At 46.1% G+C, this 71,426-nt stretch overlaps 3 protein-coding genes and 2 long non-coding RNA genes across 5 annotated transcripts; all 5 read right to left on the bottom strand.

The window, feature by feature from the left end:
- Positions 1–8,423: 8,423 nt before the first annotated feature.
- On the bottom strand, positions 8,424–9,439 carry LOC130406591 (uncharacterized). Its single transcript, XR_008904477.1, has 3 exons — positions 9,170–9,439; positions 8,747–8,840; positions 8,424–8,620 (listed from the first exon to the last, which is right to left on the bottom strand). It is a non-coding gene; the product is annotated as an uncharacterized LOC130406591 (long non-coding RNA).
- A 30,845-nt stretch (positions 9,440–40,284) lies between these two features.
- LOC130406584 (putative nuclease HARBI1) lies at positions 40,285–41,992 on the bottom strand. Its single transcript, XM_056612254.1, has one exon. It carries the CDS (start codon positions 41,789–41,791, stop codon positions 40,745–40,747), a length of 1,047 nt encoding a protein of 348 aa, XP_056468229.1. The 5' UTR covers positions 41,792–41,992; the 3' UTR covers positions 40,285–40,744.
- Positions 41,993–52,391: 10,399 nt separating this feature from the next.
- On the bottom strand, positions 52,392–54,445 carry LOC130406586 (G2/M phase-specific E3 ubiquitin-protein ligase-like). Its single transcript, XM_056612256.1, has 2 exons — positions 53,819–54,445; positions 52,392–53,161 (listed from the first exon to the last, which is right to left on the bottom strand). Exons 1-2 carry the CDS (start codon positions 53,958–53,960, stop codon positions 52,911–52,913), a joined length of 393 nt encoding a protein of 130 aa, XP_056468231.1. The 5' UTR covers positions 53,961–54,445; the 3' UTR covers positions 52,392–52,910.
- Positions 54,446–54,482: 37 nt separating this feature from the next.
- On the bottom strand, positions 54,483–56,520 carry LOC130406588 (uncharacterized). Its single transcript, XR_008904475.1, has 3 exons — positions 56,257–56,520; positions 54,939–55,241; positions 54,483–54,827 (listed from the first exon to the last, which is right to left on the bottom strand). It is a non-coding gene; the product is annotated as an uncharacterized LOC130406588 (long non-coding RNA).
- A 3,943-nt stretch (positions 56,521–60,463) lies between these two features.
- On the bottom strand, positions 60,464–65,356 carry LOC130406579 (uncharacterized). Its single transcript, XM_056612249.1, has 2 exons — positions 63,601–65,356; positions 60,464–63,232 (listed from the first exon to the last, which is right to left on the bottom strand). Exon 2 carries the CDS (start codon positions 62,941–62,943, stop codon positions 60,472–60,474), a length of 2,472 nt encoding a protein of 823 aa, XP_056468224.1. The 5' UTR covers positions 62,944–63,232; positions 63,601–65,356; the 3' UTR covers positions 60,464–60,471.
- Between the last annotated feature and the right edge of the window lie 6,070 nt (positions 65,357–71,426).

The following is a 71,426-nucleotide window of genomic DNA, read 5'->3' as shown; positions in this document are numbered from 1 at the left end:
CATGGAAGATTGGTTTACAGTACGTGGATTAGAGTGGTCCAGTGTTGGATTCATAACGCAGTTCAGGTCCCCAGCAAGAATTAAAAGATGGGTGTCTAGGAAAGGCAGGGTGGCAAATCATCTATTTGTAAAATCTGGGTTATCAAAATTTGGAGCATAAATGTTTACTAATAAAACCGGATTCTGGTATATAAGGCCTGCAACAATCATATATCTCCCATTTTTATCAGCTATGATCTTAGAAGCGGTAAAATGTACCCTTTTATTAACCAAAATAGCTACCCCTCTAGCTTTCTAATCAAAAGTTGAGTGAAAGACATCACTGACCCATGGACTCTTAAGTCTAACTTGATCCCTATCACGTAAATGCGTTTCTTGTAAGAATACTATGTCGGCATTCAATCTCTTCAAATGAGAAAGTACTTTCGATCGTTTGATGGGGCTATTCAGACCTCTCACATTCCAGCTTAAAAATCTAGTAGTGGATCCATTGTCTGAGTTTGGGAAAGTTGTATTAATCATCTAAAGGTTGCATTTTATCAGGAATGGAAAAGGTAGATGAAAAGAGGAGATCCCCCAGGGCAAAAAAAACAAAAAACACAAGTAATGATACAGAGACAAAACACCAAAAACAACCACAACCCCCCCCCCCACGCAAGGCAAGGCAAGGCAAGGCAAGGCAACTTTATTTATATAGCACTTTTCATACACAAGGCAGACTCAAAGTGCTTCACATATAAACATTGTCATACAATAAAATAAAATAATAATAGATAAGTAAAAGAAAAACATATGCAAAGAAATGGGTAAATTAAAAAGGCATTTTAGTATTAAAATAAAAAATAGAGGCAAAGTTAAAAAGCTTTTTAGAAAGTGCAATGTATTTAAGATTTTAGCAGAAGGCTATAGCAAACATAAAAGTCTTCAGTCTTGTTTTAAAGGTGCTCAGAGTTGGGGCAAGTCTTAAATCCTCTGGGAGTTTATTCCAGCTATTTGTTGCATAGTAACTAAATCCTGCTTTCCCATGTTTTGTGTTTACTCTGGGGATAATTAACAGATTGGTCTCAGAGGATCTTAGTGGTCTAGAAGGCTGATGTAGTGGAAGCATATCAGTTAAATATTTTGGGCCTAAACCATGTAGGGATTTATAGGTTAGCAACATGATTTTAAAATCAATTCTCTGACCTACAGGAAGCCAATGTAACGATTTCAGAATTGGTGTAATATGATCAAATTTTTTGGTCTTTGTTAGAACTCTAGCAGCAGCATTCTGAACAAGCTGAAGCTTCCTCAGAGTTTGTTTTGGGAGACCTGTGAGGAGACCATTGCAGTAATCAAGCTTACTAGTGATAAAGGCATGTACAAGTTTTTGTAAGTCTTCGGTGGACATGAGCCCTCTAAGTCTTGCTACATTTTTAAGGTGATAATATGCCGATTTTGTAACTGATTTGATGTGACTGTCAAAATGTAAATCTGAATCCATGATAACCCCTAGATTTCTGGCTTTGATTGAGGTTTTCAGGGACAGAGAGTGAAGGTGTTGGGTTACTATAAGCCTTTCCGTTTTAGAACCAAATACAATTATCTCTGTTTTGTCCTCATTTAGTTGAAGGAAATTTCGGCACATCCATTCCTTCACTTGCTCAATGCACTGGCAAAGCAGATCTATGGGCCGATCGTCATTTGGTGATAGCGATACATAGATTTGCGTGTCATCAGCATAGCAATGATGGTCAATATTGTTATTTTGCATGATTTGCCCTAGTGGGAGCATGTAGATGTTGAATAAAGAGGGTCCTAAGATCGAACCTTGTGGTACTCCACATGTCACGTTGGTTGATTCTGATACAAAGTCGCCAATGGAAACAAAGTAGTTCCTATTTTGTAGGTAGGACCTGAACCAATTTAAGACAGTGCCTGAAAGCCCCACCCAGTTTTCTAACCTTTCCAGAAGTAATGTATGGTCTACAGTGTCGAATGCAGCACTGAGGTCAAGTAGCATTAGTATTGAGGTTTTGCCAGAGTCTGTGTTAAGACGGATGTCGTTTACAACTTTAATAAGGGCGGTCTCAGTGCTGTGCAGGGGTCGAAATCCTGATTGGAAGGTGTCATAGCAACCAGTTGATGCCAGGAAGTGATTTAGTTGCTGGAGGACAACTTTCTCAATGATTTTACTTATGAAGGGTAGATTTGATATTGGTCTGTAGTTGTTAATAATAGAGGCATCTAGGCTCCGCTTTTTTAAAAGGGGTTTAATAACTGCAGTTTTCAAAGCTTTTGGGAACTTGCCTGACTGGAGAGAGTTGTTAACTATCTGCAATATGTCTACTGCTAGGCAGTCGAAAACATTCTTAAAGAGGTTGGTAGGTATAGTATCAAGGCAACAGGTGGATGGCTTTAGTTGTGTCACAGTTTCCACAAGATTTTGAGAGTCTATAACATCAAAGCATGCCATCCTTGCCACGTAATTTTTGCCTGAACAGGGTGGTAGTCCAACATTTTTGTTTGACGTGGAGATATTGATGGCGCGTCTGATACCTTCAATTTTATCAATATAAAAAGCTGCAAACTCATTGCATTTCTGCGTGGAATGGAGATCAGGTGGAATTTCTGTTGGGGGGTTGGTCAGTCTGTCAACAGTTGCAAATAGGGTTTTTGCATTATTAGTGTTGGTTTTAATGATATTGGAGAAAAATGTTTCTCTAGCATTTTTTAAGTCTAAATTGTAGGCACGGAGGCTCTCTTTATAGATATCATGGTGAATATGAAGTTTTGTTTTACGCCAGATGCGTTCAACCTTCCTGCATTCTTTTTTCTGTGCTGTTACAGAAGCAGCTTTTCTCCAGGGTGCCTTTTGCTTTCCAGAAATCGTTTTAACCTTATAAGGTGCAATGATATCTATGACTTTCAAAATTTTCAAATTAAAGTTTTCTACAAGATCATCAGCAGAACATGGGTTTAGAGGTGGTAGCAAGGAGATGGCCTTTTTAAAAAGTACATTAGAATCTTCATTGATATACCGTTTTTTGACAGTGTTTGATTTTGTCTGTATGTCGGGAATAAAAGATATGTTAAAGAAAACACAAAAGTGGTCAGACAAGGAGAGATCAGTCACAGAGAGATCAGAAACATTGAGGCCCTTTGTGATAACCAGGTCTAGAGTGTGCCCCTTACAATGAGTAGCCTCTTTCACATGTTGAGACAGTTCAAATGTGTCCAAAATGGTAAAAAGTTTTTTGGCACACTTGTCATTCAAATCATCAGTATGAAAATTGAAGTCACCAGTTATAACTAGACAGTCAAATTCTGTGGAGATGCTAGACAATAATTCTGTGAAGTCATCGAAAAAATTTGCAGAATATGTGGGTGGCCTGTAAATAATTAATAGGAGAACTCTGGGGGAGCATTTCAATACAGCACTAAGGTATTCGAACGATGGAAAATCACCAAATAACATCTGTTTCCCCTGAAATACATTTTTAAATATAGCAGCAACCCCTCCACCTCTTTTTCCAGATCTACATGCATCAAAAAAGTTATAGTCGGGAGGAGCTGTCTCTATCAGAACGGTTGCACTGTTATTTTGTTCCAGCCATGTTTCAGTTAAAAACATAAAATCCAGTTTAGAAGTGTTAATAAGATCATTAACTAAAAATTATTTGTTATTAAGAGACCTCACATTAAGTAGAGCCATCCTGATGGTGCTGTTGATAGGCTTTAAGGTTGTTTTTGGTTTGGAGGCAATAGATATGAGATTTGTGAGGTTAGCAGTGTGTCTAAGTTTCCCTTTGTTTACTCTCTTAGTGGTTACAGCATGAATGCGAAAGTTGCCCTGCTTTGACGTAGGCAACCTTGGGTTCAGCAGATTATGAGAAACTTCCTTTATACTGTGTCTACGGCTGAACCCTTTTTTGTCTCAGTAATACTCAGGACTACTATCAGTACGGTGGTGGGGGTGGGGCGCCATCCTCCTGGGTGTTAGCGTCCTGCGGCCATGACGTGGCGATGCTATCATTGACACAGATGCAAGTTTGATGCCAGCATATTCCAGTTTCTTAAATTCGGCTGGAAAATCGCAAAGGGAGACATCGGAGACTCTATCCCAGCTGGAGTTGTTGTTGTGGCTATGGGAGAGATGAGGCTGGAGGTCATCGTCGATGGGGGAATGCAGAGGAGGGGGGTGGCCGTTCCTCGCCAAGCCAGCATCAGCGATGGGGGAGGGCACAGTGTTGATGGCGTCGGGCGGGCTGTTGCTGTCTCTTCAAGGTCTGTGGGCTGTCTGCTATCTGTGTGTCAGATAGTGGCAGAGTAGTTGTGTGGGGGAGGCTGTAGTCTCGCTTCTTCTCAACCAGTGCTCTGATTGTGGCCTGTGCGTCAGACCATGGCAAGATTGTGGCCTGTGCGTAAAGCGAGAAGAGAAGATTGTCCCTCAACAGTTTTGAGCCTAACCTGTTTGGGTGTAGGCCATCTGCTTTGAAAAGATATTTGCGCCCCCAGAATAAGTTGAAATTGTCAATAAAGTCCCTTCCTCTTTCATTGCAGACTCTGGAAAGCCATGTATTCAGTGCAAGTAGACGACTGAATCTGTTTATTCCCCTGTCAACTGTTGGTATGGGTCCACTGATGGAAGACTTGATGTGAATTTTGTCCAGTGTATCCAATAGATCAATGTAATCCCTCTTCAGAAGTTCTGACTGTTCTCTTTGAACATCATTAAATCCTGCATGCACAATAATCTGTGAGATTTTGGGGTTCTCCAATATGACTTTGTCTAGTTTATGGTTGATATGACTAACCATTCCATATGGGAAGATGCATGTTTTGATCTTCTTACCGGTTATATCCTTGATAGTTGAGTCTCCTATAATCAGAATGTCTGGTTCATCTGCTTTCTCTGAGATGGGCCCTTGTTGGACGGTGGCAGACACATGCGCAGCCCGCCTCCGTGGCGACTGGTTGTTCCATGTCTGTCCGTACCGTCTGTGCGGACACATTTCAGGGGTCAGGGTTGCACAGGTGGCCGAGGCATGCGCAGCCCGCCTCCGTGGCGACTGGTTGTTCCGTCTCTGTCCGCACTGTCCGTCCGGACGCATCTCGGGGCTCAGGGGTGCATCGGTGGCAGGCGCGTTCGTGGACTCTTGAAGTGGCAGGAACCGGTTCTTCAGTGGCAGGGTTGATTTGAGTGACGGGCTAATCCGGCTGATACATGTAACTTTAGCTTTGGGTAGCTTAGCATTTGGTGTTGAATGAACTTGTTGATTCACTTTGGTATGTTGCTTTGGCTTAGCGCCGACTCTGAGCCAGTGAGACGCAGCTGGAACTGTCTCTCTCTTGTCCAGCTTCGGGAAGGATACAGTGTAGCTTTGATCATCTTGCTGTATCTGAGTGAGCTCAGCAAACTCACCCATCGGCACTGTATCCTGTGATAGTCCTTTGCATTTTTCTACTGCTGCTAGTCTAGTTTCAATTAAAGCCAATGACTGTTTCAGTTCGGCGCAGTCTGTGCATTTCCCAGTCTCCGTGCCTGAGATATCCGAATACAGAGGCATGTTGGTGATAGGAAAGTCCAAGGCTTTTTCTGCGGTCTGATCCGGGAGTAAAAAGTGCCAAAATGTATTGTTGAATCGAGCGATTGAGGACGACGGAAACAAACTATATACTGTTAGGTAAATAAAATAAGATAAAGTAGATAAAGTAGATCTGAACGATGAATTAAGTAGTTTTTTCCAATGCCTAGCGGAGCTTCGGGAAACATGACCTCTCTCTCTGCTATCTATCAATTGAACCCATCCCCAAACGATGGGAGCAGCAGTGCAGACTCCGACAGGAGCCATCTTCAAAATGAAGCTTTCGACTTATAAGCTAGAACTAACAGATAGAACTCTGCAGAGCATTAACTCTAAACATTGAATATTAAACATAAGGCACTTGAAATAACTATGGTGTATTGGCACAGCAGAACTTAAAATTAGATTGTACAAAAAATAAATAAATAATAATAATAATAATAATAATAAATAAAAATATGCATGTTCCCACAGACTATACATCTAGGAAACGTTTATACATGCATTTACACCCACCCACCAGTCTCTGACTGAAAAGAATACAATAAAAATAATAAGGGTAGTGGCATGTGGATTATATACATTTCCTTTTTAGGGAGAACATATTGGGACACAAACCTAAGTAGGCTATTGTTATCAACTTCAAACAGATACAAAAATATAAAAAAAATAAAATGGTAATATAAACAGTACAGCTAGAAAAGTCACCAAACGTACTTAATTGTCCATAAGTGGAGTTGGACAAATATCAAAGTCGTCTAATATAAACAAAAATATTAGGTGACAGCTGGAGGCTTAAAATAGTTACAGGGAAAAAGTAATTTTACAACTCACCAGAACTGGAAAAGGAGGACCGGAGCAAAGGACAGCACGATACGGGACTCTATTTATTCAGTGTTTTAATAAATGTCTTAGCCTCCTCTGGGGAAGTGAAGTCGCGCTGTACACCTGCATAGGTGATGCGAAGTCGTGCAGGAAAGAGGATGCCAAACCTGACTCCATCGATGCCTCGTAGGAGGTGCCGAACCTCGGTGAAGGCTGCGCGAGCCCGGGCCGTCTTGGGGGTATAGTCCGGGAACACGGAGATGGACATGTTGCGTAGAGTAATCCGTTGTAACTCTCTCGCCTTTCTGAGGATCTCGTTGCAGTCATTATAGTAGTGCAGCCTTGCGACAATGGCGCGGGGGCGGTTGCCCGGTGCGGGCTTTGGCGCCAGAGCACGATGTGATCTGTCGATCAGCGGCTCCTTCACGAGTGAGAAAGCCTCCATCAATAGCTTGGAAACGTTAGCCGCTGATGCCGAGTTAGGGTCGTCCTCCGGGATACCGATGATACGGATGTTCTGGCGGCGCGATCGGGACTCTAAGTCATCACACTTATCCTCCATCTTAGCCGCCTCCTGTGTCAAGTGCTCCACTTTAGCCCTGAGGGCCACGATGTCATCAGTGCATGTAGAGAGGGACAGCTCGACTTCAGATACGGTGCTCTTCAAGCTAGCAACGTCCTGCCGGACAGCGGATAGACTGGAGGAAAGCTCAGTTTTAAAGGCTAGCAGCTCGGTTTTAATTGAACTGAGGGTCTCAGCCAAGGCTTCCCGGAGCTCAGCTTTAAACATTGCCGCGACATCGAGACGAAGAGCAGACAAAAGCTCATTTCTGATCGAGGTCACGTCCATAGTTTCCGGCGGTAGACTCCGCGGGGGAGGAGATTCAGGAGGGGTCGGGGACCGAGGGCGTGCAACAGGCCGCAGGTGAGGCGTAATACTGTTCTTCCCTTTTTTCGCCTTAGGCGACATGAAAGTAGTAGAAAATAAACCAAATGTGTAAATAAAAGTTCACTTAAGCTGCTGGACCGTAGTGGGGGTGAGAAAAGTGCCTTGAAATTGAAAAAATAAATAAATCTGCAGGAGCTCAAGACGACCTACATCTCGTTTCGCCAAGCCGGAAGTCAAGAAGAGCTATTTTAACCGGAAGCTCTTCACTTCCATCATCCTGCAGGGCATCTGCGATGGAAACGGTGGACCTGTCAGGCAATGCGTCACGGGCGAGGATTGCTGCCCATGTTTCTGCTCCTGCAGGACTGGATGTTTGCCTGCAAGAACATGATGACCTCTAGACACACACACACACACACACACACACACCCCCCCTCATTTTTTTTTGGGATATATTTTCCTAGCTTTGTCAATAAATGTACATATATTTTTTTCATCAACTTTTAGCAGATATCGTCTCAGTTTTTTATGCTTAATAAATCAGCGATTTTCTTCTTCAAACTCTTGCCTCCTGAAGTCCTTGTGTAACTCTGAATTTGCCAGTATACATGTAAAATGTAACATAAAAATACACTTTTGCTTTCAAGAATGAGCAGATGAATTTAGAATAATATTTATTTACATCTTGGAGATACATTTTTCAAACAGGGACAGGTACCGTTCAGCCCTGACTGCTGCCGCCCTCTCCCACTCCGCCTCGCCACTGCCTCTCTCTCTCCTCGTCCCTTTCTCCCTGCTCCCTCAAAAGCTCCAGCAGACTGTCCCTGGATCTCTTTCTGCTGCTGCTTCCCCCGGCCTCCTCAGCAGAAGAGGTAGAAGCCGGTGTGCTTACTACCCCACCTGTAGTGGCAGTCATGTTGGATGCAACAACCAGGGGCGGACAGATGGAGTGATGTCCCTGGAGTGCAGCATCCATGGCACCATACCACTGCCAGGTGGCGGCAGTAGCTGTACCGGCCTCTACCCCTCTGCCTGTGTGTGGGTCCCTAAGCGACTGAAAACAGGATATAAATTACTGCACTGTCAAACTAATTATTCTCATGTAATACACTTAATTACACTTACTCTATTTAAAGGGCCACTGAAATGGTATTGTGTGTAGGTTAATTTTCATATGAACGAATCGCTGGAATGCTCAGTATATATAATATAATCAGTATATAATACAAAGCAGATAAACAGGCAACGTATACTTACTGTGTACTTGAGCTTCAGATTGTTCCACTTCTTCATGGCCTGTTTGGTGGAAATATCCAGGCCAGAAGTGGAAATGAAGTCCCTAAAGCACATTCACACTGCCACTTTAATAACATGTAACATATTATTCATAATAAATTAAGACTACTGAAACCCGACTTGAACCGTCCCCAAGAAATAAAAGCACTCAAAATCAATCAATACTCACTCCCATCCCGTAGCAGAGGAGTTGCGGAGGCCAGTGAACCGAGCTTCATTTGCCGCCCGCCACTCGATGAGGGCCCTTGTTTCTTCAATTGTCCCTTGATAAAATAGAACGTCTAAGCCTATATTAATTGAATGCATAATAAAGGCCATCATATCAAGTCCTGTCGAGTTACGGCTATCTGCCTGAGGTTATTATAATAGGTAATCATCTATGAACTGAGGACTGATTGCTGAAGCTGGCCGGGCGAGCTAGCTGTCCCGCTCCGAAAAAGTGAAAACGTCCTGAGAAAAAAAAGTAGGATTTGACAGGTTGGAGAATTCAATGATAGCCTAATAAAACTTTAGAAATAATAAATACAGATATTCGTGAAACAATATAATAATATAATAGCTTACAATTAATAGCTTATAGATAATAGCTTACAGTTGTGCGTCTTCTCCATATTGTCCGCCATCGTACTGCTGCGAGTGCGAAATGCATCCTGGGATTTATAGCGGTTGCAAGTACACACGAGCCACCTCCGATGCATGCTCGGTGAAACGGCGAGATCGAGCACGCATCAAGAACACTTCCGGGTTTTACGACAGTACTCGCTTGATGCGTACTTCGAATTGGAACAGTGATCGGGCAACGACTGATGACGTTTCACGAGTCCACGAGCACACGAGCACGCACAAGTACGCAAATTGAGAAACGGCCATGACAGATGAAATGATATTGAGCGGGACATTGACTGTATTATTTAAGGTGGTCATACCGTACCTACCATGTATACAACACATTGAACACAAGAAATGGAAGAAATTCCGTTGTGCCCATGTACTTTCACCATACATAACTATATTAAAAATAAAAGGGCCTGCAGGAAAATATAAATACAGTACGCAAAAATTCATTTTGACGGAATGTTTCTGATCGTGCTTCAGCTTCAGATGCCGTCAAGAGGGGTCTCTGGTCGTAATCAGTCGCAAGTCCGTCCCTGACCAATCAGCATTCATTAGCAGAATGCTAGCGTGTACGGCCAACAACGACCCAAACTGTAAGAAATCGAAAGGACATAAGTATTCATTCATTCGACTTTTGAACTATAATCTATATTGAAATTGCAGAATCGACAATAAAATTTGCGATATTTCAACGACAAGTAGGTGAAAGAGACATATTTAGCCGTCTAGCCCCATAGACTCCCATTCAATCTGGACTCGCCCGCGATCACCCCCAGTAGATGTCTATTGGAACTACAGCCCAGATCGGTACAATGGGGCGTATAGGAAGTGCCCAGGCTCTTCGTAGACGGGCTCTGACACAAGTCACCATCGATGCAGGCTCGATATTTCGGCCAATTTAAGAACGCATCAAGAACACTTCCGGGTTTTATGACAGTACTTCGCCTGATGCGTACTTTGAATTGGAACAGTACTTGGGCTACGACTGATTACGTTTCACAAGAACGCAAGCACATAAGTACAGAAAAGAACGCGAATTGAGGAGCGGCCTAGGTCCAGACTCTCTGTGCAAATGAAATGAAGTAAGAGTCTGGTAGGACCAGGCTAGGTCTACACAATACTCTTCATTATATTAATTCTAATAGGACTTCCGGATGTGCTTTGCCGTGTGAAGACGTGCGTGCGGAGGCTCCGTGTAAAAGTTGTCAAAAAATATTAATATCGCCATACTGTTATCAGTTTGGGGGAGTGAACGAATACTGTTTTGTTCGGGTACTAGCAAGTGCGCTTTCAGTACATTTTTAGACCGAAAAATTACGACTCGAACGAATCGAACGGGTGGAGAGAAGCAGCAGGTGGCAAGCGGCGTGGCCTCCTTAGCTAGCAGGGTCAGTGTTAGCCCATCACAAGCCGACGGCATACCTCAGTGGGCTCAGGACATGATGTCCGAGATTAAAAAAGCCAACGTTGCGGTTACGAAATACAGAGAGGAGACAAAGACTGAGATCGCAAAGTGTAAGGAAGAGATAGAAAAAGGAAGAAAAGAGATGACAACCGAGTTGGAAAAATGGACCAAAAGTTTGGAAGAGAGCACGAGAGCCCAATCTGCTACGCGGGGAGGTGAAGCTGGTTGCTGATACAATTAGAAGTCTGGCTGATAGGATGGACAAATGGAAAAATGAGGTAGATGAAACGTTAAATGATCAGTCCGACACCATAACCGACATGGGGACAAGACTGAAAGAAATGGAGAAGGAGATACTGAAGCTGAGGGGACGCAGTGAGGATCTCGAGGCGCGATCACGGCGCAACAACATACGTGTCGTGGGGGTAAAAGAAGGGGCCGAGGCAGGCAAAAAGCCGTCGGAGTTTATGGCGGGCTTACTGAAAGAAAAGTTGGGTCTAGCGGCGGCACCGACGCTGGACCGTGCACACCGGGCACTCGGCGCGAGACGAGACGGGAACGGAGGCCCACCGAGAGCATTTGTAGTGAGATGTCATTACTACACAGAGAGAGAGGAGATACTGAAGAGGGCGAGGGAAATGGAGAGGGTCGGAGCGGAGGGATTCACATCTTCCCGGACTTCACCCAGGACGTAAACAGTAAGAGAGCAGCCTTCAGAGAAGCAAGAAGCCTCCTGCGGACCTGCACGGGGGTCAGATACGGGCTACGTTACCCGGCAACACTGGTGATTACGCCAGAAGGAGGACAAACGAAAAGCTTCGAGAGCCCAAAAGACACTGTGGACTACATCAAGAACAAATTGAGCCCCGGGTGAGACCTATAGACGGATCTGATTCTGGCTGAGTAGATACTATACATGCTTACACTGTTGAATTGGTTGGGGGATTAATGTAGGCAGGATATTGTTCACCAGTCCTGACAACATTGACAAAATATTTGGCTTCAGTGTATATTTAAAAATAAGTTATGTATACATATTTATAATCCTCATCTTTCTACAAGCTACTGTTGTCCTCCCTCATACTACTGTTTTACTCTATTCAAGGTTTGAGGGTTGAATGTTCCCCCTTGACTATTGTTGCCTACCCTTTATGGCATTGTTTTTTGTTTTTATTTCACTGCTTTACCCTATTCAGGGCCTCATTGTGGAGAGCTCCCCCCTTTTTGTTTTTCCCATTAGGTGAATAAGTTAAAAGGGTGATGTTATACTTTTCAGACTAAGAGCGATATGCACAGAGCTGCACGGAGCTGCACACGGTAGGCTTGGTGTGCAGGAGATGGTGGACCGGTTGGCCACGAGAGAGCTCGCTAAAGAGCATTATATTTGGGTTAGTGTTTATATATGTTATGTGTTATGTATTGGCTGTGTCTGCGTGTGTGATGCCCCCCCCTTCCTTTCCAGACCCCCTCCTTTTAACTTTTTTGCTTTTGTTGCCAAAGGCCACAGTCTTCTGACATGGCACCAAACATGGATCCGAGCAGAATGGCCACAAAACTGATGAGCTGGAATGTAAGGGCGATCAATAATCCAGCTAAACGGAGTAAGGTATTTTCACATTTGAGAGACCAGGGAGTAGAGATAGTATATCTACAGGAGACGCATTTGTTGAACAGGGACCACCTCAAGCTCTGTAGGGGGGGATTTTATCAGGTTTATCACTCGGATTTCAATAGTAAGGGTCGGGGAGTGGCCATCCTCATACACAGGAATGTACAATTTGTAGAAACAACCACTATAAAAGATAAACATGGTCGGTATGTTATTGTAGTTGGACAATTATTCAATATGCCAGTGGTTCTGGCAAACATATATGCACCCAATTGGGATAATGTTCAATTTTTTAAGGACCTATTCTCATTATTACCAAATTTGGATACTCATAATCTGATCCTAGGGGGAGACTTGAATTGTGTCCTAGATTCAACTCTGGACCGCTCTAGTCCAACACCCAGTATACTGAGCAAATCAGCGCAATGCATTAACTCCTTCTGTAAGGTATATGGTATATTTGATCCATGGAGATACGTAAACCCAACCTCCAGGCAGTACTCTTTTTATTCCCCACCACATCGGACGTATACTAGGATTGACTACTTCTTATTAGACAATAAACTGACCCCTATAGTAACAGGTATAGAATACTCTGGTATAGTAATATCCGATCACAGCCCAGTCATATTGAAACTTCACTTTCCAGAAAACACGCCACCTCAGAGAATGTGGCGCCTTAATAACAGGTTATTAGCAGATGATAATTTTACCAAATTTATAAACTCGCAAATCGTTTTTTTCTTACAGCTTAATGACACCCCTGACATAAGCAGTGCCATTTTGTGGGAATCCTTAAAAGCTTATATTCGAGGACAAATAATTTCATACAATGCTGACGAAAGGAAAAGAAAGATGAAACGTACCACAGAATTAACAAAGGCAATAAAAGAAGTTGACCTGGCAAATTCTAGGGCTCCCTCTGAGGAGCTACACAAAAAACGTATTTTGTTCCAAACTGAGTATGATACCTTAATAAATCAGCGTGAGGAGGATCTATATCTTAGGTCAAGACAGGATTTCTATGAACATGGTGAGCGTGCAGGTAAGCTCCTCAGCCACCAGCTGAAGCAGTCAGCAGCCGCTGGTATGATAGTGGAGATAGGGGATAACCTGGGGAATAAATTTATAGATCAGAAAGGTATTAACAACCAATTTAAGTCTTTTTATAAGGATCTTTATACTTCAGAAGTGAATGACAGGGGGCGAGTGAAAGATTTTTTTGAAAATCTGGAAATGCCATCCTTAGAGAGGGCAGATAGGGATAGATTAGAGGGTCCCCTGACTGCAAGGGAGATAGAGAATGCGATTCGAAACATGAAGACAGGCAAAGCACCGGGCCCTGATGGGTTCCCGAGTGAATTTTATAAAACATTTGCCTCTAAACTGATACCCCTGCTCTGTAGAGTATATGAGGAGGTCATTGACAGAAAAACTTTACCTCAAACAATGTCACAGGCTATGATCTCTGTGCTCCTTAAGAAAAATAAAGATCCACTCAAGTGTGGATCATACCGCCCGGTGAGTCTACTTGGATGTGATTATAAGATATTGACCAAGGTACTGGCAGCTAGGATTGGGCCTGTTATAAGTAAGATAATACATCCTGACCAGACAGGGTTTGTTGCTGGCAGACAACTTTCCAGTAATCTTCGTCGCCTTTTTAATGTGATATACACGGCCAAGGATAACATTGAGCCCGAGATTGTGATATCCTTAGATGCCCACAAAGCCTTTGATAGAATAGAGTATCTCTATTTGTTCACGGCCCTTGAGAGATTCGGATTTGGTCCTAATTTTCGTTTGTGGATTGAGATAATATGTGCGAACCCCCAGGCTATGGTAAGAACAAATAGTATAATATCTGATCCTTTTCCTCTGTTTCGGGGAACAAGACAGGGGTGCCCCTTGTCACCCCTGCTCTTTGATGTGGCAATTGAGCCCCTTGCAATAATGCTGAGGAATGCTGCTGGACTGGGGGGAATACGCAGGGGGATGCAAAACCATAAACTTTCTCTATACACTGACGACCTCCTCCTTTTCCTGTCGAACCCTGTCACAAGCATCCCGGTGGCTCTGGATATTATCGAAAACTTTGGGAGGGTTTCGGGTTATAAAATTAACCTAGAAAAAAGTGTTATTTTCCCAATTAATAAACAGGCGAGGGGACTATCATTCCAGGCCTATCCTTTTACAACAAACAAAGATAAATTCACCTATTTAGGTGTTACTGTAACAAGTAAACACAAAGACTTATTTAATCATAACTTTAAAGTTACATTGGACAAGGCAAAATTAGATATGGAAAGGTGGTCATCTCTCCCAATATCATTAGCAGGGAAGATAAATTCTGTTAAAATGACTGTAATGCCACGGTTCCTGTTTTTATTCCAGGCAATACCAATTTTCATTCCTAAATCTTTTTTTAAAGAACTGAATAAATGTACATCTACCTTTATTTGGAAAAAAACAGTCCCCCGGATAAGAAGAGAGTTCCTAGAGAGGCAGAGAGAAGAGGGCGGCCTGGCCCTACCAAATTATATGCATTATTATTGGGCTGCTAACCTACATAAGCTGTTGTTTTGGGTCTCACAGTTAGATGATGATGAAACCCCAGTGTGGGTACATATGGAAAGATATGCATCTAGCCCGGTATCCCTACGCTCCCTGGTCTGTGCTCCTCTGCCCTTAAGCAAACACCTTTACACAAACAACCCTGTTGTACGTGACTCTATCAAAATCTGGGTCCAATTCAGAACTCATTTTAAAAACAGAAACGCCCTCCTGTCTGCTCCCGTTTATGGCAATCACTTGTTTTCTCCGGCCCTTGGGGGAGCAGCGTTTAGGGAATGGTATAGAGCTGGGGTGGAATGTGTTAAAAATCTGTTTAAAGGTGGTGTATTTATGTCTGCTGCTCAGCTGGAGAAGGAATATGGAATTCCCTTAAGGACTAACTACTTCAGATACTTTCAGATTCGAGATTTTGTGAGAAAGACATTCTCCTCATCCCTTGAATTACCACAGAGTGGGTGGATAGATGGGCTATTGGACATGGACCTGACTCTTAAAGGGACAGTTTCTATGCTTTATGTGAATATCCAGAGGGTGGCTTCCCCATCCCTTGATTACATAAAAAGGAAATGGGAGGAAGAATTAGGATTGGACATATCGGACGATGAATGGAGATGGGCAGTAGAACTAATACATTCTTCTTCTATTTGTGTTAGACATGGATTAATACAGTTTAAGGTGTTACACAGACTTCATTTCACGAGGGACAAACTGGCAAGAATTTACCAGGGAGCTGATCCGACTTGCCCTAGATGTAAACAGGTGCCAGCCAACATATGCCATATGTTCTGGTCTTGTCCCAGGCTCAAAGAGTTTTGGACCAAAATTTTTGAAACCTTCTCATCCATCTACGACAAAAATATAGAGCCCGGTCCTCTGGCAGCCATTTTTGGTGTGGCACCAGGGGAAACTCAATTAACTATTGCTCAAAGGAAAGCAATAGCATTCTCTTCATTGTTGGCCAGGAGACTGATCTTATTTAACTGGATAAAGGCAGCACCGCCATCACACAAACGGTGGGTAGAGGAGGTGATGGCACACCTAAAATTAGAACATCTTAGATTTACTTTGCAGGGCAACACTAAGAGATATTCTAAGGTCTGGCAGCCTTATATTTCCTATTTTGAACGTGAGTTTTCATCTGCTCCAACATAATTGGCAGCTTCTGAACCCCCCCCTCCCCCTTTTTTTTTTTATTATTATTATTTTTTTTTAATTATTATTATTATTGTTGTCATTTCTACTTATGTATTTATTTTTAACCCGAGAGTGTCTGGACTACACGGGTGGTGGGTATGTCTGATGTCTAGTAGTAGGATCTGTCTTGTTATTGTTCTGTCTGTGTACTGTCCTGTACTTGTGATGTATGTTTTGAGTCCTACTATTTTGTTTTGTATGAGATGTCTGATGTTTGAATATGAAAATCAATAAAAACACTTTGATTATTATTATATTAATTCTAATAACATTCACCTAATGAGCAATCCTACCTGCACACTCTAGACCCGTGGGCTCATGGCTGGTGCTTGGTGATGCATCCTGTATCTGAGGGGCTACAAGACAAAGTTTATGGCCAGTTATGTGGCGTCGCATCATAATATTATTTAAATTATGTAACGTTAGGTTAGACAGGCTATATGTTACAACGCCACGCAATTCATTGACTTGATATGCTAATTAATTCACTTGAACGGTGCAGGTAAAGTTGCATTGTGTTCAACATCTTGTCTTACCCGTTTCATTGTTATATCTACCACTCTGGTTGGAGCTAGGCTACAAACACCACTGAAAGTGTGCGGTGTGCACGGATGTTACGTCAGGCTGCGCCTGCGTCTGTTTCTTGTTGGTGGGCGTGCCCTTATCCTGCTTCCACGTCCCAGTTTCAAAGAGGACCGCCAACTCCCTGATATGATGACAGATGACAAAAGAAAAGAGCTGCAAGAGGAGACGGCCCAGCGACAGCGGTAACAGCATACACATGATACCCACTCAGTGCCATGACTAAACACCGGCACAAAATAAATAAAAATAATAATTGAAAACCGGCCCTCACGGCCCAAAAGTCAGACCGGCCCACCGGGAATTGTCCCGATCCTCCCCATTAGCCACTCCGGGCCTGGGTGGGAGCCAGTGGGAGCTGAGCTCCCATAGAGAGAGGTCTGGCTCCCATGAAAGCAGCAAACTCAAATATCTGTGGGGGTCTCTGAAAATACAGCAGCATAATATTGTAATTACAAATTAAGCTATTTTCCCTTCCACATGCAGAGTAATATTGACGTTAAGTGAGATAATAGAATGCCGGTCATTATCGGGAAAATAAGCCCAGACAGTGCGAACCGGACACCGACGCGAAACGGAGGTGCTTCGACCTGAAGGAGCTTATTTTCCATAATGAGCGGCTACTTGCCATACGAAAAAATCACTTCACAAGGTGTCTTTTTACAATTTATTTGTTACCATTCGTAGCGTTGTTGTGAAGGGCCCATGCAAGTGAACGATAGTTATGTTATTATAACTCTAGTTCTATGATTGTAGGCGTAGCCGTCTAGGCTTCGCCCTATGGGCTTGTCCCGTGCGCGCGCTGAAAATTCAAACTATGCACCTATCAGCGTGGGCACCGCCCACATTTCCCCACGGTATCGTGTCTATATAACGCGGTGTATACCGTTGCTCATCCTCCATGCTTTTCTTTCAGCATTTGGAGGGTACAGCAGGTGGGAAACTAGACGGCTACACCTACAATCATAGAACTAGAGTTATAATAACATAACTATCGTTCTATTTCATGTAGGCTACGCCGTCTAGGCTTCGCCTTATGGGCTAAGGTGAAGCTGCGAGCGGAGCCCGATCAATGTACTCCTGCTGGACCCCAGTCAAAACGACCTAAGTCACCAGAACACATTAAGACTAAAAAAAGCTAAGGAAGTGTAAAACACAACAGCTTAATAAAAAACGAATTCCTCCTAGATCAAGCAAGGCAATGATCAAGGGAGAAAAAAGTGAGTCTGTAAAGACTCCGGCTCTGATCCGTGCTTCATGGAACCCATGAAAAGGAAAAGAAAAACCAGAGCAACACGGTTTCCATTAGGTCCGCTACTACCGGGGGCAGAGCCACAGAATCCGGCTCTCCAATAAGGGGACTCTCTCGGCCGTTTTTTATTAGAAGAAAACGGCGGGAGTGCCACACTGGCCTGTTTTTCATTTGAAAAAAGGTGGGAGAGTAAGACTGGTAATCAAGTCCAACTCGCCAGCCGGCGAGAGGAAATTCAACCACGCCGCTTTAAAGAACATGTCTATATTCTTAAGCCGTAAAAGGGGTCCCGGACTCCAGCACAGAGTTGCCGAGTGAGCCCCTGGACATGTCTAACATGTAAAAACGGACAAAGGGGCCGGGGGAAAACCAAGACGCAGCCGCGCAGATGTCTTCCACTGAAACGCCCTTGAGTAGAGCCATTGAAGCGGCCAAGCTCCGTGTGGAGTGAGCTTTAACGCCCAACGGTGGCGCCAAGCCCTGCCGAGAGTATGCTAAGCGAACACCCTCACATACCCAGCGAGAAAACCGCTGCTTAGAGAGAGCGCGGCCCCTGCTAGCGTCGCTATAACACACAAACAACTGTTGTGTGGAGTGGAACGCGGTCGAGCGATTCACGTACATAGCCAACGCCCGAACCGGGCACAGGAGATGCAACTCCGCCTCCGCCTCACTAGAATGAGGCGGGGGTTGAAAAGCCTTAAGCACAATATCCCTCGACCGAAAACAACTATTAATGTTCTTCGGGCGGAACGCAGGATTAGGTCTGAGCAACGCGAAGGAGCTGTCCTCGTTTAGCAACAAGCAACTCGGGCTGACAGACAGAGCGGTTAGCTCACCGGCCCGCTTGGCAGAAACCAAGGCCAACAAGAGTGCCGTCTTAAATGACAGGGCATCCAAGGGGGCCTGAGAAGAGGCTTGAAAGGATCCCTGGACAATCCGCGCAACACGGTGGGGAGATCCCAGCGTGGTGTAAGCACGCGTGAAACAGGCCTAACCCGTCTAGCCCCACGCAAGAATCTCTTGACCAGTGGATGGCTGAAGATCGGTCCACCATCACAGCCTGCATGGCCAGCCGAAACGGCTGCCGCATAGACCTTGATAGTGGAGAAGGCCAAACCTTTTTCCAATAAGTTTTGGCAGAAACGAAAGCACACTTCCCACCTCGCATTGAGATGGGACAGCGTGGTTCCTCTTAGAGAAGGCGCACCACTTCGTCGCATAGAGGGAAGAAGTAGAAGGCGCATGAGCGCTCTGAATTGTGTTGATAACCATCTCAGGCAAACCTTTGCCCTGCAGGATCAACCTCTCAGGAGCCAAACCAACAGCCGTCCCGAGACATCGGGCGGGTGGTGCACCGTCCCGTGGGCCTGTGAAAGCGCATCCGGCCTGAACGGTACTGGCCACGGTGCTGACCGCGAGAGCGCGGCCAGCTCTGGAAACCACAGAGCTGAACGGTTCTCCGGGGCCACTAATATCAGGGACAGTCTCTCCTGTCTGACCCGTTCCATAAGAGGAAGGATCAGCTGGAGCGGGGGAAACGCATACAAGAGAGCCCGCGGCCAAGGTGTGTGTGCCAACGCATCTACCCCCAACGGGGGAAGATCCCGAGGGCTGAGGGAGAACCACCACCTGCAGTGCTCTCCCTGGACGCGAAGAGGTCCACCTGCGCTGTCCCGAACCTCTGCCAGATCAGTCTGACAATGTCGGGATGTAACCGCCACTCGTCTCGGCGGGGACCGCCTCGAGACATGAGGTCCGCCCCAAAGTTCTGAGCGCACGCGATATGCAGGGCTCTCAAACTGAGGAGATACTGATGAGCCCAAAGCCAGAGCTCGACCGCCTTTCGGTGGAGAGCAGGGGAGCGGACTCCCCCCTGTCTGTTTATGTACGCCGCCGCCGACACGCTGTCTGTCCTGATCAGAACGTGGCGGCCGCGCACCAGGTGAAAGAAATGCAACAGCACTTTCCTCACAGCGTCGAGCTCCAACACATTTATGTGTGCTGTAGGGGGCGTGCGCCACTCGTCTCCGACCGAGTGAGAGAGGTACGTTCCTCCCCAACCCGTCAACGAGGTGTCCGTGAAGACCACTACGTAGGACGCCACCCTGCCCAGGGGAACACCCCTGAGAAGGGCGGAGGGTCTTTTCCAATATTCCAGGTCCGGCGACACCGAACGGGGAACGAGGAGCACCCTGAGCTTGTGTCGCCTGGGGTCTGGCGAGCAAACCACCGCTGGAGTCTGCGCATAAAAAGCAGACCCAGGGGGACCACGGGGTGGGCAGCTGCCATCAGCCCTAACAGGCGCATGGTGGACAGTGCGGTCACGTTTCTGCGAACGCGAAAACGGGAGAGTGCCGACAGGATGGCGTCTCGCCGAGGAGGCGAAAGCATCGCAGTCATGGTGGCTGAGTCTAGGCAAAGCCCCTAGTAGACTGTCTGCCGGCTGGGGAGCGGGAAGCTCTTCTCCCAGTTGATGGCAAAACCCAGGAAGGAGAGATGGTTTATCCCCAACATGGTGTCCCTTCTCGCTGTCTTTTCTGAGTTACTCAGAATAAGCAGGTCGTCTAGGTAGAAGAGAATCCTCTTTCCCTGACGCCTGAGCGGTTCCAACGCCGTCTCCACACACTTCGAGAAGGTGCACGGAGCCAGGGAATAGCCGAACGGCAGACACTGGTACTCGTACGCCATCCCCATAAAGGCAAAGCGGAGAAACTTCCTGTGCGCCTGCCGAACAGGGACGTGGAAGTAAGCATCCTTGAGATCCAGGGATGTGAACCAATCGCCCTCTCTCACACACCGGAACAACGCTCCGACAGTGAGCATTCTGAACTTCCTCGTGGCAACAAATCTGTTGAACACGCGAAGATCCAGAATAGGTCTCTTTTCCCCTGACTTCTTGGAAACCAGGAAGTAGCGGGAATAAAACCCTCGGTGAGACTCGTGGGGGGAAACGACAGTGATGGCCCCCTTTCCCAAGAGAAGTGCCACCTCTGCTGCCAGAGCTGTGCTCACAGCCGGGTCCCGTAGCGTGGTCTTCACCAACCCCATAAAGGGTGGGGGACGACGCTTGATGAAATGGCCCCATCTCAACGTGGTGTCCAACCACGATGGCAGAACGCACCGCTCTTGCCAACATGCATAGCGGTCGGAGAGAGGGCGAGCCGACAGCTGAGGAAGACTGTAATTTAAAAGGCAGACTGTTTACAGTTTTAGTCCCAGTCTGTTCCCCTTCCCATGTTTGTTATTATATACTTTATTACTTTCTTATATACTTATTTCACTTTATTATACTTTATTTTTTTTACTGTTTTGTGCTGTTCCTGCACTTTTACATATTTTTTTACTTTTTTATTTACTTTTCTACCTGTATGCAGGCCCGCCGACAGGGGGGGACAAACGGGTACGTTGTCCCGGGCCCTGGACTGGCCCTGGAATGGGGGGGGCCCATAACTGGACCCCCATGAAGTTGGGATTAATTATTGTATGTATACTTCAAAATGTGTTGATTTAGAGAAGAAAAGTGCTTTATTTGCATTCAATTAATGACTCCTAGATTGTTTGCCTTCATTGCCCTTGAAAAAACGGCCAATAACCCCCTATCACCCCTATGCCAAAATGGTTTGGTCTTTGGAGAAGAAAAAAGACGACATCATTACATTAGTGGTCAGTGCGCGAGTTGATTCAACATGCACAAGTCAGGAGCCCTGAAAAAAAAAAGAAAGGTGAAAAAGAGAGGAAGAAGCCGAAAGCCTGAGGGGATCTCTTTATAAATATTAATAAATATTTCAGAAAAGAGTCAGGTGATGCTGCAGCCGGTACCAGTAAAGGCAGCTGTGCAGCACAGCCAGGTAAGACACGGCCAACTTTTTCCAGCCCCGTCGTCAAGTAACACAGGCACAGGCGGCGTGTCAAACATATTAGCGCAGCACCACCACATGAGCAAGTCACACGGAGATAAATATCAGACAGGGGGCATTGAATAATTTGATAACCACAACAGCTTTATTACACTGTGTTTCATACGCCTATATCTAATTGAATCTTAGAATATGCACATTACCCCGCAAATAGGCCCATGTCCAAATCAAATGTTTCAGGCAGGCACGCGCTGCGCACTCCAATCAGGCTGAATTGATTTGAGAATCATTCCCAGTCAGCTGAATTACAGCCAGTGTAACGCGGCTCATGGTTTAAAATAAGCCAGTGGCATGGCAACATGTGAAATTGCCATTTAGATAGAGTTGGATGTAACGAATGGGTTATAAACGTGACGTTTTGGGGTAGCCTGTAACTTAGTTTCTGATTGCCGTTAACTTGAAACTCGCCAGATGAATGGGCTCCGCCTTGTTCCCCAAACATTCTCTGGAAGTTCAGCGGACATAAACGCGGGTCTGGCGATAAATAAAAGTACCCTTGACATGATTCCCCTTGGTCAAGTGAAAAATGGTCGATGAAATGTGCAGTTAATGAGCTCTAAGTGAATACAATAGCGTGAGTTTTATTGTGGTATGATTCTGAAAGCCATAACTTCACTTTCACTTTGGTTTATCCGTAATAAATGGGCTTGTCATCCCGACGTCATGTGTTTGGGAACTGCACAAGGGAATTCTGTGGTTGTGTTTCGGCGTTTGACAATTTTGGGAACAAAAAAAAAACCTTAGATTTTTAAACTTTTGTAGTCTTTGGGATAGAGTTAGCCAAGTTGATCAGTCTATTATTTTCTGTGTTAAATCGTCAAATTAAGGGGTTTTCAATTTGTTCTTTTTTAAATGGTTCATTTTGACCCCTGTTAATTTAGATATAGCCCTTTTTATCGAAATATGTTCACCTTTATAGGAGAGGCTAGAGAGGATGAGAGAGAAGAAGAACAGGCTACCAAACAGGATGAGAGAGAGGAAGAACAGGCTACCAAAGAGGATGAGAGAGAGGAAGAACAGGCTACCAGTGAGATAGAGGAAGAACAGGCTACCAGTGAGAGAGAAGGGGAGGAGAGGGAAGGGAGAGAGAGAGAAAGACACAGTGATTCAGGGGGGGGGGGGGGGGGGGGGGGGGGGGGCATTGAGAGAATTTTGTCCCGGGCCCAGCCAAACCTGTCAGCGGCCCTGCCTGTATGTAAATATTGTAAATATTTGTAAATAAAAACTCCAATTTCCCATGAAAGCCACAGGTGTTTAGTAGGCGTTGACACAATTGCTGAATTTCTAGAAAAACTTCAGGTTTTGGGGGCTTTTCTGAAATCGCCTATAGGTTTTACAGGCATTTTTTCCAGGCGCTTTAGGCCTAAATGGGTTAAGGGGAGTTTCGGGAAACGCTCCAAAGTAATTCACGATGGTTCGCAAGATCCATCGTAAGAATGATCGTACGAGCGAAGATCCATCGTTATCGGGGAACCCAGGTATCCACATAATTAGAATAACATGGTTGCTATGATGGTCGCTATGGACGCTGAAACCAGCAGCTCGCATGCCGTTTAAATCATGGCTATAAAACCATTGTCTTTGCTGATTATGTAAGGGATTGTTACGGTACGGGAAACTGGGACCCAAGTGCTGGACGCAGGGTAAGGGTAAAGGAATTTAGTGGTTGATCGTTCGGGAAGTCAGGCGGGCGGGGGTCTGGTACCGGGCAGGCAATCAGGTGGACACGGGCTAGACAATGGACTGGTAGTCAGGCAGGCGGGGGTCTGGTACGGGAGGGCAATCGTGCTGGTGGGGGCTAGGCGAGGGACGAGTAGTCAGGCAGGCGGAGGTCCGGTAGCGGGTAGTCAGGCAGGTAGCGGGAGAACTAGAGAAGGGGAAAAGGGATTACCAGAGGGACAGGGAATTCAAGCAGGACTTGGCAATAGAGCTGGTTTGACGATACGAACTTGCTAGAAGTGAATGACGAACTGGCGCCGGCTGATTGGGGATCCCCGTCTGAAGTAGGGAACGTAGATTGGAGGTTGCCGACAGGAGGGTTGAGGGAAGGGGGACCAGTTACGACCTGCAGCCACTAGAGGTGGGTGTTGGACCGTGTAGCGGGACGTGTGGTAACAGGGATAATGTATAGAACGCCGGCCATTATCGCGAAAATAAGGTCTAGGTACACTGTAAAAAAGGAAAACGGTGGCAGCTGTGGTTACCAGAGAATTCCTGTAAAAAATACAGCAGCACAGTAGATAACTTAACCGACAAAATATGTAAATTGATTTACAGTAAATGAAATCACGGCTGAATCACATTAAAAACCTGTTAAGTCTACAAAAATGTTTTGTTCATTTTGCAAAACGGTGTTGTATGTAAAAAGACTATTTCCTGTATTTTTTACATGTAATAATTGCTTATGCATCAATAAATGGTCAATTGAACAGGGAAATATCACACAAAAAACAAATTTAAACTGGTAGAACAGCAGTAAAACTTTGCATTTTAATTGGTGCTGCTCTGTATATTATACATAAAATCTATTTTTAATATGCTGTATTTTTCTGTTTTAATAATCAAGTTATGATGTAAATTTTACTCATAAACCTGTACAATTATTACTAATACTCCTACAGCAAAACATGCAAAAATACATTTTGAGAAAAGACAAGAGGAAAATATCACTTTTGGTAAATTTATTTAACAGCCATCGGTGTTACGGCTCAAGACGGGGTGAACCCAAACGCACGGCACAAATGACGACAGGACGAGGTTGGTAGCAATTAAACAGTTTATTGCTACACAGAGCAGAGGAGAATGTTCGTGGCGATCCGGAGTTGGTGGGTCGGGTAGATTGCCGGACAGATAGTCACCCTCGACGGTTCGGAGCAACTGGTATTCCGGCAGGAGAGGGGAGTCGAGTGGTGGACGTGACAACGATGACTGAGGAGGGAAACAACAGGATCAGGAATGGCGACTCGAACGAGAATACTAGAAAGGGCTAGAGAGGTCGGAGGATAACTTAACCAGGTAAGTATAGCTGAAGATCTGGCGACGAATGGTTGAATGACTGGGGAAGATATACAGGTGGGCGTGATTGGTGATGATGGTCAGGTGCGGGTGATCACCGTGGCCGGGTTGGGGAGTTCAGCAGGCCACGCCCCCGTACATGAAACAGAACATGACAGAGACAGACAAGACTAACAGAGAAAACTAGTGGCAGCTAGGATCCGGTGGGAGAGACCGTGACAATCGGCAATAAACAATTGGATGCAATTTTTTTCCAGCATATACAAAATGGAGACAAGCAGGTGGCAGATAAAAATTACATGGTGCACCTGTACATATTGCAAGACTTTAAAACAAAAATTACATATTTTGCCTTAATAACCATAATACAAATTGTGGATTTAACAAAGCGAAACCTAACAGTACCTCTTCTCAAACAAACAGTGAGTCAACATTTATGCTTACATCCCTCTAATACACGGCCTAATGTGCCATGTTATCAGGGATTGATGGCACTGGAAGTGTCCCGACTAACACACTGTGAGTGAGTGAGTGAGTGAGTGAGTGAGTGAGTGAGTGAGTGAGTGAGTGAGTGAGTGAGTGAGTGAGTGAGTGAGTGAGTGAGTGAGTACATTAACTTGAGATAGCTACATAATATATTTATGTTTTGGAATCGTCCCGCGCAACACCATGCAATACGCACCCTGCTGTATAGGATGTCACCACGTCCGTGCCCGTGGGACATAGAACACATCGGGGGAAAACCACCTGTAAGGAAACAAACCTAAACAAGCCGTCTACAAACACAGCAGTAAGACAGTTCTTCACTGTAAAAAAAAAACCTGGAACATAACTTCAAAGCAATAACATAATGAAACAAGCAGGTGGCGGACCCTCTCCCAGGAAAAGTTACACAGTGTGCCTTAATTACCATTATACACATTGTGGATTAACAAAGCGAAAACTAAAAGTACCTCTTCTCAAACAAACAGTCAGAGTTCACAGAGAGTCCATATTTAGGCTTGACGCCACTCGTGATCCGAGAGATCCTGTATCAGGTTGAGACAACGCTTGTTGTTTTTACTCTCTACTTTGGTTCCTTTTTCTGGGTTTATCGAGAAGAAACACCTTTAAAAATAAAGCATTAAGCATTTTAATTGATCATTCAAAAAAATAAGTACAAGAAGAACCAAGATCAAGACTCAGGCCACACCTTTAGAGCCAAGGCCGAGGCAGACCCAGTTAGTTAAAGTCGGAATTAAAAGGAGAATGCGGGCCGTTTTTAACCCATAGCCCTGTTACCGAGTGTTGTCAGTAGGAAAAATAACGAGAACATTTGGCACAATATTGACCGAGTATCAGAACGGCAGCTAAAGCGAACCTATGGGGACAAGCAAACCAAAGGTAAAACTTAAGGGAGCTTGGCCCAATAGGTTTGCTTTAGCTGTTGTTCTGATACTCGGTAAATATTGAGCCAAATTTTCACGTTATTTGTCCTACTGCAGCACTTGTAACCTCAAATCAACAGGGCTATTGATTACAAACGGCCGGCGTTCTCCTTTAAGACTGGAACCTCTGAGCCAGACTCCAGGTCCCACAGTCTCAGGTCTGAGAAATGAGTAAGCCATGTTTACTCACCTTTGAAGGAACTCCAGAGTTGAAGCCAGCTCAGATGGATAATGGATGTTGAAAATGTAGCTCCCGAACATGAGGCACAATGCAGAAATGAAGGAGGAGATGTTTGTGTTGACAAGGTTCCGATCCAGACTCAGCATGTACCTTGTTGAGGAATAGCAGGACTGTCCTATGAAAAAAATTTTTTACAGGTTTTATAAATAAGCACTGCACTCACATGACAACATAATTTATAAACTGTAATTAAAAAAAGAGATATGAAACAGACTTACCACAGACAATGACAGTGGGTGTCAGAGGCACTTGCTCCTGTTGGACCTCTTCTGCCAGACATGTATCTTCTACATGGAAGAACATGGACTCCTCCTTCTCATCAAAGTAGCTGAGCAGAAGCAGGAGCATCTCTTTCACGTCACCTGAACAGCCACTCTGCTGTCCCCGCATCCACTGAAGCCTTGCATATGTCTGAAGAAACTTCTTGCTCTTGCTGACACAAACTGTGGCCATGTAGTCGAGAAGCCTTTTTCCCTTCAAATCCGAATTTCGTGTGAATGTCTCTTTGAGGTCATTCCCAGTCAGTTCCATGAAGTGAACTGACATGCCGAGTTCATCAAAGCAAAACAGCTACTCCTCCCTAAGGCATTTGATACTTTTTCCCAGGTTGAAAAAGTGGACTTCATTAAAAATGTTACCTCCTCTGGATTGGCATTAGAGTGTTGGAACATCACCTTGAGTTTTTCCATATTTTGCTGCTGGCTCTCTTGAGTTCCTTCACGGGGCAGAAATTGTACATTCCATTTGATGCATCCATACGTGTCCTGTATGGCTGCTCTCTCTTCCAATGGGATCTCGTCTGTGTGGTCTGAGTCATCAGTCTGATGTTTTATTTTTTTATTTTGCGTGTTGAAGTGCGCTTCGCATCTTCGATTCTATTTTGCAACTGTTTGACAAGGGAAAGGTAGCCTGCTCCAACAATATCGCCCCCTATTACATCTTGCAGAGAATGTGGATATTTTGCAAACACTTTTTTTTGCAACGTCAGTTGAATGCTTTTTGCCCACATGAGGACATTTTTCCATCACCTCAGTCACAACAATCCGGACGATTTGCCTCCTCCTCACCATTTTGGGGTTGGCCTTTTTCCCCTCTCAAGAGAATGCATCACTTCCTCAGGAAACTTACTCCATGGAATTTCAAAGTTGTCGTCCCACTGTGTGTCAAGTCCTCGGCTGCTGTTGGAGGTTGACGATGAACTTCCAGGTGAAACAGAGAGAGATGACAGCAATTGGGTAGGTGAGGCTTCCACAGATGATAGTGAGCTGTTCTCGGGAGTCTGGTCTGTAAATTACCAAAAAATAATATTAAGACACACTGTACAATATTACAAAAGGTCCACGTCTGTTTTTGTTTTTGATTAGTTGTGCTGTTGTGTTTTTACTTACATTTCCGTTTCCAAGCAGAAAGAAGCTTTCTGGCTTGTACAGGTCTTAATGCGGTCATCAAATCAGCCTCCGTTACGAAGCGTAGATCATCAGCCATTTCCACACCAAGGGACTGAAAGTGCTCTTCCAGGATGGTTTTGTTTACTGCTGGAAGTTCTGGGAGGAATTCAGTGATGGCGACATCTAGGAAGGTTGCTCTGCGTCACACATATTTGCACTGAAGAACAAATGCCACCTTCAAACAGAAGACCTTCAAATGAAATAAATATACAGTTCATACACTTAAAAAGGTGAAGTAAGCGATTTATGGATGTTAAAATAAGTGTTAATCGCTCTTTATTATTACACTAGGTGCGTTTCCATCCCCCTGATTTTATGCAAACTTTGAAGTATCGAATCAGTAAACGGTGATGGAAACAACAAAATTTGCATCAAAATCCTAGAATTCGCAAAAAAGTTTATAAGTTGAGGTGGTTTTTGAGAAATGCGAAAGAGAGTAAATTCGCAAAATGGGAGATGGAAACACACTTTTCGAAACAGCTGTGACGCAGCGAACTTTGAACACACAGGACTGACAGTCTTTCCGATTTCCGCATAACGACCGGCCATAGCAACCTTGCCGAAATCAACGTGTAACGTCATCACCCTATTGTGCTCTCCCATACGTAAGGCGTTCGACGTCGTCCTCGTATTTCCCTTGCTACCCATAGATAGATATATTAACTAGATGCCCTACGGCGGCGTCTAGAACTTCACCACAGTAAAGCCTTCTGGTGGAATCTGTTGTAGCGGACGTAAGACAGTGATCTGCAGAAACGCTAATACTCTAATCTCGCTGAAATCTGGACGGATTTACAAATGGTCTGGTTTCGTTATTAACGTGGTTATAATTCTGGATGCTTGAACATGTTTAAATTGCAGCTTTTCTCTTCGAAAAACTACTTAATCGTGCAGCTTAGTTGTGTATCACGGGTAGGCTACTAGCTACACAGTCATTTTACATCAATGGGAGAGGCAGAATTGCTATTTTCAATATAATTTAATTTGAACATGATTAAACTGAGGTTGCACATGATTTCCAATCGGGTTTGTTTGTTTTATATAATGAATTATACAGGAAATTGCTGACTTGCAGATTACGGATGCGTTAATCAGCGAACTCTCGAAATGAGAACCCATGGGATCACCTTTCACCTGTAGGATATTACAATATTATGACTTTTATTTTTAGGATAATCGGTAGTTACCTAGTGGAATTATATACAATACATGCATCTTAAATACTGATTGAAAATGTTGACAATTAATATATCTGGGTGCATTTCTCACTTTTTTAAGGTTTCAAACCTATGGTGGCATTATGCCTTCAGTGTGTCTTGAACAGCCACAAAGGTTGCACATATTATATGCACATATTATATTCATATTTTATCGTATTTGTATAAATGCATATGCTGTAGATAGATTTGAGTGAAGTTACCAACACAATAGATTGCTGAGTTTTAGCAGCCCATATATTGATTTAACATAAATAACATGAATACCTTGTGCGTGTGTATTTATTGCACCTATCTGTTCGGTTTAATGTTCATTTCATATGAAAACACTGTCAGGCGGGCTCTTGAAAGAGGACTCAGATGCAGATAGGCGTTCGAACAAAAAAAAAACTTTATTAGGACTCCCTGTCCTATCGTCAAACACGAGCGATCAAAAATTTAACAAAACACTAGAGACAATAATCACGCTTACGTGGCAAAAACAAGAAACTAGAACTCAGCTCTGTATCTTGGTTCAGGTATGCCGCTTTCACACCAAAAATAACCGAGAGCCAGTTCCGGGCTGGTGCTAGGGCCAGTTCCAAACTGGTTCCAGCCTTACCCCAGTTAAGAACCGGTTGGTTTCACACCGGCGAGAGCCAGCCACGGAGCCGGCGAGAGCAACGTCATGACGTCACTGCAAACGTTTGCTTACGTCTCCGCTTTACCAGCAACCCTCGCAGTTTCAAACAACAAGAACAATGGTGGAACACTCCGCAGCTGTTCATGTTTTGCTCCTGGATTTGGGCGCCTACTTAGGCAACCAAACTCAACAGATCCAACAAATATGTGATATTGATCGTGTGTCTAGATTTTGTCTTAGCGTCCATCGTTCACTTCGGTGATTTAAAAATGCCGCCCTTCGTTGGTCTTCCTGGGATAACCCCGCCCCCTGCCCCCTGCGTAAAAGCGGTTCTCGTTCTAGCCCAGCTCTAAAGTGGGGCCAGAGTTGAACCGGTTTTTAGGGGCCAGAGCCGGTTCTTTGGCGGTGTGAAACCAAAGCCCTGGCCCTAGCTCCGAACTGGCCCGGAACCGGCCCTGATTTTGCGGCGGTGTGAAAGGGGCAGTAGTGACAAGGACAAGGCTGGGTCAGGAGCTGGAGCCATCGGAACCATACGCGAAGGCGTACAGCAGCGGGCCCGATCTTCCTGGTGACGGGGAATGGACCCACGAAGCGTGGCGCAAGCTTCTTGGAAGGAACCTTGAGGCGCAAGTCCTTGGCTGACAACCACACTCTCTGTCCTGGCTGATAGTCTGGAGCCGGCCGTCTCCTGCGGTCGGCCGATCTCTTTACCCGGTCCCCCTGTCGAATCAGGACCTGGCGGGCGGCTATCCAGATGCGTCGACAGCGTTGGATCATGGCATGGGCAGAGGGGACCGACACTTCAAGCTCGTTGTCTGGAAATACTGGCGGTTGATAACCGTAAACACAATGAAATGGCGAAAAACCTGTGGCAGAAGTAGGTAGCGAGTTGTGCGCATACTCTACCCAGACCAGGTGCTTGCTCCATGTTGAGGGGTTTTGGAAAACCAAACAGCGAAGACCGGTTTCCAATTGCTGGTTGAGGCGCTCGGTCTGGCCGTTGGCTTCCGGGTGGTAGCCTGAGGTCAGGCTGGCCGTGGCACCGATGAGCCGGCAAAACTCCCTCCAGAAACCTGACACGAATTGGGGCCCCCGGTCCGAGACTATGTCTGTGGGGAAGCCATGGATCTTGAAGACCTGGTCCATCATGACTTCAGCTTGGGCAGAGCAATAAACCTGACCATCTTGGAGAATCTGTCCACCACCGTGAGAACGGTGGTGTTGCCTTGAGAAGCCGGGAGGCCCGTGACGAAGTCGAGTGCGATGTTGGACCACGGTCTGGAGGGCATGGGGAGCAGTTGTAAGAGCCCCATGCGGGCCCCGGAAGAAGTCTTGTTTCTGGCGCAGACCGCACATGCATCAATGTACTCCCTGACCCCCACCTCCATGGATGGCCACCAGAACCGCCGGGAGATGACGAACACCGTTCTCTTGACCCCCGGGTGACATGACAGAAGTGAGGTGAGAGCCCAGTGGATCACCTGTGGGCGCAGCTTGACGGGGACAAACAGACGGTTAGCGGGGCACCCTCTAGGTGCCGGGGCACCACCATTCGCCCGCTTAACCTCAGTCTCTATGGGCCGAGTAACCGCTCCAACCATACGGGTCAGTGGGAGGATGGTTTCTGGTTCCTTGGCCTCAGGCTCGGGGTCGAATAGTCGAGACAAGGCATCCGGTTTGACGTTCCGGGACCCCAGCCTGTACGAAAGAGAAAAGGAAAAGCGGTTAAAAAACAGCGCCCACCTGGCCTGATGAGAGTTGAGGCGCTTAGCCTTTCTAATATACTCAAGATTCCTGTGGTCTGTCCAGACAATGAACGGAGGTTCGGCCCCCTCTAGCCAGTGCCTCCATTCCTCCAGGGCGAGTTTAACAGCCAGCAATTCCCGGTTGCCGACATCGTAGTTGCGCTCCGCCTTGGACAGTCGCCTCGACAGGAAGGCGCAGGGGTGCACCTTACCATCCTGGTCGGAGCGTTGCGACAGCACGGCCCCGATGCCCTCATTGGATGCATCCACCTCCACCACGAACTGGCGCTTGGGATCTGGCAAGGTGAGTATGGGGGCGGAGGTGAACCGACGCTTGAGTGTACTGAACGCCTTCTCGGCTTCGGGGCACCACCGGAACTGCCCCTGTGGAGACGTGAGAGCATGGAGAGGAGCTGCTATCGCGCTGAAGCCTCTGACAAACCGCCTGTAAAAGTTAGCAAACCCGAGAAACTGCTGAACCTTCTTGCGACTGTCGGGGGTTGGCCACTCGGACACAGCGCTAACTTTAGCCGGGTCCATCTGTACACTTCCGGGGGCTACGATGAAGCCCAGGAAAGAGACAGTGTCGGCATGGAACAAACTCTTTTCTGCTTTGACATACAAGTGATTAGCCAGCAGTCTTTCGAGAACCTGGTTGGCGTGATTACGTTGGGTGTCGAGGTCAGGAGAGTAAATGAGAATATCAATGTAAACATAGACAAAGCGATCAAGAAAATCTCGGAGAACATCATTAATCATAGCCTGAAAAACTGCGGGGGCATTAGTGAGTCCGAAAGGCATAACTCGATATTCGTAGTGGCCACTGGGGGTGTTGAACGCAGTTTTCCACTCGTCCCCCTCCCTGATGCGGACCAGATGGTAGGCGTTTCGAAATTCTAGCTTCGTGAAAATCTTGGCCTGTTGGAGCTGATCGAAGACAGAGGACATGAGAGGGAGGGGGTACCTGTTTTTTATGGTAATGTCATTGAGTGGACTGTAGTCGATGCAGGGTCTTAGTGAGCCGTCCTTCTTTCCGACGAAGAAAAAACCAGCGCCAGCAGGGGACGAGGAAGGACGAATCAGACCTGCTTTTAGGGAAGCAGAAATGTACTCCCTCATCGCCTCCTTCTCAGGGCCGGAAACAGAGTATAGGCGGCCCTTGGGGATGGTGGAACCGGGGATCAGGTCTATGGCGCAGTCGGAAGGGCGATGAGGAGGAAGAGACAGAGCCTTGGTCTTGCTGAAGACTTGGCCGAGATGATGATAACAGGGCGGGACCTTGTTCAGGTCCGGGAACTCGGCCTCTAAGGTTGGGTTGGTAGAGAACAAATTCATTTCTGTGACAAGCTCATCTTGAGAGAGCGGAACAAGGCATGTCTGCGTACAACCGTCCCCCCATCCTCTAATCTCTCCCGTTCTCCAGTCGATGTGGGGATTGTGATTCAGCAGCCATGACTGCCCCAGCACCAGAGAATGGGAGGAGGATCTGAACAGGTAAAAGCGTAATAGTACACCTGCACAGGCCCGTCGCTATGGGCGGGCCATAGGGGGCCGAGCCCGCCCCCCACAATGATTGTGCCCCCCCACTTGAGGCACGTCTAAAAAAAAAAAAAAAAAAAAAAACGTTTTTATTTTATATTATTATTTATATTATTAACGCTCCGTTCACTTGCATGGGCCCTTCACAACTTAAGTATAATTGACCGCTGTCAAGGTAAACAAAGGATTTTTTGCCTCTAATGGCGTCTTTGGTACCGCTCCACAAGAAGTCCGGTAACTCGTCAACCCCAGCGTCTTTGGTTGCTAAGCGACGTCAACGTCTTTGGCGGACTATTAAATCTGCCGATCTAGGCTTCGTAGGCCTACGTAACTACGTCCATTTAGCCGCTAACAGTTACCGCGCATTTTGAAGTGAAGCTGGATGAGTTTTCGCTAGCTTACTTTCATTTCTAGTTCATCATCATGGATATTCGTAAGTGGTTGAAAAGCCCACCAACAGTCTAATAATCAGTCAGATAATTTCCTGGACCCATCAAAGGTAACCGTAACACCTCTCCTGCTATTAGCTGGAACTGATGTGGCTGAATCTGAATATACTGTGGCTTGTGAGTTCCTGGTTAAGAAAAGGAATGACACCCCGAAGACGGAAAATGGACAATAGCAAACATCCTTAGCACATTCAACTGTGCTATGTGTGAAAAGTAATTTTTCCAAGCTGAAAAACGTCTTCTCAGAGGAGCATCGGCGCAGTATGTTGCACAGACGCAAGGCCCAGCTGATTCAGCTTGCTTTTGAAAAGGACCTGACTCACAAGTTTACATCTGTGTGTGTGTGTGTGTGTGTGTGTGTGTGTGTGTGTGTGTGTGTGTGTGTGTGTGTGTGTGTGTGTGTGTGTGTGTGTGTGATGGCAATGCATATCCCTCTGTTAACTGCTTTTACACCTAATATGTTGTATAGTCCAGTGTTTTATGGATATATATTCATAGCATTGCTTCTATGTAATGTATTGCTTTAAATGACGAGGAATGATGTGATGTTGTAGGGCAGGCTATAGGCTACCGGGTCATATTGCTGTTGGTTATGATTAACGTGATGATTATGTGCTGCGCGAATAGAGGAAATATACGTACTGTAGGCTAGTAATAATTGTGCCCCCCTATGCATTTCATATGCCCCCCTTCAGACTCAGGTCTGGCGACGGGTCTGCACCTGCACATTGATGTGCATGTGTACTGGTTCACTGATGTGTGTGATTAGGAAAATATCCATCCCATTAAGGGAGCTGGCCCTAACGGGCCGTTCCAGGAGTTCAATATTAAGCCCCAATTTTCTGGCTAGGCCCCAGTCCATCAGACTCTCATCTGCCCCAGAGTCTATGAGGGCTTCAAGGTCAGTGTCGGTGTGATGCTTTACCTGGACCTTGGTGAGAGTGCGAGCTGTGGGGCTCGATGCTGTGACATGGCTCACTGCTGGGGACTTCTTGGTCGGACAGGAGGCGACGAGATGACCGGTCTCTCCACAATAATAGCATCTGCCCTCCAGTTGACGTCTTCTCCTCTCCTCCGGATATAGTCGAGCCCTCCCCAGCTGCTGCATGGGTTCCTCCTCTCCAGCGACAGCCGACGGATGAAGCTGGTCCTGCGGTGAAGACTGAAGAGCTGCTCCAGGTGAAGGTTGAGGGCGAAGCTGAGCCTCTGTGTTCGAAGATCTCCCCTCCCGTTGCCGCTGGAGCTGGGTGCGTCTGTTGTCCGTCCGGATTGCGAGGGCGATGAGTTCATCCACGTCGGTGGGTAAATCCAAGGGAACGAGGAGGTCCTGGATACTGGGGCTAAGTCCTTTCAAAAAAATATCATAGAGGGCGTTCCACCCGCTATCTCCCGCCAGCGTGCGGAAGCGAATGGCATAGTCACACACAGATCCGCTGCCTTGCTTAAGGCTACTTAGTTCCTGTGCCTTCTCACGGCTCATGGTTACCGGGTCAAAAGTTCTGGTGAGTGCTGCTTGAAAATCTGCGAGGGAAAGGCAAACGGGCGAGCCCCTCCCCCATTCAGCAGCAGCCCAAGTCTTAGCTCTACCGGTCAGGTGAGAAATCATAAACGCTACCTTGGACCGGTCTGTGGGAAACGCACGAGGATTAAATTCAAAATGAATAGATAGATAGATAGATAGATAGATAGATACTTTATTAATCCCGGGGGAAATTCAAGTATCCAGTAGCAGCCGAAAACACACATAAAAACAGTGCAGATGGATGTGCAAAAATACAGATATAAATAAATATAAATAAATAAATAAATAAAATGTCCATTGTTGTTATCTATTGTCCTCCCTGCCTTTACTGGGAGCTGTTGTACAGTCTGATGGCCAGGGGGACGAAAGAGTTTTTTAGTCTATTAGTGGAGCTGGACTGGGACAGCAGTCGGCCACTGAAAACACTCCTCTGCCTGGTGAAGGTGTCATGCAGAGGGTGGTGGGTGTTGTCCAGGATGGACAGCAGTTTGTCAAGGGTCCTTCTCTCTGCCACTGTCACCAGCAGAGAGTCCAGCTCTGTTCCCACTACTGAGCCAGCACTCCTCACCAGTCTGTCCATTCGACCAGCGTCTCTCCTCCTGCTGCTTCCCCCCCAGCAAACCACAGCATAAAAGAGCACGCTGGCCACCACAGACTGGTAAAACATCTGCAGTAGTTTTTTGCAGATGTTGAAAGACCCCAGCCTTCTCAGGAAGTACAGACGGCTCTGCCCTTTCCTGTATAAAGCTTCCATATTTGCTGTCCAGTCCAGCTTGTCGTCCAGCTGCAGTCCCAGATATTTATAGGTCCTGACCACCTCCACATCGACCCCCTCGATGGACACGGGTAGGAGATGTGGTTTCTTCCTTCTGAAGTCCACCACCATCTCCTTGGTCTTGGAGGAGTTCAGCTGCAGATGGTTGGACCTGCACCACCTCACAAAGTCCTCAACCAGGCTCCTGTACTCCCCCTCCCTTCCATCCTTGATACAGCCAACTATCGCAGTGTCGTCTGAGTATTTCTGCACATGGCAGAGCCCAGAGTTATGCTGGAAGTCGGATGTATACAAGGTGAAGAGGACGGGAGAGAGCACGGTGCCTTGTGGTGCTCCGGTGCTGCTGACCACAGTGTCTGACGTGCAGCCCTTCAGTCTAACGTATTGTTGTCTCTCTGTGAGGTAGTCCGTAATCCATGTAACCAGGAGTGGGTCCACTCTCATCTCTGTCAGCTTGTCTCTCAGCAGGAGGGGCCGGATGGTGTTGAAGGCGCTGGAGAAATCAAAAAACGCGATCCTCACAGCGCCGCTCTCCCTGTCCAGATGAGAGTGGGCCCTATGGAGCAGATAGAGGATGGCATCCTCCACGCCCACCTTCTCCTGGTATCCAAACTGCAGTGGATCTAGTGCGTGGTGGACCTGGGGTCTAAGGACATGGAGCAACAGCCGTTCAAATGTCTTCATAATATGTGATGTCAGTGCTACTGGTCTGAAGTCACCCGGCTCCCTGGGGTGTTTTTTCTTAGGAACCGGGATGAGACATGAAGTCTTCCAGAGCATTGGGACCCTCCCCAGCTGCAGACTCAGGTTGAAGACATGCTGGAGTGGCTCCCCCAGTTCAGCAGAACAGGCTTTAAGCATCCTTGGACACACTCTGTCCGGGCCTGCTGCTTTCCTTGGATGAAGCCTCCTCAGCTCTCTGCTCACCTGATCCTTGGTGATGGTGGTGTGGAGGGGGGTTGAACTGTCCATGGGTGTGGAGGGTGGGGGTGGGGGTGGTCTGCAGTCTGAGGTGGTGGAATTGGGGGAGGTGATGGACATGGTGTGGGTGTGAAGTGGACCATCGCTGGTTGTGGGAGCTGGAGTGTCAAACCTGTTAAAAAACAGGTTTAGCTGGTTTGCTCTTCCAGCATCCCCCTCTCCTGTGATGCTGCCCTTCTTCTTGCAGCCTGTGATGGTTTTCATGCCATCCCAGACCTCCCTCATGTTGTTATGCTGCAGCTTCTGTTCTACCTTCCTTCTGTATTCCTCCTTCGCCTCTCTCAGTTGGACCTTGAGTTCCACCTGTATGCGCTTCAGCTCGTCTCTGTCACCTTCCTTGAATGCCCTCTTCTTCCTGTTCAGGATGTCCTTGACATTACTGGTGATCCAGGGCTTGTTGTTGGGGAAGCAGCGTACTGTTTTGATAGGGACCACAACGTCCATACAGAAATTCAGGTAGTCAGTAGTGCAGTGTGTGACCCCCTCTATGTCCTCACCATGTGCTCCCTGCAGCACGCTCCAGTCAGTACATTCAAAGCAGTCCCTCAGAGCCTCTGCTGCTTCAGGAGACCATTTCCTGAAGGAGCGTTTGGTCGTAGACTGTCTCTGGATCTGTGCTTTGTACTGTGGCAAGAGCAGGACCAGGTTATGGTCAGACTTTCCCAGTGGGGGCAGAGGAGTGGCAGTGTAAGCTTCCCTCACGTTGGCATAGAGGAGGTCTAATGTCCTGTTCTTCCTGGTGGGGCAGCTTACAAACTGGTGAAAGTCTGGCAATGTGGAGTCCAGTATCACATGGTTGAAATCCCCGGAGACAGCGATGAATGCGTCTGGGTGTTGTGTTTGCAGTCTCGCGATTGTTGAATGTATGACGTCACACGCGGTCTCTGCGTGCGCCCGCGGAGGGATGTAAACAACAACAGCGATGGCGTGGGAGAACTCTCTTGGTATGTAGTACGGTCTGAGACCTACCGCAAGCAGCTCGATGTCTCGATCGCACACGATTTCCTTCACCGTAACATGCCCCTGGTTGCACCATCTGTTGTTGATAAACAGCGCGAGTCCCCCTCCTTTGCTTTTGCCGCTGCGTCCACAGTCTCGGTCCGCTCTCACTGTGGTGAATCCAGGTAGATCCACATTAGCGTCCGGGATGTTCTGGGTTAGCCAGGTTTCAGAGAGGCAAAGTAAGCTGCACTCCCTGAACGTCTTGTCCGTCCTCACAAGGGCAGCCAGCTCGTCCGTCTTGTTGGTCAAACAGTTCACATTCCCCATCACTATCGACGGAACCGAGGGCTTGTACTTCCACCGCTTAGCCGCTAGCCTAGCCTTCACCTTCGCTCCGGCTCTGCAGCCTCGGCGCCTCCTCCTCAGCTCCGCAGGTATGGGGTGGAAAAAGCCGTTACGTCCCATTGTTTGGAGCGAAAGCAGTTTCTCCCTTGAATAAACAAGATGTCCATCGCTTTGCTGTCCATGACAAGTCAGTGTATCCATATAATATCTATAGATCTACACATATAAATAGTTTATAAAGTTAAAAGTTTATAAAAACACACTTAAAGGCACCCAGTGCAACTTTATGTAAACATTCAATGAAAAATAAACATTCAATTTCTAGTCTTTTTTACACGTAGTAAGTTTCAATAACTCCATACCATTACATATCGACATTCAAGGAGCAAAGATGAGACGTCGCTGTGCGGTGAGAACTGATAGAAAATCGTAAACAACAACAATCGCCGGTGGGGAGAAGCCATTTTTCCATTGACTGGAAGCCTGCTTTATTTATTGTAGGTTACAAAAAATAAAGAAAATGGCGGCATTGTTGTTGTTATCGATTTTCTATCAGTTCTCACCACACAACGACGTCTCATCTTTGCTGCTTGAATGTCGGTATGTAATGGTATGGAGTTATTGAAACTTACTACGTGTAAAAAAGACTAGAAATTGAATGTTTATTTTTAAGCCTCGAAAGTTGCACTGGGTGCCTTTAAATTACTAAAAACAACGCAACATGCACGGAGCTACTGGATAAGTGTCCTACTCGCGTCGGCGCCATGGCAACCGATATAGAATAGAGCAGTCAATAAAAAATATCCTGCTTTGCTCCGGCTCGGAAAAGGGGCGTGGCCTCCAACAGTACAGTAAATGTACATAAGACAGAGGTTAGTTTCTACTCCCCATTTTTTGTGGGATGGAGGTGTACATTTGTGGCTTAAGGTGTGTAGACATAGCTGGCCTGTGGCCACGTTTTTGAAGTCTGGGTGTCATGGTTTTGAATAATGTTTTTTGCACTTCGGACTTTGGCGGCATCAAGTGGCCGTACATGTGTTATTTAAGTATTTTCTGTTCCCTTGCTTTGCCAATTAGCCCTGTCACCTGTCTTGTTGCTCCGGTCACATGACCAATCAAGCCATGCATTTAAGCCCTGCTTGTGCCAATGTTCAGTGCTTAGTCTTTGATGTGCCACGTTCGTACTCTGACCGAAGCTAGTCTTGTATTGGAAATTATTATTGATCCCCTGTGTTTTGACCGCTTGCCTGCCCTCTGGATTACCCACTTGGATTTGCCCCTTTGGTATGACGTTTTGGACTTTTGTCTTTTCTTTTGGTTTTTGCTCTTTTGGATTTTGGCCCTCGTTTTGGAATTTGATCTTCTGTGTTTTGCCCAAAGACTTTTTGTGTTAACAACCGTTCAGTTTTACCCTCTCTGCACTTGAGTCTATACCCTTCCCTTTTGTTAACTGGGTTCCGAGTAGAACTGTGGATTCGCAGATCCGGGCTCGATCCCCAATCCTGACAGAAAGACTAAGCCATGGATGACTCAGCAGAGACCCCCCCCCCAGGATCCATCGGATATCGAACGCCTCATGGCTACCCTCACCAGCTTCGGAGCTACAATAGAAACCCATGCCCAAGCCTTGCCCAATCTACAGCAACGTGTCCAGCAACATGACCAAGTTTTACAACATATACTGGCAGAGGTGCGGAGAATCGGTAATCTAGCAGCTCCAGCACCGGCTCCCAACCCGACTCCGGCACCATCTCCTGCACCATCTCCTGCACCCCCTAGTCATGAACCGAGACTGCCTGCGCCACAGAGATATGATGGAAATCCAGGTGGGTGCAGAGGCAATTGACACAATGTGATTTAGCATTTGAGCTACAGCCCTCAAGTTATCCAGGGGCCGGTATTTCAAAACTTGTAATCCAGATCAGAATGATCCGGATAACCAAATCCCCCTGTCCTCAGCCACGGATCAACCTGATCTATCCCGGTATTTCAAAACTTTGCTGGATTGGATCAGAGTGATCCTGATACCGGCAGATTGGGATGTCCAAATCCGTCCCGCCCCCTGGATCACAGACAGGAAACAGGAAATGGAGCCAACATTTTACAGAAAAAGGAGAAGCTAGCTCAACTATTGTCTCTGAATTAAAGTATAAACTTAGCCAGTGTTGATGCGTCCTCAGACTAGATGAAAGGCAATCATTATATTGAGTTAACCAATTATGTAAATCAGCACAGAGTTGAAAGAAGAGCTTGGCGATCTCTAATTAAGCAGAGTTTGCGCTAATGCGAGCTAACGCTGCTCCATTGACTCCTGTGTTAAGGAGCTAACAAGCTAGTAAATAGGCTAGCGTCTGTATGTCGCGGTCCACAGTCCATTTGAATGCATTCACTCGCAAGGCATTGTGTGTAGATTTTAAAATGTGTTGTACATATCTTTTTAGGAAACAGTTGTTAACAAAGGGGACAGCCCTAAAACCTTAACATTAGATTTTCTTTACAGATGTCTGTGGGAAGAGACTTGCACAGACTTGCTCCAAATGGCATTACTTTTTGAGCTTTGGCTATGAAAATTAAGTGTGTGTGCTGAATGCATGTGAATAAAAACATTAGACAGAGTTTCAGTGGAGGCCTTTATCAGTGGGTAACTTAACAAAAAAAACTGTTACTTAAATAAGGCATTCATATTCAAACTTAAACATACAAATCGAAGTTTTGTTAAACAAAAGCACCAGACCTTATCAATGAGGATCAAGAGAAATACAAATTAACCATGGCATTTCGAACTGCTCTTCCTGCTGGTTCATCTGCTTGATGTGGTGGTGGTGGTGGCTGCAGCTGTGGTACTTCTGCCTCAAGTGGTGGTCGGTCCAGGATGTCTTCATTCAGAGGAACTCTTCTCAATTGGGCAATGTTATGAAGAACAATGCAGGCAGATATTATATTGCAGGCCTGCTTCGGCTCCACACGAAGATAGTTCAGGCAGGCAAATCTGCGTTTTAAAACACCATTGATACGCTCAATTGTTCCCCTTGTTGCGCTGTGTGCATTGTTATACCTCTGCTGTGGGTCACATGTGACAGTAGCAAAGGGGGTCATAAGCCACCGTAGAAGTGGGTAGCCACTGTCACCCAGGAGGATACCATCCGGCGCAGTTTGTTGCAGTCTTCTGTAGAGATGACTTTCTCTTAGAATCCGTGCATCATGTACAGAACCAGGCCATCTCACAACACAGTTGGTTATTTTAAGGTCAGCATTCCCTATGAGCTGCACGTTGATACTATGCCGTCCCTTTCTGTTGACAAATTCCCATTCTCTTTCATGGGGTGCCTGAATGTGTATGTGGGTGCAGTCAATGGCACCAATAGTGTTAGGCATCCTGGCAATTGAGAAGAATTTTCTCTTGGTTTGTGTTATTTCTTCCTCAGTATCTGGAAATCTCACATACTGGTGAATTAGACCAGCCAGGGCTGCTGCCACTGAATGCATGACGTCTCCCACTGTAGACTTTGTCACAGCCAGGCCATCTGCAATGACTTCATAGAAGGATCCACAGGCAAAGAAACGTAGGGCAATAAGCACCTGCTCCTCCACAGTTAAGGCATGACTCCTTCTTGTAGGACGTTGAAGATGTGGGCGAAGAATTTCACATATATACAAAATATCTTCTCTTCGAAATCTAAACCGTGCATAAAGCTCATCATTTGAGTACTGCTCAATGAAATTACCTCGTTGGACATACTGACGAGGCTTGTATTGTCTCTGACGGTGCCGCAGGACATGTACTATGGATGTCATGTTGAAGAAGCAAAGGTCATTGACCTAACGAGCCCAGTTTTAAAGTCTGTGACCTGTTCTTTCTCACCTGCTTTCAATTTAGCTTTATGGTATTTAAGGCCTTCCTTAGTGATAGGGCTTTCTCAGACAACATGGAGAAGAATAAAGGAAGTAATTTCACAACAGCAGAGACAACGGCCCTTTTGGAGGGTGTTCGTGCCAATTACCAGGCTCTTTTTGGAGGTTTTAGTGGTCCTGGACAGAGTTCTCTGTCCTCAAAAGTAAAAAATAAAATATGGGCCGACATAACAAGGCAAATTAATGCCACTGGTAGTGGCCAACGGCGGAGTGTTGAGCAGGTTCGGCTTAGGTGGAAAAACTTAAAGCAAAAGGCTACGAAGGACCATTCTGAGGCGAAAAACCCCCAAACAGGGAACAAGTCCATAAAACGTGGGGAGTTCACTGATACGGTTTTGGACATCATAGGAGGTGAGAGTTCCCAAGTCTTGTTTGGAATACTGCCAGCTGGTACAGGGGAGTCAATCGACCCCACGGAGCCTCTGAACCTGTCTGCTGAATTGGTCACCCTCACCCCTGTGGGGCTGGCATTTGAAGAGCCCAGCACAAGCCAGAGCCCTGTCTTGGAGGAGATGTGGAATCCACCGGCACCACCACCACCATGTAAGCGCAAAAGGCAAGCTGAGAAGGGGGATGGCTACAATGAACTACTGAAGGTGGAAACGGAACGGGCTCAGCAACAAATAATTCTAACAAATGAACAAATCAAACTAACACTTCTTAAACAAGAAGAAGTGAAGTTAAGAATTCAGTTGCTGGAAAAGCAGTTAAAAGACTGAAATGTATACTGCATAGTTTAACACTGTTTGTTTAATAAATCACATTGTTTTTCCTTCATAATTCCTTGTTAATTGGAGTTTGTAATGTCACTTACACGCAGTAGTGTAATGTTTATTCTGTGTTGCACTTCTGACGCCGATTTGTTAAAGCATTGCAGTGAACAGCGTGCATGTTTGCAGAAAAAAAAAAGGAACGTGAAAAGGAAATAAACATTGATCAAACAGCAGTGAAGCTTAGTTGTATTAAACAAAGAACTTTGGGAGCAGTTACACTTCAACTGTTCAAATCTTAACATGTAATCTCCCTCAAATCCACCTCTGAGGTGGGATCAGGGTGATCCTGATTTTTAGGATCAAACTGATCCAGATTTCCCACTTAAGTTTTGAAATACTCAACAGCAGCTTTTAATCCGGATCAAAGGCAGGATTGGATTGCCAAATCTGAATCTGAATCTTCAGGATCAGATTTGCTTTGAAATACCCGTTTTTAGGATCTGATCAGGATTTAATCCAATCCAGGTGGATTAATCCTGTCGGATCATTTTGAAATACCGGCCCCAGGTGATCGATCCCGAATAGCTTACTTAATCACCCTGGTAAATGACAAGGCTCTGACCTGGGCGACTGCTATCTGGGGTCAACAGGGCGCTATCTGCTCTAATTATTCGGATTTCAAAGAGGAAATGTCACGTGTCTTCGACCGATCATTAGTGGGCCAGGAGGCAGCCAAAAGACTTCTAAGACTTCGACAAGGACTAGGCAGTGCTGCTGACTATGCAATTACTTTCAGAACCCTGGCAGCTGATAGTGGTTGGGACGAGCAGGCCCTAATCTCAGTCTTCGACGACAGATTGTCTGATGCCCTGAAGGATGGATTGGCTACCGTGGAGACACCCAATGACTTTGAGACATTGGTCTCCCTGGCTATTCAGCTAGACAACCGCCTGCGTGAGCGCCACCGTACCCAACCTCACGCCCGGAGATAGGCTGATGTACCAGCTCCATCCAGGAGTTCTGCTCCCACATCGTCCAGTGATCCTGAGCCCATGCACATCAGAGGAACCCGTCTCTCTCAAGCTGAAAGGGACCGCCGTAGAAGGGAGGGGCTATGCTTTTACTGTGGTAAGGCGGGCCACCTCCGAGCCTCTTGTCCTGACTGCCCGGGAAATGGTCAGCCCGTCAGGAGTAGGGAGGAGCATGACTGGGGCAACATACTCTCCCGACTCCCCAGGCGCAGGAGTATTCTTACCTGTTTATCTCTCATGGGGAGAGCAGCGACACACTTTTCAGGCCTTTATCGACTCCGGCGCTGCGGGAAATTTTATGGACATTAGTGTAGCCCGACGTCTACAGGTGCCTCAGATTGCAGTTAATCCTCCCTTCACTATCTCTGCTCTTGATGGTCGCTCCTTAGGTAAAGGAAGAGTGACTGTTGCCACTGCCCCCCTGAGACTCCAGTCAGACATTCACCGGGAGGAAATTACCCTGTACCTGATTGACTCACCCGGGTTCCCTGTGGTTCTTGGTTTTCCCTGGCTTAACCGGCACAATCCCTGTATTGACTGGGCCACTGGAACTGTTCTCGAGTGGGGACCCACTTGCCATGCCACTTGTCTCCTGCAAAGTTCTGCCCAACCACTAGTGGAACCTGTTGATGCCTTGGAGCTATCTCAAGTTCCTGTTGAATATTTGGACCTGAAAGAAGTCTTTAGTAAGGCAAGAGCATCTACGTTGCCCCCTCATAGGTCCTATGACTGTAGCATTGAGCTTTTGCCTGGCACCAGTCCCTCCCGTGGGCGTATCTTCTCCCTGTCTTTGCCAGAACGTGAGGCCATGGACAAATACATAAAAGAAGCCCTGGCTACTGGATTTATTCGACCCTCCACCTCTCCAGCCGGGGCTGGATTCTTCTTTGTGGGCAAGAAGGATGGGGGGCTTCGACCCTGCATAGACTACCGGGCCCTAAACAAGATCACCATCCGTAATCGCTATCCCCTGCCACTAATGTCTACTGCTTTTGATTTGCTCCAGGGTGCCAAGGTCTTCACCAAACTCGACTTGAGAAATGCGTACCATCTCATTCGTGTCCGCAGGGGCGATGAATGGAAGACCGCCTTCAACACTCCAACAGGGCACTACGAGTATCAAGTTATGCCCTTTGGTCTTACTAATGCACCTGCAGTGTTCCAAGCCCTCATAAATGATGCTCTCAGAGATATGATTAACCACTTTGTTTTTGTTTACATTGACGATATTTAGATTTTTTCTAAGTCCCTTTCAGATCACCGTCACCATGTCCGGCAAGTTTTACAGAGGCTGCTGAAGAACCACCTGTTTGTTAAGCCGGAGAAATGTGAATTCCATGTGTCTGAGGCGACTTTTCTTGGGTTCATCTTGAAGGAGGGTCGTGTTCAAATGGATCCGGTGAAGACTCAGGCAATAAGGAACTGGGCATCCCCTAGGTCCGTCAAGGTGGTGCAGCGGTTCTTGGGATTTGCCAATTTTTACAGGAAATTCATCAGGGGCTTTGGCACTGTGGCTGCGCCAATCACTGCCCTCACTAAGGGCGGTGTGCCGTTCATATGGACTCCTCAGGCTGAAGGGGCGTTCAGACTACTCAAGGAGCGTTTTTCGTCTGCACCTATCCTTGCACTGCCAGATCCCTCTCTGCCTTTTGTTGTGGAGGTGGATGCATCCAATGTGGGGGTTGGTGCAATTCTTTCCCAGCGTATCTCCGATGGGAAGTTGCACCCTTGTGCATTTTACTCTCATCGTCTATCTCCCACAGAGGCCCGATATGATGTTGGGGACAGAGCTGCTGGCTGTCAAGATGGCATTAGAGGAGAGGAGACATTGGCGGGAGGGGGCCCAAGATCCGTTTTTAGTCTGGACCGACCACAAGAATCTGGAGTATTTGAAGCAGGCTAAGAGATTGAATCCCCGCCAGGCCCGGTGGGCACTTTTTTTTTCCCGGTTTAACTTCACCATCTCATTTCGACCAGGCACCAAGAACCAGAAACCAGATGCCCTTTCTAGACAGTTTGAGGCCCTCGGCGCTGAGGATGACAAGTATCCCGTTATCCCCAGCTCCAGGATTGTGGCCCCTATCCGCTGGGGCATTGAGACCGAGGTCAGGAGGGCTCTCCAACAGGATCCAGGACCAGGAACGGGTCCATTGGATCGTCTTTTTGTTCACCAGAAGGTGAGGTCCAAAGTACTACAGTGGGGGCACTCTTCATGCCTGGCAGTACATCCTGGCAATCAAAGGACTCTGGAGTTTTTGAAGAGACGTTTCTGGTGGCCGGAGATGGAGAAGGATGTCAAGGCATTTGTGGCAGCATGCACCGTCTGTGTTTGTAGTTAGACACAGCATCAACGTCCTCAAGGTCTTCTCCACCCCCTCCCTGTTCCTGGTCGTCCTTGGTCACACCTTTCAGTGGACTTCATTACTGGCCTCCCCTCCTCTGAAGGTAACACAGTTGTTTTAGTAGTGGTAGACAGGTTTTCTAAGTCCTGTCGCTTTATTGCCTTGCCAAAGTTACCCTCTGCTCTTCAAACTGCTAAACTAATGTTTGAACATGTTTTCCGAGTCTATGGGCTTCCCCAGGACATTGTGTCCGACAGGGGTCCTCAGTTCTCCTCCCGGGTGTGGCGAGCCTTCTGTAAACTCATTGGAGCCACGGCCAGCCTCACATCCGGGTTCCATCCCCAGTCCAATGGGCAAACGGAGAGGGTCAACCAGGAGCTGGAGGCATCTCTGAGGATTCTAGTGGCTGGCAACCCGTCTTCCTGGAGTTCCCGGCTGCCGTGGGCTGAGTACGCCCACAACACACTCCAGTCCACATCTACTGGCATGTCCCCATTCCAGTGCCAGTTTGGATTTCAGCCACCTTTGTTTCCTGAGGAGGAGAGGGATGTTAGTGTCCCGTCGGCGCTTCAATTCGTGAGACAGTGTAAAAGGACCTGGAAACAGGCCCGACGGGCTCTCCTGCGGACCTCCAAAAGGAACCAGCGCCACGCTAACCGGCTTCGGAGACCAGCCCCCAGCTTCCGCCCTGGTCAAAGGGTTTGGCTGTCCGCCAAGGACCTCCCGCTGCGGGTGGAATCCTGCAAGCTGGCCCCTCGCTATGTGGGCCCCTTTAAGGTGATCCGAAGAATTAATCCTGTGTGTTACCGCCTCCAGTTGCCTAGCTCCCTTAAAATCAACCCCACCTTCCATGTGTCCCTTTTACGCCCTGTGTTCACTTCCCCTCTGGCCCCTGCCCCTGAAACACCCCCGCCCCCCCGTGTTATTGGACCAGCCTTCACCGTCCGCCGTATTGTGGATTCCCGTCAGGTTCGTGGCGGGTTGCAATACTTGATTGACTGGGAGGGATACGGCCCAGAGGAACGTTCCTGGATTCCAGCACGGGACGTTCTCGATACAGACCTCCGTAAGGACTTTCATGCTGCTCAACCGGACCGCCCTAGGAACGTCAGGAGACGTTCCTAGGGGAAGGGGTCCTGTCATGGTTTTGAATAATGTTTTTTGCACTTCGGACTTTGGCGGCATCAAGTGGCCGTACATGTGTTATTTAAGTATTTTCTGTTCCCTTGCTTTGCCAATTAGCCCTGTCACCTGTGTCTTGTTGCTCCGGTCACATGACCAATCAAGCCATGCATTTAAGCCCTGCTTGTGCCAATGTTCAGTGCTTAGTCTTTGATGTGCCACGTTCGTACTCCGACCGAAGCTAGTCTTGTATTGGAAATTATTATTGATCCCCTGTGTTTTGACCGCTTGCCTGCCCTCTGGATTACCCACTTGGATTTGCCCCTTTGGTATGACGGTTTGGACTTTTGTCTTTTCTTTTGGTTTTTGCTCTTTTGGATTTTGGCCCTCGTTTTGGAATCTTTTGATCTTCTGTGTTTTTCCCAAAGACTTTTTGTATTAAACAACCGTTCAGTTTTACCCTCTCTGCACTTGAGTCTATACCCTTCCCTTTTGTTAACTGGGTTCAGAGTAGAACTGTGGATTCACAGATCCGGGCTCGATCCCCAATCCTGACACTGGGGTCAAAAGGTCAAAAGGAGCCGGCACCACGCCGCTTATGAGATAACAAAAGTTAATGTGTAATTCTCTCATAACTTTTTGTCATTATTAAAGAGAGGCCTGATTCTCAGATATGCATGTTTGATGGCTATGGTGAAGGTCTGAGAAGAACTTCAGGCCAAAATCTTGCAAGCGAGCCACTGGGTGAGGTGCAACGAGATGGAGCACTTGCTGAGTCATTTCCTGCAGGGCTGGAGCCACAGGTGGATGCGTATGCGTCCTTTGTGACCCGCTTTGATATATGAGACCCTAAGGTGTATAGCGTACTTGAAAATGTTAGGCAGTAGGGGTGTACACTAGACATAAATAGGAAGCAAACTCAGGAGATGGAATGACCTGTCGCAAATATTTATTTAATAAATTGTTTCAAATTACCCTGACTCGTTAAATCAATGAGTTTGGTGTTTTGCTTTAAAAAATAGGTCATAGAAGAGGTCTAAACTGCAGAAAATGAATACATCCAAGGTGGCCTTTTTAGGATACCTTGTCTATTTTTTAACCATCGGACCCTAGTTTAACGACAAAAACAACACAATTGACGGCAGCTCCTTTGCGCGTGGTTTTTAGAGTCATGTAAGGATTAGAGGGGGCGGTCGATAGCAACCACCATAGCAACCATGACAGTCAAGTGACATGGACGCAGCCCTGTTGAAAAAAATAGAATACCACCCTACACACTCAGGAGATTAATTATATTTAAATGATTATGACCATGGAGCCTTTATTTGCATGGGTTTACATTTCGTTCAGTGTAGCATGGAAAAATCGGAGAATCACTCCCATTCAGAATACATTGGTTTACATTTCGTCCTTTGGAGCACGGTTAATTTTATTTATTTTCAGTTTTTGAGAAGGTGCTTAAAAAATTGCAAAAATGTTCTGCAATAATCCAAAATCCAATGGAAAAACCCGTTGGCTTGTTGTCAAGGGAACCCAGGGCGACGCTCACTTCCGGGTTGGCCAACATACTTCATCCCTCCGCCATATATACTGTAAAAACACATGTTCAAGTTGAATGATAATGCATGAATTTATTCTTTATTCTGCCGTAGTATTTATTGAAAGGGGGGGGGGGGCGGGGTGGCATACAAGTCTTTCGGCCTTGGATCCAGATCATTTCAGCTCCTCCGGCAACAGCGCAGGGTTGCCAGGTCCTGCAAAAAACGTCCTGCCCACATACCGTTCAAAATCCACCCAAAATGTCCTAGAAGCAGCCCAAATTAAGATATTAGATAAGATATAAGATATAACACGCTACTTTATGTTGAAATGCGACGTAATCCAGTGTTCACGAAAACGTACACTGTCAACGAATGCTTTTGGCGACTGGGTTGCCCAGATACACAAAGTGAGATAAATATTAAATTATTATAATTATAATTATTATATCATCATCATCATCGTCATTATTATGATTTGTGTTACCTTACGTTACCAACACTGGAGCTGAATAAAATTATGCAAGATCAAAGTAACCTAAGGTAGATGTGTTACGGTACGGGTAACTGGGACCCAAGTGCAGGACGCAGGGAGGCGGGAGGGCGATCGTACTGGTGGGGGCTAGGCGAGGATCGGGCAGTCAGGCAGGCGGGTATGGAAAGCCAAGAAGGCCACAATCTGGCCCTAGAATGGCGCGGTAAAAGTTCAAAACCGCATGGAATCCGTTTCCGTGCGGTTTGGCAAGAATTCTGTACGGATTCCGTACGGTTTTGAATGACTAATAGCCGCGGCTATTAGTCATTCACTCCGGCTATTAGTCATTCACTCCGGCTATTAGTTATTCACTCCGGCTATTAGGTATGCAGAACGAGCCCCTCCCTCTTCTTTGCTTGACCACTAAGTTTGAAGGCTGTCTAACCAATCAGTGAAGAGAAATACCAGACTAAAGTAACGCATTGTCGATACTAGAGCTGCAGTGCCTCCATGTTTCGCCGTAACATAAAGCTGTGTTGTCTTTACTAGTTTCACTACAATGTAATGACCACCACTAGCTAGTGGCAAATACATTTCTGTCTAGTACAGTGTTATGTTAGGCTATAATTGTGATGGCAGTGTGCGAAATAGCCGTCAATATTCGGGGGTGTCCACATCCCTCGATTGTTGCGTGTCCCCCGATCTAAATGTTCTCAATATGACATTTCACTATTATATATATATATTCCATTGCGTGGCTGTCCTGGGAGAGCCGTATACGCATTTTAAAAACACCAGTAATCAGCGTGACTATGACTTTCCGAGCGGATCATGGGGGGCTCTTCAATCATTTATTTTTCAGGATTTTCTACCGTCATCCTCCAGTTTATCGCAAACATCTGGAGATTAGTCGGTTTAATTAAATACTCAAGTGAAATACAAGTAGGTACCTCCAAATTGCACTTATTGTACAGTACTTCGGTAAGGGCATTTACAATCCATCACTAACGTTTTGATAGAGGATTCTGATTAAGCTGATTTAAAATGTATTTGTATAATCTTCACAAATCTTGCAGCAATGAAATGTTAATTTATCATCATGGGAAATTAGTATTCTGATTCAGCGCATTTACTATTTATTTGTATAATCTTCACAACTCACAGCAATTTAATGTTAATTTATCATCATGGGAAATAGCATATAAACAAGCTTCATAAAAATTAATTTCTAAGCAGTAGGCCTACTACATATTTCTCAACGTAAACATCATGACCATAAGCTATCCCAAAGTTTTCACACCTTTCACACAGTAGGGCAGCATTAGTCATACATAATTAACAACACATCAAAGAAACTTTATTGAGGGATAGCAGTGAAAAAAACATGTGCGTCTTGGGTAAAGCTGGGCTATGCTTAAAGGTCCCATGACATGCTATTTTATGTATTCTTTAATATAGGTATTAGTGGGCAACTAACACAGTATTCAAAGACGTTCCCTAAATTCAGCCGTGGTGCAGAGTTACAGCCACTCCGAGCCAGTCGCACATTGAGCTTCCCCCAAATGCGCTGTTTCGGTGGGCGTGTCAAGGAGGAGGGTGGGGGTGTGGCCCTGAGCAGCTTGCAGCCACCATGCGCTCTGTTTACAGTGGATGTATCGCAATGGCGAGGCGCACACCCTTTAGCCGTGTTCTGTAAATATTCTAGAACACACGGGAGTCCTGGAGCTCTATATCTAAATATTATCATATAGCCTACACAGATATCTATATCATATAATATATATTATCACGGCCAAAAGCTGTGTGAGCCGATATTATGAATCTCAAACGACCGCGTTGGGTTCTCCGACGTTCCTGGTTCTTCAACGTCCACATCAATGTGAATACACACACTGTAACGCAAGTGTTTCTTGTCGGTTCTTTGACGTGTCTTGTATATCCACAACGAGACAGAGGGGGTTATCTGAGCCATGGTTGAGAAGGAATTGGGGGAAAGGAACTTTGGTTTGACTCGCTGAAGTACATGAACTGCGACATGCCGCCGGTGGCCGCGAGGCACCATCGCCCGGCAGCGGGCAGCCGGCAGCGGGCAGCCGGCAGCGCGCGGTTCAGTCGACTTCAGGTTGATGTGAAAGTGGAAGAACCAGAGACGTCGCAGAACCCGACGACAAACGACTTTGTCGGGTTCTGCGACGTCTCTGGTTCTTCCACTTTCACATCAACCTGAAGTCGACTGAACCGCGCGCTGCCTGCTGCCGGCTGCCCGCTGCCGGGCGATAGTGCCTCGCGGCAACCGGCGGCATGTCGCAGTTCATGTACTTCAGCGAGTCAAACCAAAGTCCCTTTCCCCCAATTCCTTCTCAACCATGGCTCAGATAACCCCCACGACAGTCTCGTTGTGGAAATACAAGACACGTCAAAGAACCGACAAGAAAACACTTGCGTTACAGTGTGTGTATTCACACACACACACACATGTGGCGCTCGCACGGTCGAGTCTCATTGGCGGGCCAACGTCTCTGGGCGGGCCAGGCAGAGTAAGGGGAGGAGCTGAGATTCCTGATGACGTCATGAGCACAACATTCCAAATCAGCGCGCTTGAGCCTCCGTTTTTTCAAAGGCGAGCAGAACAGCTAGTGCTAGTTTTACACCAAACGCAAGTTTTAGCCACTGGGGGACCATAGGCAGGCTAGGGGAACTCATATTTATGTTAGAAAACCTCCCAAAGTGAGATTTTCATGTCATGGGACCTTTAATGTGAGGAGCAGGGCCCGATTGGAAGGAAGCCCATTCAGGACGAAGTTGACCCGGAGAAGGCAGCTTCCAGGCAGATGAAGATGGGGGGCTCTACTTCTTATTACCACAACAGGAACAGAACACAGCCAAGCCAATGAATTCAGCCAAGTCACTGAGAAGTCTGTCTGTAACATTTGGAAGATACAGTTCAACCATGTAGGACTTTTGTAATTCCCCATTGTACTTTACAGAGATAGAGCACTTTGTTGCAGTCAGACATTTGTTTTTGTTTACCTTTAACATAGTGAGGCTGGAACACAATAGTTTGACCTGGCTTGGTGGAAAGCCCACTCACCACGTCAAGGTGCAGGTCATGAGTGGGAAAAAAGGTGTGTGTGTGTGTGTGTGTGTGTGTGTGTGTGTGTGTGTGTGTGTGTGTGTGTGTGTGTGTGTGTGTGTGTGTGTGTGTGTGTGTGTGTGTGTGGGCACTCCAAGCGTCCTTCCCTGTGTGTGTGTGTGTGGGGGAACTCCAAGCGTCCTTCCCTGTGTGTGTGTGTGGGGGGGCACTCCAAGCGTCCTTCCCTGTGTGTGTGTGTGGGGGCACTCCAAGCGTCCTTCCCTGTGTGTGTGTGTGTGGGGGCACTCCAAGCGTCCTTCCCTGTGTGTGTGTGGGGGCACTCCAAGCGTCCTTCCCTGTGTGTGTGTGTGTGTGGGGGCACTTCAAGCGTCCTTCCCTGTGTGTGTGGGGGCACTCCAAGCGTCCTTCCCTGTGTGTGTGTGGGGGCACTCCAAGCGTCCTTCCCTGTGTGTGTGTGTGTGGGGGCACTTCAAGCGTCCTTCCCTGTGTGTGTGTGTGTGTGTGTGGGGGCACTTCAAGCGTCCTTCCCTGTGTGTGTGGGGGCACTCCAAGCGTCCTTCCCTGTGTGTGTGTGGGGGCACTCCAAGCGTCCTTCCCTGTGTGTGTGTGTGTGAGGGCACTTCAAGCGTCCTTCCCTGTGTGTGTGTGGGGCACTCCAAGCGTCCTTCCACGGGGTTGGGCACCAAATTAGGCCACGCCAAAGGTACTCCCACAGGAGGTTATTCCTTCCTCCATGGCCTCCTTAAATCGATTGTACTCCGGATACACCGGTAGCCTGAGGACCAGGGAACAGGTATTGGCCGTGGGGAAAAGGGCCGGTCCATCTTCCTCATGGAGGAATTCAAGCCGGGGTCCGATGGGAAAACCCACAGCAGGAATCCTTTTGAGGCCCGTGGCAAATGCCAAAACCGCCCCCAGGGTGAGACTCGGATCTCCATCTGTTAGTACATGAGAGATAACTTGTAAGAACGACCGCATGTGAACATTAACAGGAATTTTACACTGCCTGACATGTGCCAATCTTTCGTCGTCCTTAGTTAAGATAAGATATACTTTATTAATCTCAGCAGAGAAATGTAGTATGTTTTATGTTGGTTTATGTTGCATTTCTCAGATCACAATAGAAATGTTCAAAAGTCCTTGTTTAACCCTAAGTGTGCACTAATAAATCAATGTGTCATTCTTTCAAAAAAAAAAAAAAAAGTGTTATGCTGGTTCTGTCACAATCTAGGCATTGGTTCACTATAATTCCCTATGCAGTGCTGCATTTACAGGTATGCCTAGGTTCACAAATCAAATAGTAAATATTTTTCATGCGTGCATTTGTTCATTCATGCAGAGCTGTAAACAGTCTTGTATTTTTCCTTTGTGTATTGTGACCCATTATTGTTTTATATCCATTCATGATAATATCACCTGTTACCAGTTACTAATGTTGAAATAGTTGAACATTGTTGTTTTTTGAGCATTCTACAGCTTTCCTCTTTGGTGGTCTCCTGTTTTGAATTGTGTTGCTGGCATCAAATTCAGAATAAGCATATATTAACAAAGAACAATTAGATAGATAAGGGTTGTAGATAGAAACACTTCCTTACCCTCCACCTCGATCAGCCAGTCCCTCCAATATATAAGGGTCCTGGCCTCCTTCCTCCTCTGATTGGAGCCCTGCTCAGACAGGTAGGATGTCATGAATGTGGACTCCAACCGGGAGGCCAGCAGCGGCTCAGGTGTGTCCATGAAGACCCCCTTGAGCTCCTCATGGTGGATCCTCAAAAGGGCTAGAATCCCGAAGGTCTCCAACCCTTCTTTGAATCTGTAAAATCAATGAGATAATAGATCAGAGAAAATATAAGGTGATAGAATATCCAAGTCTGTTGCTCTGAAGCCTGTTCTAGCCTACTCCATTGTACATAATGTTTAGATAAAAATCAATTAGACAAGGAATCCTTTCAATTAATATAAATGTAGATTATTTTGGAACACATGATAACTTTTCACTCCAACACAAAGGTCTCAGTCCATTAAATAGTCAATTCCCAGCTCCACTTAATGATTGAGAGCAGTCAAAATACAGCCCTCTGTGAGGAAGTTGAGGGCTGCCCCCAGCAGCTCATCCCTATGCGGGAGGCTCCGCACAAAGGAGAAGGAGCCCATGAGGGAGAGCTCGTCTGTGGCCTCCTCCATAGCCTCCCTGGCACCTTCCACATGTGTGCCATCTGCAATCTAATATCATACATTAGGAACAATAATCATTATTTGGGCACAAATTATCTTCTAACAGTAAAGAATGCATTGACATATGTGTATGACATAAATCATACTTTGAAATTCAACATCAGTACACTATAGAGCACACCACACAGTATCTTGACACAAAAACACTTCTCCAAAAAGCGGTTTCAATTAACATTAACCATTTACTTGCCTTTTGGAGCTTGGTCCTCAAATTGTAATCTGTCACCTCTTCCAAAGTGGCAGGAAGAGGGGACAGATTACAAACCTGTCTGTAGAGGCACTGTGATAGGAATCTCGGAGAGACCTGCCCCTGCACCAGGCAGAGGGCAATCATCTTCCCCACCAGCCTGTACTGTCCTTTCTGCAATGCTGTGATAAGGGGAAAAGCACAAGGTTATTAAAGTTTGTTGCTCATTTTAAATGCATGTTAAAAACTCTAAATTGCAACGCCCAATACCATAAATTAAATTCAAAGCTTACCAACACTGTTCAGGGCCAGGGTTTTGTTGCCCTCAGGACCTTCAAATATAAAGAAGTTCTGTATTTGGTGGATGAGGAGGGTACAGAACTCTCGGTCCCCCCTCATCCACTGCTCCTTCTGCCACCCCATCGCCATCCACAAACACCACATCCAATCTTGTGTAGGGGTCAAAACTGGACCTGTTGAAGGCCCTAGCGGCACATTGTAACTCCTCCCCCCTTAGAGCGTTCACCCGGCTTCCCTGACCCATCTTCAGCACAAGGTCCTGCAGTGGCAGAAGGATGTCCTTCACATCCAGAGGTCTGGAAAAATAAAGAATAACAATTCAGGTTTTAATAAAATCTATATCACCAGATATGCCTTACAGCAGTGTTTCTCAGACCACTCCTGGAGTACCACTTATCCTGTTAGTCATTTTAGCTATCCCTGATTATCAGCTGTGTAGATGCAGAGAGAGGGTTAAATTGTACAGGATAAGCAGTCCTCCAGGACAGGATTAAAGAACACTACTTTAAATTAGGGGTGCAACGGATCACAAAACTCAAGGTTCGGATCGTGTCATGGTTTTTGAGTCACGGGTCGAATCATTTTCGGATCAACAACAGCAAATAAGATAACAAGACAAATGTGACTTTAAGTAGAATCTTCAAATGTGTAAAAACAAAATAAAGTGAAAGATTTGGTAAAATTCCTGCTTCCTTTAAGCATAGTCAATATTATTATTATTTTTAATCTGAGGCATTATTCCTTCGTTTTAACATGGATAGTAAATAATCCCTAACCCTGGATTTAAAACTTTAAACTCAGGATATCTGCATTGCCTGGGGAGAGTTTAGAGTCCACACTCTCCAAAGGCAATGCAGACATCCTCATCTTCTTTTTTTGCATCAAGTATGGTAGCGAAATACAGTTTCTGTCGGGTTTTATTTGGCATTTTGTAAATGCATTGATTTCGGTTGGAAGACTCGTCGCTCATTGCAAGGGGGATTGATTGTAGTAATTTCGCTCGGTTCTATCAGTGGAGGGCAAAACTGTGCAAGTTGCAAAATGTATAATTTGGTAGTGCTGATCCTTTTAATAAAGAAGAGCGTTACCAGATGTGTCAGTTGCTTAGCTATACCACTTTTCCTATTAAATAAACAATTTAAAACATTTTCCCTGCTTGGATAAGCTTTGCTTAAGCAACAGGGCAAGATGCAGTTATTTTGATACTGTCACAAGTTTAAAGATAATTTCAGTTTATTCTTAAATTGTGGAGGGAAAAATTGGGATTCTGACGGGGTAAGTTATTAATGGGAAACACGGTTCACTACTCACAGACTACTGGCAGATGGGATAGGGCTGGCAGGTGGAGAAGGGCTGGAAGGTTGAGAAGGGCTGGCAGGTGGAAAAGGGCTGGCAGGTGGAGAAGGGCTGGCAGGTGGAGAAGGGCTGGGAGGTGGAGAAGGGCTGGGAGGTGGAGACAGGCTGGCAGGTGGAGAAGGGCTGGGAGGTGGAGAAGGGCTGGGAGGTAGAGAAGGGCTGGGCAGGGTGTGCAGGGTTTCTGGGCCGGCAGGTTGGGGTTGGCCAGCAGGTGGCAGAGGTACCTGAAAAGTAAAGACCATCAGTATTCTTTACCTATGCAGATATTCTGTACTGGCTCGGTCTCACCTCACGTGCCGTAATCAGGCAAGTGCCACCCGGTGTGTTTACAAATCGAACACGTGATTTGCGCATTTCCCCTCCACGCCACTAGAGGTCGTCCTCAACGATGCGATGCTATTTCTTTTAATCTAAATGCGATCTCTGTCTTTACACCTCCCACTTGACCTCCTGGTTGCTCAACCCAAGGAGGTCACACTATCTATTTCAGTCTTTCGTTTCTCTTCAACAGGAAGAAGGATGACCAGTCGTCTCACATCCCTGCAGAGAATGGACACAGGGATCCTCTTCAAGCGTCTCCTGGCTCCTTGTCTGCTCGTGTCCCCTGTGCTTGGCTTCATGACTGGAACAGGGTAGCTTGGAAAGGTCCTCACATTTACATCTCTGACGATTCCTCTTCGGTCAGCATTAACACTGACTACCCTGGCCAATTTATATTGACTCCTCAAGGCATTTTGGTCAGCCAGCCAGACCACATCTCCCACTGCAACGTTCCTCTCTCTTGTGTGCCACTTGCTCCTTATGAACAGGTTAGGACCAGCTAACTGGCACCACTTCTTCCAGAATTTGCTGACCTCTGCTTGTATGGTTTGGAGTCTCTTGTATGGGTAACCTTCAAACTTGAAATCTCCCGGGTCTCCTCTTGGGCTGGCTCGTCCCAGTATGAGGGAATTGGGACTGATGTATTCCACACAGTCCTCTCGGCTTTGAATCCTGGCATCTATCGGTCTTTCATTTGCCAGGTTGGCTGCCATGAAGAGGAATGTTTGGAATTCCCCCCATGTGAGAACTCCATCACCACCAATGTTGTTCAGGGCCCGCTTCACTATCTTGACAGCTGCCTCTGCTGCTCCATTTCTGTGGGGAGAGTCTGCAGGGTGAATCCTCCATGACCACTCTGTTCCATGATTGACAGCTTCCTCTTCAATCTGAGACCTGTTCAGTCTGCTCAGAAATCTGTGAAGCTCCTCCAGAGCAGGTCTGGCCCCTACAAAGTTTGTGCCAGGATCTGTCCACAATTTCCTAGGGTGTCCCCTCAGTGCAGAGAATCTTTGGTAGGCCAGCAGAAATCCCTCAGAAGACTGGTCACTCACAACATCAGTGTGTATGGCTCTTGAAGCCATGCAGCAGAATACAACCCCCCAGACTTTGAGTTTGACCCTTTTCCTTACTTCATCTTTTACCTCATAAGGTCCGAACAGGTCCATGGTTGTAAACTCAAATGGCAATGCTGGGCCTGTTCGCTCTGGTGGCAAGTCACTCATGATCTGCTGGCACTGTTTTGCCCTGTTTTTCCTGCATACCACACAACTGTCTACTACTTGTTTTGCAATTCTTCGACCTTTGATTACCCAGGCTTTTTTCCTCATCCTGAGCAAGGTTCCTGCTATCCCCTCATGGTTTGCCTTGTGGGCTTCCTGTGCCAGCAATGTAGACACCCATGCCTCGTATGGTAAGACGGGCGCTGCAGTTTTGTCTTCATCAAACATCTGAATCCTGCCTCCACAAACCAAGAGCTCAGAGTCCACATCTCTGTATACTGCCAGTCTGCTTAGGGTAGTGTCAGGAAAAGCTACACCTTCCTGAGCTTCACCAAAGAGATCCCTGAGGGCATCTTCACGCTCTCTCACTGTAAGCACAGTTTGCTTGGCCTTTTCCTTTAGTGATGACACTTTATGCTTAGCTTCTTGAGTTCTTGACTGGCTTTTCATCTCTATCCACTTCTTGGCAGCTCGCCATATCCAGGCGATGATCCTGACCAGCTTGGACAAGGAGCTGTAATTCCTCACTTCCAGTAGGTTCTTTATTTTCCATCTCCTGGGTGGCCTTCCTGCCAGAAGAGCTGGATCAGCGGCCATACTTTTCTCTTCACTTTCATCCTTCAGGTCTTTTTGAGGGGCACTTGCTTGGCTTATTTTTGCTTGAGCCCTTGTCATTCCTGCTGAGAATGCCTTTCTCCGGAGTCTGTTGACACTCTCTCTAGCGTGCGCTGCAACCTCTCCTGCTGACTTTTTAGGCCACTCCTCCACTGGCCACTTTAGGAACTCTGGTCCATCCTGCCATGTGGAATCCTCCTTTAGATCTTCATGAGTGCCTCCTCTTGTAATGATGTCAGCAATGTTATACTCTCCAGGGATCCCCCACCAGTCTTCAACTGGGCCAGCCTTCTGGATTTCACCCACTCTGTTCGCAAAGAAAGTTCGGTACCCATAACTCTCTCTTTGAATGGCTCCTAGGACTGTTTGACTGTCCACCAGATGGAGCCATCGCTCTATTTCCAGGCCTCCATGCTTCTCAACATACTTCCTGAGCCTGGCTGCAAAGACTGCGCCGCAGATTTCAGCCTTCACGGCCTCCCCTTTCTGATCCAGTGGAGTCAGCTTGGCTTTCGACTCTACAAACCGGATATCGACTCCTTCACTAGTGTTCCACCTCAGGTACATCACAGCTCCATATGATTTGTCACTCCCGTCTGAGAATGTGATTCCCCATGGTTTCCCTTTCCAGTGAGCTGGTGTCAGGCTTCTTTGAAACTGAACTTGTCCAAGCTGCGCATACTCCTCAAACAGCTGAATGGCTTCTTCTCTGAGGCTCTCTGACAGTGGTTTATCCCAGGTCTCACGGGTCAACTTCCCTCCTCCTGCCTCCTGGAATGCTCTCCTAACAAGGATAGCGCCCTTCTGTTTCAGAGGTGATACCAAACCGATGGGGTCGTAGAGTCCAGCTACTTGGCTTAACAGGTCCCTTCTTGTCAGCGGGTTAGGCGTTCCAGGTTTCACCTCCATTCTGAGAAGATCCTTGCCTACTCTCATCTTCTTTTTCCTTTTGGAAAAGTTGATCGAGGTCATCATGTAGAGCTTGTCATCCTCCACCTTGTATCCAATGCCCAGGGCTTTGTTATCTTCATCCCTCAATTGGTTTGGGAGGATGAAGGTTTTCTTCTTCTCCATCCCTTCCACTCTTGATGTCAGGACCTTTGCTGCAGCCTCTGGCCTCCCACTTTGGCCTGACCGGACCCACAGTTTCAGAAAGAAGCCTCCGGCTCTCAGAATTTCTTCAACCCCTTCAGTGATCTTGTCTAGTTCCTCCAGGCTGTTATGGGAAGTTAGAATGTCATCCACATAACTGTCCTTTTCCAGGACTCTGCGCTCCTCTTCCATGTGAGCAAAGATGGCCAATCTTGCTGTCTCCCGCATAGCTACCTGTGCAATGCAACCGGCTGGTCTGTCTCCAATGTTCACCCTTGTGATGGCATATTGACCTATCTCCTCGTCTGGACTGTCCCTCCAAAGGAATCGGTGGAGATGCATCTCTCGCTCTTCTAGCCACACTGAATTATACATCTTCCTGATGTCTCCAAGTGCAGCATACACACCTCTTCTGAATCTCAGCAGCACAGCTCTGATCGGGTTTAGAACATCTGGCCCCTTTAGCAGAATATCATTCATGCTCACTCCCCTGCACTTCTGGCTGCTGTTCCACACAAGCCGGACTGGAGTCGTCACTGAGTGAGGGTTTGGCGCCACCAAATGGCTTACATACCACACTGGTCCTGTCCACTTGCTGATGACATCATTAGTGAGTTTTACGGCTGCGCCCCTCTCAACCATCTCGTGGACCTGGGCTGTGTATGCTGATTTCCACTCTGGCTCCCTCCTTAGTTGTCTTTCTGTTCTCAAGAATGTAGCTTCAACTGCACCTTTGTTGTTCGGGAGCGAGGCAGGATCTTCTGTCCATGGATACTTTGCATCCCAATGCAGAGATGTTGTGTGAGAGTCTCCTTGGACATAGGTGAGTCCTTCTTTTATTATTGCAAGCTCCCTTTCTTCAGCCAGTGTCATTTCCTTTCCTCCTGGTTGGCAGTTTCCACAGCGACATCCGCACTTTGGCTCACAGGCTGTCCCATCTCCACCACTCCAGGAACTCGTGATTTGCAGCAGCTGTAACCGTTTCCTTGGCACAGTCCTTTCGCTGCATACGGGCTGCTTCAGTACTTGGGCTCCCAACTATCTCCTCATACTTGACTGCAGCAGTTCTCATGGAGTGAGCGAAGTGTGTTCTGGACTCATGTGCTGTCACCTCTAACTCCTCGAACAGGTCAGGGTGTGCTCCGCCCACTGTTATTCCCAATGGACTCTCCCACAAGACGAGGTCCCCAACAACTTTAACCCTTTGTGGAGCAAGTCTCCCCTCGCGATGGCTGATGAGCAGATCAATCTTTTCCGGCCTCCTTAATTCCTCCAGCTTCACTTCTGGGAAGAACTTCTGCAACTTTTCCGGCTTGACAACTTTGTGCACCTTGGCAATCTCATCCAGGCCGTAACAGATCAGTTCATGAGCCTTCTCCGCTCCTTTGGGGGTTTTCACTCTGACTCGAAGAAGATATGTTTCCGTGTTCACCTTGATGGTCATTCCGCCTACACCATGCACAACCAGGGTTACTTCTTCACTCCGCAGCCTCAGCCTGTGTGCAGCCTTATGGGTGATATAGTTCGTGTCTGAGGCAAGATCAACAAGAGCTCCAATCTTCTGCCCAGCATTAGCAGTTACCTCCATCAGCATCATAATGACAGGAAGCTCACACAGGCCACTTTTCTTCAATAGCTGGGACTGGTGGTTCTTCATGCCACCCTCTGTAGCTTTGTTTGTGAATGCCATTCTGCACCTTTCTTCTTGCACTGAGGACAGCTCAGCCAAGAATCCTTCCTGTTCGGCTGTCAGTTTGCTCTTTCCTCTGCCGTCTTTCCCACTTCTCTCCTCGTTTCCACTCTTGTATTCTCCATTGGGGCAAATAAAGTAATGGTGATCTGAGGACTCTCCCTTCTTACAGTCTTTGTTCCTGCATAGGAAAGTGTCTCTGCAGTATCCATCATCTTCATGACATCCAAGACATTTTCTGCATGCTCCCAGCTTCTTTACAACAGCATTCTTCTCTTGTAGCTTCAGCCCTTTGAACTTTCTACAGAAGAAAATCTTGTCACTGTGCCTTCCATCACCGCAGACAACACACACATCTTCCAGCCCTCCTTTCTTTGTGGTTCTTGTAGAAGCATACTTTCTTTCATATTTCTTCTCACGTTCTGGTTTCTCCATCTTCTCCACAAACCTTAGCTGGTCAAGTCTCTCTAGGATCTCTTCTTGATTCTTTAGGAACTTCAGGAGCATGTCAAAGTGGTTGTCTGTGGTGACATTATTGCTAGAATTCACCATAAAGGCTAGCCAGTCTCTCTTCACAAAGTCGGGTAACTTGCTCTCAATGGATTTAATGACGAGAGGGTTCTTGATTGCGCCAGAGTTTTCCAGCTCTGTGAGGTCTGCTAGGGATTTTTCCACTGCTTGGATCAGGTCGATGACTCTCCTTGGCTGGCTTCCCCTTGCAGGGGGTATTCGCTCCAACTCCTCCAGGATTTCTATGGCAATGGTTGATTTATTTCCATACCGGTTGTCCATGACTCTGAACATATCCTCTGCAGTGTTGTAGGTTGACAGCCGGATATCCTTCCCAATCTTGTCATCCACACTGTCCAGGAGTTGAATTTTCTTGACTTCGGCTGAGCCAGACTGCTCTCCCTGTCTTTGAAGGCTCTCCCAGTCTTTCTTCCATCTGTGGTATTCTCTTTTGCAGCCTGAAAAGATGGGCAGTGTGGTTGGTTTTATTCTGACAATTGGTTTTGCTGGCGGGGGATGTGCTCTCACTGCTTCAGGTCCTGAGGCTCCTGCAGCCAGCGCATCCTCCGACATCCTCCGTGTAGTGACAAACTCAGCCTTCCTCAGTTCAAGGTTGCCGTTTAAAGCTTTCAGGTCCTTGACCCTGCCATCTAGCTCCTCTCTTTCAGCCTTTGGGATCCACCGCTCCCAGGTTGACATAACTCTGGCAGCCTCATTGATCCTTTTCTCCAGTAGAGTCAGGTGCATCTCATATGCATCCAGGTGAGTACTCTCCACAGGTAACTTCTCCGCCCGACCGCAGGCCTTCTCTCCTTCAGTGATTGCAGTTGTGATAGCGTATTGGCCATATCTGGACCACAGGTTTGTTTGGACAATTCTTCTCACCTCTCCAAACCTTGCTTCTGCCTCGTTAGCGGTTCTCTCAACGTCTAGCTCCTCCTTCTCTTCGAGAACCGCGTCTTCCTCTTCTGGCTCTTGAGACTCGGCCAAAAGCCCTGTCTTGTAATCATCATTCGCTTCAAGAACGATTTTCCGGCAGTATGAGAGCTCGGCGAACTCCTCCCTCAGCTCTGCTTCCACCATGCTGTCTGCCTCTTTGCTGAGGAAGTTGGCCTGTCTGGTGAAGGTGCTTTTCGCAGCGGTTCTCTCCTTCTTGAGCTGCTTCACCGTCTTCCCCACGACATCTTCCGCCATCTTGACCTCACGGACCAGCACAGCTCTCTTCTCCTGCGTAAACAGCTTTTCCTGGACTTCCAAGGCCTTTTATCCTCTTCTCCAAGCTGCTCCGCTGGTTTTCAACTGTCAAGTTATCTGGGTGATGTTTTCATTTGTGCTTGCCCAACTTGAAATGGCACTGTTAGACAGAGTGCGCAGGACAGCTCAAATCCTTCTCCTTACTTTTATTGAACATGAATTGTTTTAAACATGAACAACAAGCATTCCGTATTGCGATTCGGATTCGGATTAGGATTAGGTTGAAAACCTATTGATAAAGACAAATTAAATCAAGGTAGTTCTCAAATAAATCAAAATGCCTAATCAAACATTTAAATCAAATCCAAATATCTGTTAGATATCAAACAAATCCAAGTAATTCGGTTAGATATCATAAACAAATATATAATTACAATATCACTATGATATCTAATATCACTGTGTTGTAAAATAACAATGGTCTTCCACACAAACATTTTCACCATGTGCGCCTCCACCAAACGTGCCCAAGACGTCACTAACGACGTCTGCGCCGTCCCATGCGCTGTCACATGGAAGACATGACAAACGGGAAAAAGTGCCAGAAACATACGCATTGTGCAAACTACACCTTAGTTCAAAATATAAATTACATACCAATGCGTGCTCTCGTGTCCTCCAATGCACAAACCCTTCTAAGCCCGGCCGGAAATCGCGGACCTTTATAGCCTCACCCGTGCTCACTCACCTCACGTGCCGTAATCAGGGCAAGTGCCACCCGGTGTGTTTACAAATCGAACACGTATGATTTGCGCATTTCCCCTCTACGCCACTAGAGGTCGTCCTCAACGATGCGATGCTATTTCTTTTAATCTAAATGCGATCTCTGTCTTTACACACACATAGTTTTTCACCCACTCCGTATCCAGCTTGTTCCACGCTTAAAGCACCCAGGCTACTATGCGGCGAGCTGGGGCTCTCATGTTCTCCCCTGCGGTGTATTCCTTGTCCGCATCCCCTGCCATCCAGTTGTCATACGATTCATGCAGACTGGTTTTGAACGGCCATGGATGTACTTTGCATGTGCCGTGTTTTCCCGGCGATGTGGCGAAGCTATATGGTTATGCTGTTGAGAGCTTAAATAAATGCACTATATAAGTTGACAATTATTGAAGTTTAACATTTTCTTCAGCAAATTTGACAACTGACAACTGACACTGACTTATTTTGCCACTGTATACACACATACCTAAACACACACACATGCATATCAGAATCAGAATCAGAATCAGAAATACTTTATTGATCCCCGGGGGGAAATTGCCACTCCAGGCGCTCCATACAACATGCAAACACATAGACATACACAAACACAATCATCATCAGGCACTGATGATATTTTCTCGATAATGACCGGCGTTCTATACACTGTAAAACCTGACAAGTTAGTTGAACTTAAACTATTTGAGGAAACCGATTGCCTTGAACTATTTCAAGGCACTAACTCAAATAAATTAAGTACCAGCAATTCTTTTATGTAAGTAAAGATAACTCTTATAGCTAGAGTTATTGTGACATGTGTATTATGAGTTAGCATTACTAATTCCATTTACTAAGGTGAAATGTAAAGAATTAGCTTTTTACACTTAAATGCAGCAATTCATTCAACGTATATAACATGTGTTCATGTAACTTATTACATTCTAGTTGCAACAACTTAAAATTACATTTCGTCTACTCAATTCATTTGAGGAAACCGATTGCCTTATACCAATCAAGTTAAATGAACACAATGGATTCACCAATCTCTGATCCAACTTCAATTACTGTGGCGAGCAGCGCGGGAAGAACGAGACGGCAGCCCAAGTTTAAATGGCGGCGCAACTCTCGTGCCTTAGCGCACCGCACGACCACGAGAGCTGGCTATATTCAAACACAGACACACAACAGAAAACACGGCACCACTGACCAACACACACAACACTCTCACTAATGGTCCCGATCACACACATCACAATTAACACACAAACAATAAAGAACCCAAACCCGTTAACCCCACTTAACCTAATAACACATCAAGTTATAAAAAGACAATAAAACCCCTTTTCCCCAAACATTATGAATACCCAGACTCCCCGGGGGTAGGAGTCGCCACATTATTTATTAAGCTGAATGCTGAACATTCATAACATTTCCATGGTCATTTCAAGTAGTCATTTAAACAGCTTTACTAATTATTATTATTTTTAAACATGCCATCTCTTTAGCATCGGTGTTCTCTTTCTACGACGTCTTTCTGTTGGTGTCGGGTCAGCCATCTCTTCTTCGTTCGTTACTAGACTCCGGTTGCATTGTGGGATAGCGTAGTGATCTCCGTGGTTTACTTTGGCGGTAGCACGCATTCGGAAACGTCTTCTACACAATGCGTAGGCTACTGAGCATTCCGACGCGCTATATTTTTTGGCGTAGGCTACTGCAAAATGCATACTATAGCTGTGTTTGAAATCGTTCCCTATACACTCGTTCCCTATTCCCTATATAGTGTACATGATATAGTGCACTATATAGGGAATAGGGAACGAGAATTCGGACACTACGCTGAACATTTCTAAACGTCATTTGCGTCAGTAAATGCGCCGGGTATTTGTGTGACGCAGACAGATGCGCCCACATCAAGTAAACAAACCGGGCACTCACGACGAAAGCTGGAGGTTGTATTGATGTTGAATGTTACATTTCCTTGTTTAATTAATTTTGAATGTTAAATATTCTATGTTAAATCCCAAATAAATTGTTGACATTTCTAAACGAAAGCCCGAGACTCCATCATTAAATGTATTCGTTTTCGCGGTTATTCGGCTTCTTCTTCTCCCCTGGAAAAAACAACTGCATTGCATTGTGGTATACGGGAGTAACATGTAGGGAACATCGTATGCACCCTATTTTAAGTCCACTATATAGTGGACCACTGAGAATTCGAACACCCTAGAAAATGGCGTGCACCCTATTTAGTGCACTACATCCATGATAGGGAACGATTTCGAACACAGCTTATATAGTAGTCAAGTATGAGTATTCGGATTCAGCCGTTTTTGATAAATGGGTTTCCCAAATATAAAGAGCTAGCGCCTGTTAAAAGACACACAAGCTGTTTGAGACACAATCAAAAAAAGTTGAACGAAAATGTGTGTCATAAGCTTATTTATTTATGCCAATATTCTGTGATTAACTTTAAATCTTTACACTGTGATCATTGAAATTATGTCACAGTAATTATTTGTTTTAATTGGGCATTGCATAATCATCAGAAATGATTATAAATAATAGAGATAGCAATAAAAACTAATTACACAAAGTGTAGCTTATATAGTCTAATGAAAATGATATAGCTACATTTAAGTTAAATAAGTCAATGGAACACACTGGAATAAATAAGTTAGACTTAAAATGTTCCATATTTGAGCAGCACTCAAAACAAAAGAGTTATTATATCAATTATTGATTCTTAAGTTCTGTTCATTCAGGTGAATGAGTAACCCCAACGATTTTTGAGATTTAAGTTACGTCTACTTAGTTCTTTTAGTAAGATGCACAGTACATTATTCCTTACATATATAATATCACGGCCAAAAGTTCTGTGTGCCTCCGGATGGCCGTAGCGCGGGGAGCTCTCGGAGGGATTGGGTTTAGCGGGGTTTATTTACCGGTGCTGCTATGGTCTTGTGCGTTCCAACGGTTTATTAGGTATCTAATACATCGCTGTCTAACCAATATTTCATTCACTGCCTCTTCCGGGGTCATTACAATATTATGAATAGACTGCATCGGGTTCTCCGAATTCTCTCCCTCTTCCACAACAGGTAAAGACATGCAATGGTGGTTATGTCGGCCATGGTTGAGAATGAATTGTCAAAGTAGCACCGTTGGCGGGCAAACGTTTTCCCGGACAAGGCGACAGATTATGCAATTTAAAAGACATTTCACGTGCAGCCGCGATCTCATTCGCCATTGCACATGTGCTCACTGGAGCATTGCAATAATTTATTCCTGTAGGCTATTTGTCTGTAGCACTTTGAGATTTCTGAATGTAAAGTGCTCTACAAATTAAATATATTATTATTATTTTACTGTTGTTACCAGTTAATTCATGTAGGCCTACTGATATTTGGTTGATATTTGGAGTAACTATTTGTTCTAGCTTGCCCGACAGTTAAAGTAAATTTTTTCTCACACTAGTAATGACACGTTTACGTTTGTAACGTGAAAGCACGTCTTTATTAAACGAATGCAAGGCATTTTGGAATTGTCAACCGATCAGCTCAACTAGCGCGCGTTAACACCGATGCTATTATCAAAATGATATATATATATTACCTATCCACAAGTCCGTCTGTTGCCTCCTCGGTACTGCGATCCATGGCTCGATCGAAGTTTGCGTTCACCTGTCTGCGGATTTCAGAGAGTCGCCTATGCATTTTGAACAACTCCCGCCGAGATCGCAACGTATTTATACACGTTAGTCGCCCCTAGCGGCAGTACATTTAATTTCAACATCTTGACGTGGGTCTGGCTTGCCAGCCTATTGGCGCATTTGAATTCAAATAATATGAACTTGTGCATAATGTGAGGTTGTTGCCAACCATCCGCCCCCCCCCCCTCAAAATACTGCTGTAGACGTCCAATCTACATTGACCAGGTAGGTTTTGGGAACTTACCAGCCAAAGGACATTGTAAAGGACATTGTTCAAGAATTTAAATTTTTGCCTAAAGGCTACTCCTTCCACACTAAAGGCCGTGTTCACATCTAGCGTTTTTTTTTTAATCTGCCAGCGCTTATTTTATATTATATTCCTATGGAGCAGAGCGTTTCTGGAAAAGGTCACGGCCGTTTTTTTAAACGCCTCTCCCAGCGTTTTTTTCTGCGTTGAAAAAAGTTCAACTTGGAAGAAAGCGGCCGACGTCAGTCGTCTTTTGGGCAACAAACCAATCACAAGCGGAACATTGACACTTCGTCACGAAGGAAACGTATAACTGTCAAAACAAGAAACAATGGCAGACAAATCACTCGGGAAAGTGCCGTTGGAGCGATTAATAGTTGTAATTACAGAACATGTTGAGATGTACGACATGTCTGGGCTCTAGCCTGGATACTAGTAGGCGAGTAACGTCGGGTCTAGTTGCTTTGAGAGGCGTTTAAAAAAAAAAGAAACTCGCCTTTGTACTTTTGGTTTGAGACATATTTTTGCCTGTGAGTGAAAATGATTAGCAAGCTGATCAACGGCAACTATCAGCTGATCGCGCGCCTGTAATATAAACAGAGAGGCGTGGCGGGAGTCGTGTAACCATGACAGCAACTGTTAATCAAAAACACTTCAGTGTGGAACGTGGAAACAGAACATTCCGAAAACGATATGAAAATGATAGTGTGGACGGAGATCGTTTTCATTGCGAATGTGCGTTTTTCTATTTACCCGGGTTAGTGTGGACGGGGCCTAAATTATAAAGTAACCGTTCCTTAGATGGGTATCGTTATCCAGTCACTTCTGGCGTGGGTGGAACTTTAGGATTACAAGAATGACTGTTAACAACTTATTTTGTGACAAGTAGGCTATTATTTTCTACGTTCATTGCAAACCAAAATTCATGAAATAATTCTGCACATGCAAAACTTGCATCGTTTAGTGACAGTTGTCGCTCATAATAGCTCCATGCTGTCGCTTATTGTAGTTGCAATTTTTGTTAACGACTTATCTAATTTACTTCAACTAGTTATGAGCAATAGAAATCGGGGAGTCCGGAAAAAGTAATGACAGAGACTTTATTGTCACCCACAAAATAGGTACAACAGAGCCGAGCATGAGGTTTGCAAAAGACACACTGACTGGCGCTCCGATCCCAGTCCCTCTTATCCACACCAACTGAGCTGTCATACATGTAATATATGACCATCCTGGTATATGTTCAAAATGGCCTTACATTCCCTTACGTGTGTGCTCATCTCCTGTAGTTAATCTAAAAATGGGAGGATGTCAGTAGTCTGGGCCCCAAAGTCCTTGGTGCCTTATCAGGCCATTACTCTGGGTCCAGGTGTGGTTTCTCTACATTCCACCATTAATGTTTATCCTGATGTATATAGGCCTGATAATACTCATAGTTAATATAAAAGTAATGGTTAATTTCTCCCACATATCCCCCCTTGTTGGGGCCGATAAGGTTCCAACAAATTACTTAAATTATTGCTAAGCCTATATGTTGCTAAGCCCTTGCCAAATTGACACCACATCTGGTCATCGGTAAAAACCTCAGAGCTTCGACAGGGATTTCAACCTGCAATATTTGAGGCAAAAAAGATTTACCAAATGCAGTGTATTATTAACACTCTAATCCCTAGTTGTTCATATATAAACATAAAACCTTTCTAAGCATAATAGCACAATATTCTATATTCATCATGCAGCTATATCAAATGTGTATTTAAAATACCTACATAATAATCATAAACAGCATAATAATCAATAATCATTCAGCATGCATTGAAAATTGGCATTTTAAAAATATGTGACATCAGAATCAGAATCAGAATCAGAATCACTTTTATTACATCTTATAGTACAGTACTCAAGAGTAAAAATCTTAGGCTTGGTTCCTCAACATTCACATAGCAGCAACAGTAAAAGATAAAATAAATAAGAATAAGAATATGAAACCATATGAAAAGGAACAAAGTAAAAATAAATAAATAAATAAGTAAGTAGCAGCATCAATAATACTAAAAAGTAACAACAGTCTGTTGTTGTGGTGTGCGTGTGGATGGTTGGGGGGTAGTGTGTTTTTCCAGGAGTCTGACTGCTTGGGGGAAAAAACTGCTTGTCATCCTCTGGGTTTTGGCCCTTAGGCTTTGGTACCGCCTCCCTGACGGCAGTAGCTCAAACAGTTTCTGGTTGGGGTGGCTGGGGTCCCCAATGATTCGGAGGGCCTTCCTGACACACCGGGCCTTGTAGGTTTCCTGGATGGAGGGAAGCTCACATCCGCTGATCCTCTCAGCTGTCCGCACTACCCTTTGCAGCATTTTGCGGCTTTGGGCAGTGCAGTTCCCGTACCAGGCAGTGATGCATCCAGTCAATATGCTCTCCGTTGTGCGTCTGAAGAAGGCCCCCAGGATCTTGGGCCCCACGCCACACTTTTTCAGACGCCTAAGGTGAAATAGGCGCCGCTGTGCTTTTTTCACCACCTGGTTGGTGTGCTCCACCCAGGTGAGGTCTCTGGTGATGTGGACTCCCAGGAACTTAATGCTGTGTACCCTCTCCACAGCAGACCCATTGATGGAGATGGGGTGTTGAATCTGTCTCTTCTTCCTGAAGTCCACTACGAGCTCCTTGGTCTTATCGGTGTTGAGAATGAGGTTGTTGTCCTGGCTGTACTGAGGCAGACAGTCGACCTCGCTCCTATAGGCCGTCTCATCACCATCAGTGATCAGGCCCATGACATGACTGTCGTGTTATCGGCGAACTTGATCACTGCATTGGATCCGTGTGTAGCCACGCAGTCGTGGGTGTATAGGGAGTAGAGGAGGGGGCTTAGGACACAGCCCTGGGGGGCTCCTGTGCTGATGGTCAGAGGGGCGGAGATCTTAGGACCCATCTTCACCACCTGTTTTCGATCCGTCAGGAAGTCAAGGATCCAGTTGCATAGGCTGGGATCAATGCCTAGGTCCCTGAGCTTCCTGTCGAGTCTGGAGGGGACTATTGTGTTGAATGCCGAACTATAATCAACAAACAGCATCCTCACATAGGTGTTCCTCTTGTCGAGGTGGGCGAGGGCTAAGTGGAGTGCTGTGGCAATGGCGTCATCTGTCGATCTGTTCTTCCGATAGGCAAATTGGTGGGGGTCCAGGGCTGGTGGCAGCATTCTGCAGATCAGCACCTTGAAGAGCTTTTCAAAGCATTTGCTCACTATGGGGGTGAGAGCAACAGGGCGCCAGTCGTTTGGGCATGTTACCTTGCTCTTCTTTTGTACAGGAATGATTACAGATGACTTGAAGCAGGCTGGCACTATGCCCGTGGAGAGCGAGAGGTTGAAAATGTTTGTGAATACACCAGCCAGCTGGTCCGCACATACTTTGAACACCCGGCCAGGTAACCCATCTGACCCGGCCGCTTTTCGGATGTTGATGCATTTGAACACCACACGTACATCCTCTTCTGTGATGACAAGAGCGCTGGCTGTATTATCTGCGTCCTCTGAGTAGGTCCTCTCTAGGAGACTGGTTTGGCTCACTTCAAAGCGGGCGTAGAAACTGTTCAGCTCGTCAGGTAAAGAGACAGAAGTATCAGCTGTGCAGCTAGAGGTCTCTTTGAAATCAGTGATGGTGTGTAGTCCCTTCCACATTCTGCGTGGGTCATTGCTGCTCAGCTGTGCCTCTATTTTTTTGCCATAATCCCTCTTTGCTGCTTTGATCACTTTTCTTAGGTTATACCGGGCAG

This window comes from Gadus chalcogrammus, chromosome 16 (assembly GCF_026213295.1).
Source record: "Gadus chalcogrammus isolate NIFS_2021 chromosome 16, NIFS_Gcha_1.0, whole genome shotgun sequence".
Classification (NCBI taxonomy): domain Eukaryota; kingdom Metazoa; phylum Chordata; class Actinopteri; order Gadiformes; family Gadidae; genus Gadus; species Gadus chalcogrammus.
The sequence above is the reverse complement of the archived record's forward strand: the minus strand, read 5'-3'. Positions and strand labels throughout refer to the sequence as shown.

Excerpts from the sequence above, each read along its gene's own strand:
- LOC130406584 (XM_056612254.1), bottom strand. The coding sequence starts at position 41,791 with ATGACATCCATAGTACATGTCCTGCGGCACCGTCAGAGACAATACAAG.
- LOC130406586 (XM_056612256.1), bottom strand. The coding sequence starts at position 53,960 with ATGGACACACCTGAGCCGCTGCTGGCCTCCCGGTTGGAGTCCACATTC. Across the intron at positions 53,162-53,818 it reads CTGGCTGATCGAGGTGGAGG|ATGGAGATCCGAGTCTCACC; the intron begins GTAAGGAAGTGT and ends ATGTACTAACAG.
- LOC130406579 (XM_056612249.1), bottom strand. The coding sequence starts at position 62,943 with ATGGCGGAAGATGTCGTGGGGAAGACGGTGAAGCAGCTCAAGAAGGAG.